General features: G+C 39.3%; 2 protein-coding genes across 4 annotated transcripts; both read right to left on the bottom strand.

Moving 5' to 3' along the window:
- Positions 1-13484: 13484 nt before the first annotated feature.
- LOC131235713 (uncharacterized) lies at positions 13485-57702 on the bottom strand. Of its 3 annotated transcripts, XM_058233030.1 has the most exons (9): positions 55357-57701; positions 54022-55266; positions 53548-53718; positions 52634-52786; positions 41108-41200; positions 26499-26633; positions 20408-20515; positions 19955-20283; positions 13485-14329 (listed from the first exon to the last, which is right to left on the bottom strand). In XM_058233030.1, exons 1-9 carry the CDS (start codon positions 55385-55387, stop codon positions 13736-13738), a joined length of 2859 nt encoding a protein of 952 aa, XP_058089013.1. In that variant the 5' UTR covers positions 55388-57701; the 3' UTR covers positions 13485-13735. The 3 variants fall into 3 exon arrangements, with proteins under 3 accessions (XP_058089013.1, XP_058089012.1, XP_058089014.1); XM_058233029.1 differs by having other exon boundaries at positions 54022-57701; XM_058233031.1 differs by lacking the exon at positions 41108-41200 and having other exon boundaries at positions 54022-57702.
- A 14-nt stretch (positions 57703-57716) lies between these two features.
- LOC131234563 (ethylene-responsive transcription factor 3-like) lies at positions 57717-58049 on the bottom strand. The gene has a single exon (XM_058231499.1). It carries the CDS (start codon positions 58047-58049, stop codon positions 57717-57719), a length of 333 nt encoding a protein of 110 aa, XP_058087482.1.
- Positions 58050-72089: the final 14040 nt, after the last annotated feature.

Genomic DNA, 72089 nt, shown 5'->3' with positions numbered 1-72089 from the left:
TTCACCACGCAAGACATGTTTGACGAAACCAAGTCGTATTAGGGTTGTTGGCAGTGGTTTGGTTACACGAAGTGTTTGCGCACTCTATGTCGTTCAACTCAACGTACGCTCGTGCTAGTCGAGTTCGTCAAGTAACCCAATTGTCCCGATATATGTTCACCATGTATGGACGTTATTGTTTGAAGCTAGGGTACCAAACTTACCGATGTAATCCCATTAACCGTTGTACCTTGATCCGCTAAGACTCATGAGCCGGGCATGGTGGTATGGGACACCGTGGTCGAGCTGTCGGCCTACGCTGGGGTGACGAGCCTCCCTGTAGTGACCAGTGAGCACACCAGACTCGTGAGCCGATTATGGTGGTATGGGACACTATACTCATGTTGTCGGCCTACATTGATTGGTGACGAGCCCTTTGTGGTGACCTCGAGCATACCTTGCCACTGCATTGAGACGATGAGCCTTAGGGTAGTAACTAAGGTATAATAGGCATGCATTGATTAGTAACGAGCCCTTTGCAGCGACCTAAAACCATATGATTGTATGAGATTGTCTAGGACTGACGACCTTAGAATGGATCACTGTTTGAAAATTGATATGAGGAAGGTACCTTAGCTTCCTAATTCTACTGTATGAAAAGGACTAATAACAACTTGGTAATCATGTTCATGCACCGCATTGCATGTGCGTAGGAGTCGTTGGCACTGCGGGAGGTTGTCATGCGTACCGTAAGATGAAGACGCTGAGGGAGTGCAGGCGAGGGCATGCATCATTTCTTCATACATCCTTGCATTAACAAGAGTACTTAGGACGTGTTGATTGTATTGCCTTATCATTACTGCTTGATTGATTTGATATCATGTTAACTTTTACTGTATAGTTCCACTGAGTTGATCACTCACTCCCACATTCTGGGACGGTGTTTCAACACCAACCAGACCCTGTCTTAGATGCAGATGTTGACGCGACCCCTGAGGCAGAGCAGGATTACGAGGATGATGAGGACGCATTTTCTTTTATGCAGTTCTCAGGCGGGTTCATGTGAGCCATGTCCTGATATACGGGATTCTGGGTTTTCTTTGTAATTGCAATAGATGGTGTCATTTTGATACTTGTATTTTAAAAGCAACACTTGTTATTATGACTTGGCATGTATACGTATTTCAGGGACTTGCACATGTACACATATATTTCTTTAAGTCTTCCGCTTACATCTTTCACTTATCCCTGAATTATGTTTGCAGTTTGGCTTAATCTATTCCATGTTTTATGCACTCATACAAACAACATACATCCATCATTAAATATGTTGCATAAGTGATGTTTTGAAACTCGGGAGCTGAGTTATGCTCGACCCCCAATTTTCAGGGCGTTACAAGTTGGTATCAGAGAATGAATTGGATTAAACCGGACCTTGGTTATGGTCACACCCCGCACGTTGTCACCACTTTAGTGTTTGGATTCAGGGCATCCGTGCATGTACCAAAGGACGAGAGGTCCAAGCTTGATATGAAGATCAGGCAATGTGTGTTCTTGGGGTACGGTAATGAAAAGTTCGGTTACAAATTGTGGGATCCGACTGAGAAAAGGCTCATCAGGAGCAGAGATGCGATTTTCTTTGAAGACCAATGTATTGAAGATATTTATAAGCTAGAAAAGACGCAGCCTAGTTTAAGAGAGCTAGAGGATACGGATCCGGTTATTCCTCTCATGGTGCCTGATGACGGGGGAGTACAGTAAGGTGCAAAGGACGAGGGAGTTCCTAAAGAAGATGGACCGGGAGAGCAACCCCTACTTGATCCACCTGTTAAGCCACAGGTGAGGAGGTCATCTAGGGACAGACAGTCATCCAAGAAGTACTCACCTCATAAGTACATTATGCTCACTGATGAGAGAAAGTCAGAAGATTATTCTGAAGCCTTAGCCGACGAGCATAAGGGTGAGTAGTTGAAAGCTATGTAAGAGGAGATAGAATCCTTGCATAAGAATCACACCTATTATATGGTGAAATAGATAATGTAGTATCTCAGAGGCTCATCCAAGTTGAGCCTATGCTATAGTGATGGAAAACCTGTGTTAGAGGGCTACACAAATACAGATATTGCAGGTGACATAGACTCTAGGAAGTTTACATCAAGGTTCATGTTTACATTTGCAAGGGAAGCGGTCTCTTAGCAGAGCAAGCTACAAAAGGTCGTAGTATTGTCGACGACAAAGACTGAGTACATTGCAGTCACAGAGGCATGTAAAGAGATGCTTTAGAAGAAGAGGTTCCTACAGGAACTTAACCTGAAGCAGGAGTAACATGTGGTCTATTGCAATAGTCAAAGTGCTATACACTTAAGTAAGAATTCAAGTCAGCACTCCAAGTCGAAGCACATAGAGAATCGGTATCACTGGATCAGGGATACTTTGGAACAGAAGGTGTTACAGCTTGAGAAAGTCCACACGGACGATAATGGGTTAGACATGATAAGCAAGGCATTGCTCAAGGGCAAGTTTGAGATTTGTAAAAACCTGGCTGGCTTGAAGATGGCAAATTTCTGCTGAGTCAGAAAGGAAGAGATTTGTTGGAGTTTTTCCTCTTCAGACTTGACCGGTCGAGGGCTTGGGTAGACCGATCGAGGGTGGTGCTCGACTCAAAGTCCAGCTAGCAAATTGGTTTGGGACTCCATGGTGCTCGACCAGTCAGGGAGGTGCTCGACCGGTCGAGTGGTCCGCTCTACCGGTCGAGGACCCCGAGGTTACACAGATTCATGTCCGAATTTTGTGCAGACTACGTAAATTCGAGGCGGTTTCGCAAGAGGTGCGAAAAGGAGTTGCCTAAACTATAAATAGGGGTTCCTAAGGTTATTATAGGGAATGCAAAAGAGTTTCCTAAAGCTTTGCAAGGGTTTACTAAAGGGTTTAGGGCTATCAAATGTGCGAGAGAGGGAGAAAGAGAAAGAGGAAGCTTGTGGAAGGGAAGTTCTGCTCTTAGAATTGATCTACTGTGCACTCGACATCTCATCGCTTATACGTCCTCATAATCGGTGATATCTCTCTGTTTTTCTTTATTCTCTTATTGTTTATCCACTCCTGTCTAAGTGAAGAAGGTTTGATCCAAGCAGTATGTGCTTGTGATCGGTTGTAACGTTCTACTTTATAGTAGATTGTTGCTATGGACAAGGTCCCATGGTTTTTACCTCTTTGAGGGTTTTCCATGTAAAAATCTCTTGTGTCGTGTGGTTTATGCTTTGATTTATTTCATTGCTTTATTATCCCATAATTCTGATGCATTTGGAAGGCTAGATCCTAAGGTTTTGTGTAACGGCCCCAACACACATGTCGATCCCACCTCCACATGAGGGACCCCCAACAGCAAGCATGAAGAGAGATTAGAGGAAAAGAGATGGAGAGAGTGATAGGGAAAAGATGGGAATGTGAGAGATGCTTAGAGTGCTTAGGTGTAACGACCTATATTTTTTTAATAGTATTTAACTTGAGTAAATATGTGAGTATTATTGTCGAGGAACCGTGTGAGTATAAGTAGACGACGTTATATAGAAAATAAATACACCTAGTAAGTTGTATCTTGTGCCTAACAATGCTCGCTACAAATTCAGTAAGGCGATTGAGGGATTTTATTCCCTAAAAGCCATAATAGTAATCAAAATGTTAAAAATGCTCGACTGTTCGTCGATGGGCCTTCGATCGTGAAATTATAGGGATACGATCATCTTTATGGGCTTGACCTTTTAAATAGATCAAATGTCTAAGATAGTGTCCCAAGTTGCATAATTCATATTAAGACCTCAGTGTGAGTTACACGACTCACCTAAGTTTTTTAAGTGTGTGTGTGTGTGTGTAGGGAAATGGTACTATGAGGTCGACCTCATGGGAACTTCCCATGAAGTTTAGTTGTGTGGGCCCCACCGTGATGTCTATCGAACATCTACCCAATCAGTCAGATGCAACATTCCATGGTGGGCCATGGGTTTAAAAATAAAGTCAATTCATGACTTGGGTGGGCCACACCACATACAATAGTTGAGAGGGGTTACTCTCCCATTAAAACATTCATAATCATTTATTGGGCCCACTAAGACGTGGTTCACAAATCCAACCCATCCATTATGTGCGTCCCACTTGGATGAGTGGTCACACCAAGTTTCAGCCGCATCCAAAACTTAGGTGGGCCCTAACAAGTGATTTTATATGTTTTAGGCATGTCATCACATGGTTTTATATGGTATGGCCCATTTATGTTCATCTGAGTTCCGTATACAGCTAAGTGTTGGGATATCCCATGACCTAAAGGGGACCCATCAAATGCACGGTGTTGATGTTCGACACACGTCATAGTAGGACCCACACAACTCGATCTCATGGGAAGTTCCCACGAGGTCGACCTTATAGTATCATTTCCAATATATATATAAAATTTCAACTGAAATAGGGTTAGGAAATCAAAATTTTGAGGTTTTTCTTAAGTTTTAGGGATTTTCAATTGGAATACTCTGAATTCGCCTTCCATCTTCCGTTCAATTGTCATTAAGTAGTAATCGAATGTGAGTTTACATCATGCAGTCAATTTAGATATTCAAAACCATGAATGTAACGCCCCGAAAATCGACATATGATTACATAGATTCCGATCTCGAGTTTTCAGGTGTTAACTAAATAAAATGCACATGTGTCCTCTTTTGGATTCACATTTATTCAACACATGAATAATCAGAGTAACACAATTCGACTTAGCAAAACCAAAGCGAGGTAGAGATAACAAAAATCCATAAATATAAGGCTAAGAATCAAAAATACAACTCCAATAGTAGTGATTGCCCAAAATGGGGATTATACAAGCCACAATAAACATACAACAAAATTTACACATAAAGCACGCCCGATCGAGGGCTCTGCACAAAACTAAAATAAAAGCAAAGTCTTCCAACTTCGCCCAAGGCAATATGGCGAAAGTACAAACCGACCTAAGCCTACCCGCCGGAGGCCTCGATAACGCCTGTGACAACAACGATGCATAGTTGGTGTTTTAAAACACTGCCCTAAGTGGGAATGAGTATCTAACTCAGTGGTTCTATTAGTCCTAAGTTACACATGTTATCAAACCAATCAGCACAGGTAATGATAAAATAAAAAATCAAACAATTCTTAAATACTCTTGTTAAATGTATGGAAGAGATTATGAAATGATGCATGCGCCTTACAATCCAACACTCCCTTAAAAGCGACTTCAAAGCCTATTTTGCAAATGTCAACACTCCCTCATCAAACAACTCCAACGCCAAATTACAAAATCCTATTCTAGTGTAATGCGATTATGTGTATGATTAGTCGAGTAATTATTAATCCCAATTCTTACAACAAATTAGCGAAGCTAGGATACTGACATTAGATTACAAGTCCTTATCCGGATCACATGGCTCGTTACGGCACGTAGTGGCTCCCCACCAGTATCCCTTGATCCAAATTTAAGTATCACGGCATGCACGATCGTCGTATGCTTGTGTCTAAACATAGATCACCTTATGGGACACCTATCTCATGGCTTAGATTTACCAAAATGCCTTCTGTTAGGTCTCATCGGTGGTAAACAACCCCCTCAATGGTTAATATAATGAATAAAGGACTATTGGGGCCATTTGCACCAATTTTGGCACTATATAAGGCCTTTATTTGGCACCCCCTCCTCCTATACGAATTTCATGCCTATAATAGGAGAAAAATGGAGAAAGGAATAAGAGAAAGAGAGCTTGAGGTGTGAGTGTTGGTGCACCTCCACCATTTCATCCCCTCTCTATCTTTACTGGTACCTCCCGGGTATAGGCTAACATCAAGTGTTAATGGTCAGTAAGTAACAATATAAATTTATTATAATGAAAATTTTCAAGGGTTTTTGGAAATCTAAAATAGCAAAAATCTAGGACGTTATAAGCTAGATTTGGGCTATGTGTGAGCAAATCACATGGGAAAACTAGATGTTTAAGTGATCGGGTGGATTCGTTGGCTTCCTACAATTGATTGATCGAATTTGTGCGATTATTATTAATACCACCCACGTATAGGGTAACATCTAGTGTTAATGGTCAATAAATGACAATATAAGTTAATTATAATAAAAATTTTCAAGGGTTTTTAAAAATTCAAAATAGCGAAAATCTGGGACATTACAATGTATTTCTTACTATAATCTAAATTCGTTTGAAATTTGTGTAGGGTTTTAGGTTTTGCCTTAAATTTTAGGCTTTTCTCATAGTTAGAACTCAAAATCGAGTCCGCATGTGAGAAATATTCTCTTAAGTTAGCTTTTATCAGTTCCTAACAGTTTTCAGTTAATAAAATTTGGGGTTTATTTGAATTCATTCATATTTGTGAACCATAATTGTTACCTGATCGAAAATTTTGTGATATATGTGATAATTCATTAACATGTTATTTCAGTTGTTTAATTTTTGTTAATTATATAAGTTGGTCTTTGTTATAAAAATGTAAAGATATGAACTCTACATACTAAATATTTGGTTAAATTCCTAAGTAAGATTTTTAGTTGAATTTTATAAATTTACGCATGCCTAGGATACGATGGAGGTTTGGATTAATCTCTAGAAAACTATTGGTATAATGATTGCCTACTTTATGCTTGCAGCAAAGGACGTGTTTGATCGATTAAAGTAGAACTAGGTTGATGGACTATAGCCTGGGCTACTCGTGGGTTGCTTTGCACCCAAGGTCCATCTAATATATGTTCCTTTGATCCACTTAATTATGTCTAATCATGGAGTAATCATCATTTTGTGAACATTATCACACATCCAATCGAATCCAGTGTACCATGATTACCATTGATATATAGTCATCATTTATAGCTAATTGTAACTGCGATACAGTGTGCTACTCGCTAAAGTTCATGAACCAAGCACTATGGTATGGAACATTGTATCTTTGTTGTCTCTGACCTGCATAGGTGAGCGACCTACAATGAGTATTGAACATTGATGGAGGTGATGAGCTCGCCATCGTTGATCTTAGGTGATGACCCATTGTCATATTAAATTATGTCTTGGGCTAATGACAATACCAATGAAATTGATAAGTCTAACATTGGGTGAAGATCGGAATGAATTAAGGACCTTGGTGACGAGCCATGTGATTCTTGTGTACTTGACTTGTAGTACAATTATGGTAATTTGGCCTCACTAATACTGTTATTTGAACATTGAATAATAAAGGCTTGGTACTCATGCATTTACGTGCATGGGTTCTCATAGGTGTATCGATTACTTGGTTGTTGGACAAGAACCCGGTGGTTAACTCAACCCCTAGCATAGTATGGATGGCAAGATGGCCCCACTGTGTAGTATGCAAGAGAGCCTCATATTAAGATCTTTCAAACCATACATCCATACATTTGCATACATGCATTAAATAAATAAATTAGGACCTGCTTGCAATGCTATATTTCATTACATAAACTTGATCATGTTGATATTATGTTTAACTTAGGGAATGGTAACACTGAGTTTATCACTTGCTCCCTTCTAAAATGATGTTTTAAAACACCAAGCAGATGCTTGTAACGCAAGCACCAACAGAATAGTAGTGAATGATAAAGGAGTGGTGGACCCTGTTTCTAGCGGGTCATAGTATCAATCTACTAATGTCCAATTTTAGGTTGTTATTCCTTCGTTTTCGCCTTATCTTTTTTAAGAGCAGTTTAGAGATGACAGACTTAAGACTTCTTATGTTTTTTGGACATATATATATATATATATATATATATATATATTGAGTCCTCGAGTTGAGTAGACTTTGTTGTTTTATATGGTCGTATGGTTTGCACACTTTTCTTTCAATTGAGATACACACACGGTTGAGGTTGAGTTTCTTTATTAAGACTTTTATAACTTTTAAATTCATGCCACTAAATTAATCAATTACGTTGAAAATGATACTTTGAAATTCGGGGATTATGATTATATTCAATCCTTAAATTTTGGGGTGTTACATTAGGGTAGAGTTATGAAACTCTAGTCCTTTCAAATACCTAATAAAAAATCTTGAATGGGCCTATGGCCTTACTATGTAGACTTCGGCTCAATAGACCTAATTATAAAACTTTAATCTTTTGACACTCCATTTCAAGCTGAGTATCCTAATGATGGCCGGCTTAAAATAAGGTTTGACATAATGATCTAAGGAAAAAAAAATATTAAAAAAATACTCTAACATCCCCTCAAACTCAAGGTGCTCAAAGGACCATGAATTTAGAGAGGCACGTGAATCATTTATTAAAAGTGGGAAATAAAAGATAATGCAGTAGTCGATTTAAGTACGGCGGGCTATGACAAGAGGTGAGCAAGCAAATTAGTAACGAAGGGGGTGAGACCACGAGTAACTTCAGGCGAAGAAGCACTTCTGCAACTTTAGTGATGTAAGTAGCCAAACCAACTACTTGCACAAATAAAATTGAATCTAGTATCTAACATAACTAATGAGACCGAGTCAACTACTTGGAATAAATAAGGATGAGATAACAACCCAGTCCAAACACAAGTCCAGACCAACCACCCGGTACATAAACGAGCATGGGCCAACTGCTCTATACAAAAACGAGATGGGACAATGCCTGGTACATAAATATTGAGTCGGGCCAACTACCCAATAGTAGTCACATCACACATGCCGGTAAAGAAGCGCCTGATGTGATAAAGCTACTACGCCATCCATGGAAGCGGTGGACAAGATGCTGGCCCAGACCACACAATCCAAGAAGCTATAGAAAAAAGAATACAGAAATTTCAGCCGACCATGAACTATACCATAAGCGAGACAGGCCAAACACCACGGTCAAACTAAACAAACAAGCCCACCAATGTCAAACAGGCCCACTAGCGACAACAGGCCCACAAAAAGGAAGAACCAACAAAAATGAAGCAGATCCAAATATCAAGCAGACCACACCGCAAGGATTGAATTCCCACCATTAAAAACTTTTTTGGGGGCTATACAAGTTTTGGATCAAGCTAATGTTTGTTTATTCCCTTTATCAATGTCTATGTGACCTTATAAACAGGTCGGATGACAAATAACCATTACGGTCAGCCCTAGGATGTTTTTAGATCTGCTTACATGGAGCTGATGGGAACTTCCTGTGTGTGTAGGAAAAGGTTCTATGCGGTCGAGCTCATGGGAACTTCCAAAACTTTTGTGGGCCCCAAAAAGTTCTCAATGATAAGCATTAAATCCCTGCTGCTTTTTATGTTGTGGTCAACTTTAGATTTAAATCTATCTTATTTTAGGGTTAATGCCAAATGAATGGACGATGTGGATTTAACACTCACATTATGGTATGGCCCACGGAACTTGTTAAGGGTAACATACTACCAAAGTCGGTGGAACGGAAGCAGATTACATCACCCAATACACCATGGTTGTTATAAGTCAAACTCAACTTGATTTTTGTATTTTATATTCACGCCCTTCATCCGTTTTAGAAAAACATTTTAGTACATGAACCCAAAAATGAAGAAGATCTAAAGCTCAGGTGGACCATACTATTGGAAACAGTGGGGATTGAATGCTTTACCATTAAAAACTTCCTAGGCCCACAATAATGTTTACATAATGCTTATTTTTCATCCAATATGTTAGTAAGGTCATATAAACTTAGACGAAGTGAAATATATATATATATAGCAGAACGCTCACTTGCGAACCAGTTCGCACGGACTACATACGAACTTTCTTGAGAACTCATATCTGATGAGTCTCGAAAATCTAAACAGTCCACATGAAGCAGAACCTCTTGAAATCCCTTGGTGCCAATTTTTACTTTGAACCAAAACTTCGGTGGGCCATGAAAAATGAAAACAGTTTCTTCCCTTGATTTGAATTTCTCTTTGCTATGGTCCACCAGAATCTTAGATCAGGGTGAAAATTCACCCCTTGAGGTTTCATGGGATTCCGCATCTTATGGACCGTTCGGATTCAACACCCATAACACGTGTGCAAAGGTGCGCACATGCGTAGGTGAGCATGCCTCTATATATATATATATATATATATATAAACTTATGTGAACCATTAATTGTCAATCACTACAGTTTCGTTTCTTATTATATGGTCCACCTGAGAATTGGATCTGCTTCAGTTTCGGATTCATATCGTAAAATGATATATAAAAACGGATGGGCGGTGTAGATACAAAATACATATATCAAGGTGGGCCCGTGGTAAATCTACACCGACTTGGGTGGGGCTGCACCTAATGACACGGGCGGAAACGGAATTCCCGCCAAAGGCTTTGACAGCAATGCGCACACTTGAGACCTTCATCGGCTCCATTTTTTATGTTTATATGATATCCAAACTGTATGCAAGGTAACCCTTATACAAAATTTTTATGATCATAGGAATGTTTAGGGGTAGTTGTTCAATCCCTGTTGTTTTCTCTCATGTGGCCCATTTGAGTCTTGAGTTCAGTTCATTTTTGGTCTTACATCCTAAAATGATATCATAAAATGGATGAACGGGATGGATTTATCATAACATCACGCTTAACCTCACCTAGGCTACTAGCGCAAAAACTTCATGCTAGAAGAAATCGTGTCCGCTGGCTTGCCGTCACCAAGTTCTGTGGGCCCCACCATGATGTTAGTGTTATATCCAAACTGTCCACCCATTTGGAGAGATTATTTTGGAGCATTAGCCCAAAAATGAGGCAGATCCAAAGTTCAAGTGGACCATAATATAAAAAGCAGTGGGGATTGAATGCCTACCATTGAGAGCTTCTTGGGGGCGCTAAAGTTTTGGATCAAGCTTATATTTGTTTTGACCTTTCATCCCAATCTGTCTGACATTATGAATAGTTGGACAACAAATAAATATCATGGTGGGCCTTAGGAAGGTTTCAACGGTGGGGCATCATTCACTGTGATATGGTTCATTTTAGCTTGGATATGCTTTTTTATTGGGCTCGTGACCTAAAATGATCTCTCCAAAAGAATAGACGGTGTTGATATAGCATATATATCATGGTGGGCCAACAAAACTTGATGACGACCACCTGTTCACATCATGCAATCTGCTTGCATCCCAATCCGCATGAGCCTTAGTAAGCGAATGCTTAGCTGATAAATATCAACTACGTAGCGCCGGTTTTATCGGTTTTGCCTTTTCCTAAAGCACTGGCATCTCCACGGTGTAGTTTTCAAATTAGTAATCCAACAGTTGGAATACAGGACACCTCGACCTTATATATATCAGCTCAACAACATTCATTTTCTCCACCAACTCGAGCTCCTCCTAAGAGCACCATACAACATGCATATAAGTATGGAAATGTTTCTTAACAGTATCAGTGTTATAAACTTTCCTAGTAAGAGTGGTCTTACCATTACCAACCATTCCGACAACAGAAACCATAACGGCGCAGCTCTCCCTCAGTCAACCACATCACCAATGCCTCCAAGTCCTTCTCAAAACCAACAAAATCTGCTTCACATTAGAAGTGTGCCTCCTCTCTTGGAGGCTTACACTGGCAGACCCTGCTGGCCTATATTTTCAATTCCATTAGTCTACCTACTTTCGGAGATCCCATGGATTTTATTGTTTATCCGCATGATCTCCCATGGATTTTTTTGTTTATCCGCATGATCTCCGAGCCCACCTTATAGCGATCTATCAACTCATTGAAGATGCAAGTGTACCTTCTAATGCAGCCCACACCTTATAGCGATCTATCAACTCATTGAAGATGCAAGTGTACCTTCTAATGCAGCCCATGAATACTTTTCGCCTCAAGGTTGCCATATTGAAGACAAAGGTGTCGATGAGCAAGCGTACCTTCTAATGCAGCCCATGAATACTTTTTGCCTCAAGGTTGCCATCTTGAAGACAAAGGTGTCGAGGATGACGTCCTCAGCATTGTATGCAACATCTCTCACTTCCTGCACCCAGTTCTTCACTCTTTCATCTCCTTCTTGTTTGGCATCTGCATGTTACAAGCACTGCATCCGCTTGAATTCTGCCATAAGCAATTCGACTTGATTGCAAACCCCATGTAAGAAAATGGCTTCTTGAATGATCTGGTCAGCGAGCTTTTCGAGGAGGATCTCCACAACAGACTCAACAATGGCCATCTTTCCTCAACACTTTTTCCTCTCACAAGAAAGAAATTCAGATTAAAGCTTTCTTACTCTTGAGTTCACATTGCATGGCTCTATTTATAGTGTGTTTTTTTTACAGAACGAAAGATATTGTCAATGATGGAAGGAGCAAATACAGGAGCCTACATTCAGGCTGGCTCAAGGAACAAAAAATTACCCTAGAACTGCCCATCATATACCCAAAAAAAAAGAAACCAGCACTCTCCTAGAAACCACGGCCCCTCTCTCTCTCTCTAATGATCCCCAGCCCCACCCTATCCAGGAAAAGAATTCCTATGATGAAATGGGGAAGGTCCGAAATGGAGAGGAAAACCTGTTTCTCTTGGGTCCCACTACCCAACCTGGCCAACCCATTCACAACACCATTTACTTCCCTTGGAACATGATGGATACGAACCTGAGCGTCCCTTTTAAGCGCCTGCACTTCAGCCCATGAATACCACAGGTTCCACTTCGACAAGGAACGACAGTAAAGGGAGTCGACGATAATTTTTTAGTAGCTCTCCACCACAATGTTGGAGAAATTCCAGCTTCGGCAGAGGGAGCGCCCTTCCACAAGGGCTTGAATTTCCATGTCATCGTTGGACCCCAAACCGAACAAGAATTCACTTTTGTTCCTCTACAAACCCCACTACCACCTGAGCTTACAGGATTACCTCGAGCCGACCCTTCAACATTCACCGTCACCCAGCCCTCTTGAGGTTTGGACCAAGTAACTACTGATATGGATTTCCTAGGAGGGGGCTCAACACAATCCCCAGAACCCGGAGAGACAGTTGGGCTAACAAAGGAGGGGCCTTAGAGGGAGCTAGCCGTGGGTAGAGATTAACCAGCCACCTCTTGATCCAGGTGATAGCTCTGTTAACATCTAACCCATTCCCTTCAAAACGACTCCTGTTTCTTTCTTTCCAAACTTCCCACATAATCAAGCAAGGAAGAACTCCCCTAAGATCGGAAATACAGTCCCTGGATGACGCAGACCTCCACCATTGGACCACACAGCCTCTAAGGGATAAATCTGATCCGGGAGCAATCATGGATTACTGAATCCATATTTGGAGACCATGGATTCCATACCAAACAATGAAAAAGGGAAGGGGATTTCCTTCAACATAATGACTTTGTGTCGTTCAAATAGCAAAGAAAAGGATGGAATCCACCAAGCAAGCATTATACTTTTTTCATAATTTGGATTATTAGCACAATAAACTAGATGAGTGTGGTTAGAGGAACATAGATTTCCGTGTGATATCCAAACATGCCCTGAGATAATGAAATGACAATAGAGATTACAAGTATACTTTGTCAATGAACGGGGGGCCAAAGATGTCTATATCAACAACACTGAAAATGGCAAACCAAAATGAGTCTCAAGTTGTAAAACAAGCCATATTAAGAAGAGGATTCATTAGCTTAAAAAAATACATTGGCTAGAAATGCATTCTGCCCTCGGCAAGTAATGACACAAATACGAAGGTGGGAATGTGGAAGCTGCTTCATTCAATCCAAGTTATTACACAAAGAACATAAAGAAGGTGAAGGAAGAAGCTACAAACACACACTGCAATCTAATAATCGGGCAGCGCACTTGTGACAGTGAATTTTATGATATCAAAGTAGAGAGGAAATTGAAATATAGCAAACAATGTGATAGAGAAGCATATCGTGACATAAACCGGATAGGCGATGTAGTGAAGCTTGTCTCTGAGAAGAAAGAAATGGGAAGCACAGAAGGAAGCAAACATAAAAGCGATTGAGAGTAGGAGAGAGGTGAAGCCTATTATCAGCTTCTTTGGCAAATAATTTCCAAAATCTGACTCTTGGTAGGGATAGTTAAGGATGGCAAGGAATGTGATTACAGAGATTATGGAGAAGCACAATGCGATGAGTGAAGAGACAGTGAAAACGTCAAATGCATTCTTGCCTTCGAATACTGGTGTGCCATTTTCTGATGTAAACCCACCTGGAATTGTGGCTGCAGTTGCAAAAGCTACAGTTGCAACGAGTGCTGCAACAACTGAGCATGAATTGGACATGCTAGTTAGTTGAGCAGCTCCTTCCTTCATCATATCTTTGTGAGTCTCTGTGAACACCTGCTTGGGTGTTTGAAGCTTGCCGTTGTGGAACGTTAAGAGCTCAGCTGGCATGGACTCGCTGATGATCTGCAACATTTCATCAGACATGACAAAATGGAAAATAAGGGATTTTTACCACAAAATGCATCAAAAATCCTGATTTTACAATGAAGCACCTGGTCTAGGTTAGAGTTCCCAAAGCCCTCTGTTAATAGTGTGAAATAACCATGTTGCACTAGTATAATCTTTTACCTAAAAAGCGGCAAAGTTGAACATTTTGGGCCCTACATGGTGTACAATATCCTTCGTATCTAACAGGTACAAACCACCATGATGATCATATGAACAGATAGATCCAATTATTAGGTGGGATACAATGAATTTGAAGGTTTTTGGGACGTTGTCCGTTGTGTTTTTTGGTGTGGCCCAAGGATTTGATTGGCCTTTTTTTGTTGTTGATAATGGCTTGGTACACCTATTGGATAGGTTGGATTCTTTACGCATACCACTTGAGACCCGGTTTTCAAGTTTTCCACATTTATTTTTTTTTTTTTTTGTGGGGGGGGGGGGGGGTATACATGTTTTTTTTTTCTGGAGGCTTCAAAATAAACCAAGGCACTTTCTGGTAAAAACAGGATTCTTGAGGAACTTTGCAGCAAAAATCCTGAGAAGTAAAACCTATGCTATGAAGGTATAAGAAAGTATTATAGATGCTTAGAAGGAAAAAAGAACAAGTGACGCGGTCATTTTAGATGACAAATTGGCTTCATAATCTTTGACATTTTTCTTTTCTTTTCTTCCTTACAGCTTTTGGTCTCATGGACAATTCACGAGCATTGAGATTAATTTATGATTTTGAAATTTCTACCCATAATAGAAATTTAAAATAAAATAAATAAATAAATAAATAAAACTCAAAAATCTAGTTCTTTTGTGTTGTATTTCAAGGAAAGACGTCTTTTGCATTGGCTATTGCTTTTTTAAAATTGTACTAAAGGCATATTTGAATACATGGAATCCAAGGGAAAAGGAAGGAAAAAATAATTATTATGCAATAATGATTTTGATGAGAATTATTGAAACATGGATTCCAATTTTAATTTCTTATTTGGATAGTAAGTGGAAATCTTATATTCCTCTCAAAATACTCACTTAATTTCTTATATCAAGAATCCAAATTACGGAGAAACATAATGATTATTTGGTGGAATCCACCCTTCACTTTGCTATCCCAAAAAAGACAATTGATCGCATCTAAGGAAAACCCTTTTCCTTTACCATTGCTTGGCATGGAATTCATGGTGTCCAAACATGGCTTGGGATTAGATTACTATGGCCCACCCAAATACAAGCCAACAAAGAATAGTGTCTTGCATTTGCAGCTCAATGAATTTTGTTTTGTTTCACAGCACTCCACGGCAAAGTGCTAATTCAGACTGTCTAGTAGCAAGTGGCTCTATCATAGATGACCCACTGTAGAAAAACCAAGTCACCATGGAAATACTAGTTCTGTTATATGTGGTCTCCTTCTCATCTTAATTATATTAAAAAAGAAAAAATAAATGAATAATTGTCTTCATTCAAAAGACGTTGCGATAAGGCATGTGTCGTCTTATGTAAGGCACTCAAGATGGACAGTCCAGATATACCCACTGTATAATAACCTGCTCAAAGTCGCCAGAAAATTCTTATTATTATTATTATTATTATTATTATTATTATTATTATTATTAAGGAAAGAAAAGAAAAAACTCAAATTGATATAACTTTAGCAGATGTTTTCATATTTATTCACCGTGAAATAGATAAGGGGTGCAGTCAAGTGGTCTTGTTACCACCCTAACCTTATAATGGTACTGGCCGGAAGTGGGTCCAGTGATGTTTTCACAAAATCCAACCGGTCCATCAGATGTGCCAAATCAAAAATCCCCAGAAACTTGAAATCAGCCCCAATCCAAAACTCGGGTGGGCCATAACACATGGAACATGTTGAGAGAGGCTTCCCACCAATGATTAGAGTGAGGATCGACCTAGTTGTATGTACAGAATTGAGGTCATTCAGACCTTCCATTCAAGTCAAATGAAGAGTCAGGCCAAATATCAAGCTATTTTACGACTCAGGTGTGCCCGTGTAATTAAAGGGCAGTTGTTCCATCTCAGATTTTTTATGGGGACATCACGTGCACACACACCCTCCCTACGCACGTACGCAAGGAGGATAAGGGCCCCACCATCGATCTGGATCGATGACAACGTCCAGGAAGGGCCTCCTAATTAGAAGACTGCGTTTTGGTTATTTGGAGTGGACCCAATAGTCATGTGAATCCCACTATGGGTTCTCATGATCATGGCTCACTATTCTAATTAATCTAATACTTTAGGTTTTGCTTATTATTGTTATTAGGAATATCATGGACGGTTTAGATTGCTTTGATTAGTCGTTATTTTTTATTACTTCGTCTCCAAGTAATAGGTTGCGCACATGGCGCGAGTTTTGGGGTATAAGGTTTTATTATAAATAGGCACCCCTTCTAGTCTTTTTTATTATTGAAGATTAATAAAATTTCTACATTTTTCTGCTCCTCTAAATTTCTGAGTTGTGGAGATTCAATTGAGTGTGAAACTCTCCCTTCCTTGAAGGGCTGACTACAGTAGTGCGAAGCTACACTTATCCCGATTCATCCCCACCTTCTACCATCCATATTTCCCTTCTCCTACAATCATCTACGCTTCAAATCCATCCTCTATTGCAGTCATTTTCTCTCTACAGCAGATTTCCAAAATCTGGCCCTTTAGGAGGGCTAAAACTTCGGCGGAGCACCACACACAAACCGTGCATCGGATTAGACTGAAATTTGGAGGTTTTGTGGCCCACCCCTGGCCGATCAGGGCCAAGCTAGCCGTTTTCCGATTTGTGCCCCACACACGTGCGGGACACCTCCAGCGCATGTGCGTCTGGGTCTTCACCGTTGTCTGCACGTGTGACGCTTCTCTGGTTCGTCTCTCTCTTCTCTTTCACCCCAAATCCCTAACCCTAACCCTAAATTACTCAAATCCCCAATTTTATGCCCTTTCTTCAACCTTAGGGTTCCCCGAATTGAAATCTGTGAACCCCTTGGATTGGGGAATTATTTCTGTGCATATGTGGATGAATTTACCCTCCTTTAATTATTGTTTGGTATATAATTTTGATTGATCCAACCCTAGCTTGTGTAGGCCTAGGCCTGCATAGATTCCCCTTGATTGAATGCTTGAACTTTTGTGTGGGATATGGAATTTTGTGTAATTGTTTCTAAACTAACGTTATCTAAAGCCTGAAAATCTTACACATCATATTTGAATTTCATGTCCTGCATCAAATTTTCCTTTACTATGGCTTACTTTGGTTACAGATCGGGCAAACTATTTAGCACCTGCCCGTGTAATTAAAGGGCGGTCGTTCCATCTCAGATTTTTCCCTTTGTTGTGGCTCACTTGGGTTATAGATTGGACTAACCAATTGGCCTTTTAGAGATTTTTCTGATGTGACGCATCTGATGGATGGATTAGATTGTGAGAATACATCATGTGGGCAGCACCATTGCAAGGTTACAATGACACCATGCCCTATAACATCAAATAATAAGTATAATCCACTGTAGTTATTAATCTCTACTTTTTTTAAGGGATTTTTACCTTAAAATTCTTTGGAAATTCTCACTTTACCAGATAACGCATGGACAAATAAAATTCAAGAAGATGCTTTTGAAGGGATGAAGTTACCACAATGCCCTAGTTTATCTTTTCATTGTTGTCAAATGCGATCGCACATGCGCATACTATGGATCAGATCTCATATGCTACAATGGCACATGCGATCTAGCAAGTATGCCATGGCATACTTTAATATGCGACCAATGTGCGATCACACATGCGAGTATATGATATTGCATATGCAATTGCATATTTCCCAACAGTCAATTTATTTTTATTTTTTTCAGTTCGGTGCACTTTTGTTTATAAGTAGGCACTCAAGTCCCCTCCATTTTCACTATTCTTTACTCTAAAGCTCTAAATCTCTCACTCGTTCTCTCTTAAACCTCTTTCTCTCTTACTCTAATCTCTCTACAACTATTTCAAGTATGTTTATTTTTTTTATTTTGCAAGTTGTGCTTGTTTTTTGTAAATTAAGTTGTAAGTGATAACTTATGAGTAGTTTCAAGTTATCTATTTATCAATAAAATTTCTATGTTCGAAATTTTTAATAATTAATTCTCTCTTAATGTAGCTTGTTGATTGTTTTGTTAAAATTTATGTAAAAATAATATAAGTAATTAAATATATAACTTATTGAAATACTCAAACTACAATAAAATAAGTAAAATAACCCAATCCAATCATGTGTACTAATTAGGCGACTTTTTCATCTTTTTTTTTTTAAACAATTTTTTCCTTTTTTCAAAAAAAAAAAATCGAAAAAATGCAATTATGCAATCGCATATGCGATTTGACATTGTATCTTTTCTTTAAAAAGTAGCGAGAATTGTGGGGCCCGTGTGGAATATAACATCCAACCCATCTAACATATACACCCTACCATGGCGACCAAATGGACCTGTAAATTAGCTAATTGAATCATCGGATGGCGGAGGATGCATCGTTGAAAGCGCTTAAACGGTTCGGAGAGAAGCTTGTGCAAATAGACTCACAAGAGTTTCAACACCAGGCCAAGGGTTTGAGTACCCATAGGTGGTGAAATCATACTACGATGTGAGTGTGTGGCCGCGAGGCCACCCGGCCTCAAATAGGAGGGGGGCGTCAGCTCTGGATCCCCCCTGCTTGCAGAAATGAATGGATCAGAAGGAGGACGTGTGTGTGTGTGTGTGTGTGTGTGGGGGGGGGGGGGGGGGTGTTGTTGAAAAAAAAAAGCTTGTGCAGATAGAAAATAGGATCATAAAGATGAACAACAATAAGAAGTGGAAGAACAAAAAAGGTGGGGTCCATCAAGGTGTCGGACACAGTACACCCTGTTGTACCCAAACGTACTTTGGATTACAGTGGAGTTAGTGGGGTCAACAGCATCTCTATCCAAGGCAATCATAGTTGCACTCTTTCTAGTGCTCCTCATTGTATTATATTCTAGACATATTACCCACATCAAATGAATAAAAGGGAGTAATGTAAAAAAATTTATAAAAAAAAAAAAAAAAATTAAATTTAAAAAAAAAAGAATCATCATCAAATGGGCTATACATAAATTTGGATGTTTTTAAGTGTTGTATATTATTTTTTTAATAATTTAGACCACCACGTGAATGAAGCCACCAGGTTTTTTGTTAGTCTATTAATCATGGTCAGATGCATCTGTTGGATGGGTTAAATGTTAGAAACATTCCACGTGGTTCCACAATTCTCATTTATCACTCTTTAAAGAATAAGTACGAGGGCATTTATATAATTTCCTCCTTCAAAAAGCATACCTGGGAATTTCAGTTCCTCCAAGCATTTTTTGGTAAAATCCAAATTAGTGAGAAATCATACCGTAAAAATTCCCACTATTTAATGGTCCTAAACTGCATTCTTCCATTGCATGAAAAAATAGAAAAGCGTGTGGGTGTGTGAGAGAGAGAGAGAGAGAGAGAGAGGGACTGATAAAAAAATAGAAAACGTAGAGACAGGGAGAGAGTGATTAAAAAAAAATAGAAAACGTAGAGAGAGAGAGATAAATCACACCTTGTACCACTTTAACTCTATCTGCATTTGTAGTACTGCACTTGGAGTTGCCCACGGCTGACTTTTACCAATGCTCGCGGCTAGGTGCAGCGGAGTATCGCCCATATGATCGAAATGCCGAACAAGATAGTCCAAAAAGTACCTCTTCGATATAAATATGAAGACCTTGTATCTCCTGTTATCTGCCGCCGAGTGTAGTGCATTCCTACCATTCATGTCCACATCACGAATTGCAACTGGAATCTCGTGGAGAATATGCTTCACCATCTCTACCACCCCCATTCTAGCTGCCATCAGAAATGGTGACTCCTTGTACCGTTTTAATTGTACTGAGGTTTACACAAGTGGCATATTAGTAGAAAGGATGGATGTATAACAATCTCTCTCATTTATTACTTTCTGCTAATATATTTCTTATAAAAATCAAAAACAAAAGAAATAATGTCACATTACCTGCATTGTACTCCCACCAGGAAGCTTGGGAAACAAGTTCTTCCATTATTTGAACTGCCCATGTATGTTTTTGCTTCTCCTCTTTAATTTTGTATGTTCTGATAAACCCTATATTGAATGATAAGAGTCATAGTCATAATCCATGTCATGTTGAATTAATGGGGTTATTCACATTTATTGAACATAGTATTTTGATGGAAAAATCCAAAGCATATATCATAAATCATCTAAAAGAGGCAAAAATATTGCCTAACTAATTGCACATATTTTTGTTAATTACCTTCCATACCTCGGCCTCAGCTACTGCGTCTTGATGGGTGCCTTCTCACTTTTGGATGCTCCATATAATTCTTCCTCTGATTCCTTTATGTGATCGACATCTCTATACACATTTTTTCATTCATTTCGTTTCTTCTTCTGAGATTTTGAGTGAGTTCCGTGAGGGAGCAAGGCAATTGAGTCGAGAATGGCTAAAGCAATGTCTAGAGAATGGATTGAGGTTTTTTCTTTAAAAAAAGGAACTAAAAGAGAGAAGTCACTAGTCACTTTTAGAGGTGGGCATCGAGTCGAGTCGGACCGAATTGGGTCCAACTCGACTCAATCCGATTTTTCAAGAACCTGACCCGATCTCGATCCGATCCAGGACCGAGTCCAGCAGGGTTAACTCGATTCGATCCGAATCCTTGCTATCCTGACCCGAACTGAGTCCGACTCGGTCTGGGAAACCGAATCGAGTTGGATCGAGTTGAGTCTAGGGAGAGAGAGGGAGAGAAAGAAGGAGATGTGGGAAACCGGGAGAGAAAGGAGGAGAGAAGGAAGGAGAGGAGGGAAATTGGGAGAGAGAGGGAGAGAAAGGAGAGATGGGTGGATGCGGTGCCTCCTTCGGGTAGAGAAAGAGGGGTTAGGGTTCGTTTGGATTTCGGATCGGATCGGTCCGGATTGACCACAATCCGAACTCGATCCAATGTAGGATCGGATCTGAGTGGTCCTACTCGATCCGCACCGATCCAGGCCTTCGGTTCGGTTCGGATCGGGTCGGATTCGCCGGATCAGGTCGGATTCTGCCCAGCTCTAGTATCTTTGTTGGAACTGTTTGAGTACACTTAGGAGGAGATTAGGGTTCTCTTCAATAGATTTGGCATGAAGTGGTCGATGTTTTCATCCTGACGTTTGGGAGATCAGGGAGAAGTTAGGGATTCACCTTCATCCACTTCCATAGAAAAGATCAGGCAAAGGCAACCAAGGAGGCTTGATGGGAGGAAAATCAGGGGAAGTAAGACATCTATGAATGCAGCCCACCAAAGACAACATAAAGCACTGGAGGAGACCCCTATTTATGAAAAATCTGGATAGAAGGATGGTAAACGGAGAAAGAGTTCCATTAACCATAGGCTTCAAGGGGCCTTGGTGGTCTACGATGAGGGAGGAACTAAGCAGCAGCAGTTCGGAAAGGTGAGATGTCGCAGCAAAGGGAGGATACAATTGTGGTACCTAACTGGATGATAGATAGGAGAAAGGCAGAATTAGCAAATGAGTTGGTTGGGGAGGTTCAAGAACATCGAATGTCAACCCTCTGGCTTGTAAACAGGTTGAGGACCTCTCGTTTTGGGGCATATAGGGTAGAGATATCTTGACTCTCGGAGAATATTTTCTCCTTGTGTTTCATTTGTGGGAGGAGGTTGTTGCATTCCTATAGGATAAGGAATTGCAGAGGCAATTGGCTCTTGTTAATGTGGAAAAATGGGGCACATCATCGTTAATAACCAGTAGGGGTTCGCGAATTCAGATAATAGGGGTTTTGTTCCTTACATGGTGTAAGCAAGTTATTGTAGAAGTGGTGTCTAAGTTGGGGACTATGGTGGAAATTGACGAGTGCAGAATGAACAAGTCTTTCCTCATGTATGCGATGGCAAAGATCGTCCGCTTCAGGCAACAACGTTGGGCAGTGTTTTTTATATGGAGATGGATGGGTTGCCCTTCCCAATTCTCACCTCTTGAACCAATAGTGATGAATCAAGCCGAAAAGCTCCTAGTTCTTTTTTTTCCATATAAAACGAGGGATCTTTACAACGAGGAAGAAACATTCGGGCAGGCCAATGGCACAAAAAACAGCCTCAAACTGCCTATCATATACCTCTACAACCAAAACTCAAGAGGCCTAAAAGGGGACGCTTCTCTCTCTGATATGCCCCAGCCCCACACGATCCAAGAGGAGGATCCCACGAATAGTTTGAGGGAGATTGGACACAACCCGTGAGGCCCTATACATTTGGGACTTGCTGCCTAACCAGGCCAAGCCATCCGCTACCCCATTCACTTCCCTCAGAACATAAACAATGCTAACTTCAACATCCCTCTTGAGGGAATCTATCCAGACCCACCAGTACCACATGCTCCACCTAGTGGACCTCTCCATGTTAAGCATGTCTACTACGATCTTAGAGTCGCTCTCCACCACTATTTTGGAGAACCCACGATCCACAGAGAGAAAGGCCCTCAACCAACACACGAACTTCAGCGAGAACATTCGATCCCAGCCCATACCCTCAGGAAAAAGCAAAGAAGAATGCTCCGTTCCTCCCTCTACACACACCCCCACCTCCAGAGGGCCCTGGGTTACCACGCGTCGAGCCATCTACATTGATCTTGATCTAACCCTCTGCTAGCCTCTCCCATTTCAGAAGCGACATGGTTTTGCTACACGGGGGCCCCAAGACAATCTCCAAATCCCGGAAAGCCAACTGACGAGAAAGGTGGTTGTCCTTAACAGGAGGAAGGGTCGGGCTAATGAGCCTCAACCACCTCCCACCTCTTGACTCAAAAGATAATCCTCCCCACACTCACCTGAATGTCTTCGTAGCGGCGACCATTTCTTTCTTTCCATATTTCCCAAAAGATCGAACTGAGAATAAATCCACGCAATGAGGAAAAACAATCCATAGCTAAGGCTGCTTGCCACCATTGGGAGGCACACCCAACCGCCGGTTGGCCACCCATAAAAGAAATATCAAAAATCGTACTGAAGTAGCTCCATACCTTGGTCAGCAGCTCACCCGAAGTGAAAAGATGATCCTGAGATTCCCTGTCTGGTCCCAGCTCGATACGGCAGCAATCACACCTAGAAGCCAACTACACGCCCTTAGCTTGGAGTCTCCCATCGACTGGCACCGCTCCTTGCAGGAGTTTCCACATGAAAACCGAAATTTTGGGCGGCATCTTCAAGTGCCAGATCCACTTAGCCCAGTTTCTAAGATTAGCCGAAGCTCTGCACATCTCCCAAGCAGATTTGACGCCGAATTCCCTTGAAGAAGTGAAAGGCCAAACACATCTGTCTTTCCACTGCATAGTGCAGAATCCTTCATCACAGATGTGCTCCAGAACCACCTGCGGCAGGTAAGAAGAAATGGGGGAAACCAGGAGAACCCCCGCTGAGCAGTAGGTATCTCAGCCAAGGCAGAAAATAGGGACAAAAAAATGGGTAGTTAAAACCTTTTGGAGACAGGGAGAAAGAACAGAGTTGAGAGGGAGTGGTGGTTGCAGGGAATAAAATGGAGAATCATCTCGCCCAAAAACTGCGCAACTAATTACCTATGGGAAGAGTCGTGTTCAAGGTAGCACTGAGGAGGCGCAGCCTGCAGCTTTAGCAGTTAGGGGATGTGTAGTGGAAGTCGGATCTTGCAGTAGAAGGTTGGAGAAGGAGAACGATCTTTCTTCTTCTGCTAGCTAAGGTGCAAACACTAACAATATTAAATCTCTCTCTGACTAAAATTCTCTTGAGCTACTCCATTCTATCATTCAAGCCTTTATTTACAACTATCCTTGCCCCTTCTTATTGCTAACCATCCCAACATACAACAATTTGTAGCCATCTCAAATACTTTGGCTTTTGATGTATTCCACAACCTCCTATAAGCATGCTCTATCAACCCTCCTTTTTCTATTTTTTCCACCAATTCCATTATTTTATCATATGAACTTCTCTCATTCTAAGTGGTAGCACTATTTTTATCATTTATGCTCATTCTCTTTCAATTTGACACTTACTTTCATTCAATCAGGTTAGATTGTTAGATGATGATGCCTGGTCCTTTTGTACTATGGAGTTCTTTTCAACAAAAGATTGACAGTCTTAAAACGTAAAATTTATTTTCAGTAATTTTAGCTCTTCACTTCAAATGCATAGCATAATTTCATTGTTGTATTTATATGATTATTTAAATATTAAATATTGGCGATCTTCGATGATTAGCATCATGCCTAGATTGATTACAACTTTCATCAAATCGAAACAACCAAATGTGGCATTAGACTTGGCCTTTTCACTGTGCTGATTAGTCCATATATTGAAACTTAATCTATTATCAATTGTCTAAGCACATTATGGCCCCATCATAAGACCCATTTCTAAGATCCTACGTGGGCGGGTCCCACATTTTCTGTGCGGCATCTTACTCATGGGGGATTGTACAAATCCCATGGGAGAAGGATTCCTTTTCTTTTGCAAGATTGCATTTTTCTCACTGTTTTCTCTTTGGAAAGCTTCCTGATACTTTTGTACATATCTCCCTCATCTTAAAAACAGATGAGAGAAGGCTCCTTTTTGGACTCTTTAAAATAAAATAAAATAAAATAAAAAGAGGAAACCCCACACGTATGAATTGAGAGAGAGAGAGAGAGAGAGAGAGAGAGAGAGTAAAAGAGGAGAAAACATGTGTCCACTCATTTCCTTAATATCATTTCCTTAATATCGTTGACCAAAGGTGATCTTCCCCTTTGATTACCATCTACACTATTGGATCTAAGGGGTAAAGATTTTTCCTTCTCATAGTGGTTGAATTATGAATCACCATACGCTCCATTTCATGGGTCTGATATGCACATTAATTTCACTACATATCAACTGCTCTTGCTCTGTGTTCCAATTTGCATCCAACACGTGATCCCCACAGTTGTTAAGACCTTAGGTTAATTTGGTTAGTGTCTTGTGTGGTTGTCATAAATTTAGTTTTGGCTCATGACAGGTCTGGCAAGCTATCCTAGCTAGAGTTAGTAGACCAAGTGAGTTAAAAAGGAATAAGGCAATTGGTACTTTAGCAAAGTTGAAGTCACCATAAGATCTCTTCTTCTTAGGGCTTTGATAGAATGTAGTGCCCAACACAACTACCATGTGGGGTCTAGCTCCCACCATTGGATGACACTCACGCTAGAGATCAGCGCCATTCATTCAAGCAGAGTAAATTGTTAAAAATAATAATATTGGTCCATTAAGCATGTTACACTTGTTTGATAAAAATAAGGTTAGAATCCAACAGTCCAAATTGAACATGTGTTATTTGCTTGATGTGTGTACTACACTGATTTTTTGGAATATGGCATGAAACAGGGTGCATTAAGTAATGAATGGACCAGATCGATCACATAATCACATGCACACATCCGATGGTGAGAACCAACCTCTACATTCTATCAAAACCCATTCTTATTGACATCTTCTTCTCTCCACTTGTCTCTCATGGTGCGCGTCACCTTCTTCACATCACAACCTTTACGTGAGATTGTAGAAAAGCAAAGACGATTTTGCGAGATCGATCAATAAACCAAATATCCAACATTGTCGATCAAAGGTCAGGTGATGGAGTAGACCTTGGAAACTCTGAGTATCCATAACTATATCGGTTCTTTTAGATGCCAAGTCATTGGTAGGTAAGCACTGTTTCTATGACTGAGCTCTAGAAGCCTAAAGAATGACCAAGTGAAATAGAAAAGAACATTAACAAATAGTATGAATAAACATTAACAAATTCTAATTTCACCATATGTTGATGTAAAATTTGGATTGTCTGATCAATGAGGTTAACTATATATTTGATAGGGAAGAGGGATGAACACTTAATTTATTGAACTTTAACATAGTTCACCCGAATGGTGGAAGTCAAAATACAGGAATTTATTTTCTTATTTACTTTCATGAATTTGCATTTATTTTGTCTATTTCAACCTCTCTTTTTGCATTGGGTATACAAAGTTTGAAGTAAAACAACATTTTTTCAAATATAGTTAAAAAATTAATTACTTTGTAAAGAGTACTAACCCAGAACTTGCAGGACCACCAATGCAAGATGAAAGAAATCATAGCACATGGTGTAAATAGGTGGAAATGGGTGTTCACGGTTATTGCGCCTTCCTTCTTCACTTTGATTGCTTCGGCTTCTGCTACCTCCACCATCTTGCAATAACATGTGTCTAAAGGTTAACACCGGCAAGCAAAACTAAAGTGAGGAGAATCTTAGATTAAGACATCGGTCATTGATATCAAAAGACATGTTTATTAGAAGTAAATAAAATAAAGAAATGAGCCCCTGGTGTCATAGAGTTTCATCAGGACACCTAGACACTCTAATCACAAGATCCGGATCCTCCATTAGGTCCAACATACATTTCATGCGTGACTTTGAAAATATAAGACTATTAGGATAATTAAATCAATCCATAAGATGGTCTTCTTCTTTTTTATAGCCTTTCGGTTTCCAAGCCATTTGATGATATGCTTAGGATGGCCTGATCAAAGTAATGCTTTTAGAGAATAAGAAATTGGGGTAGAAGCAATTAGATATTACAGCTCGATAGATACTTTGGAAGCGTATGATCAATTGGAAAATCTTCTTGCATGCATCCCAAGATTAGTCACTGATCAAGACAATACAGAATTGTTCCATGTCCTAGACATAGAAGAGGTTCGGGAAGCAGCCTCTGTTAAAATCCCTTGAAATACATTGATACACCATCCTCTAACGGCTCAAGCTTTTAGAGCAAGTGGCTGTTTGGCATGGTATCAAAGCGGAAGGTCATGTGTTCGAAATTATTTTTAACAGAATAGGGAGCATTTGTCTGTGACTGCAGCATAGCAGAAAAACATCATTCTAGCTAATGAGATGGTTTATGAACTTAATCACAAGGGGGGATGACGGCATCTGATCGGATCGAATAGGGTTTTCTCATCCAAGTCTTACAAAGGTTTGGCTTCTCAAATTCATGGGTTCAGCTCATGGAGAAAAGCAGGAAATACAGCTGGTTCCCTATCATGATGAATGGGAGATCATCCAACTTCTTCGAATATTAGCCGCCTAGGGACCCCTATGTCGGCATTATTTATTCAAGTGGCAGAAGTCCTTAGTAGAGGGATTACTTGGCTAGTTACCAATGGAGCATGTCTACCCTACCATCTCCCACGCTATTGCCTGTTAATTACAATCTCTTATTTTCAGATGACATGAACTTGTTCTTGAATGACAGAAGTCATCAGATTAAGGCATCATGAAGTTCCTAAAAGACTACGAGGAAGCTTCAGTATAGAGAATTAACAAAACCAAGAGATGTTTTATAATGTCTCAGAAACCCCACCAATCCTGAGTTCAGATGGTAGAGAAAATTTGAGATTCAGGCAAGCAAAGCTTCTGCTAACGTACCTTGGGGTTGTCTCCAAAGGTAAGAGTGGAAATAGCCTTTACCTAGCTCTTATGCAGAAGATAACAAAGAAGATCACTGGATGGAAAGCCAAAATCTCATCCCCTGCGGGAAAACTGACCATCATTAGCCTTCCTTCCTCCTTATGTCACAAGATGGAATCAGCTTGTGTGGATATTTGTTGGGGAGACCAGGAAGGAAAGAGCAAAAAGCATTAGGTCTGTTGGTCTAAAATATGCTTTCCCATGTCGAACGTGTCAAAGATGTCATGGTAAGCTTGAGAATAAAGATGGGTTTTGTTATCCTTAAAAGAGAATCAGAAGGCTAGATATATGGGAGCACAGTACCTCTCCAAGTTCATACAAGAGTTTTGGCCTAGAGATCAGGCGAAGCTTGGTTTGAAAGATGCCTAATATTATTAATCAGTCGAGATGAAGTCAAGATGGATGGTGGGTAAGGGCCTCATGAATTTCTGGAACCAGAATTTGTCATGCATTGGCTTGATATCGGCTATGGATGGGGGTCAGACTTCCAAGCAACCCAAAGCGATGATGGTGTCTATCTTCTGGGTGAGGGATGAGGGATAGCACTTGTTGGAGTTGCAAACCAAAACATTTACTGCAATTGCTGTGACTGTTCATCTTCCAAAGCTTGGCAACACTTTCCATGAGATGCTTTTTGGAAGATGAAATTCTCTGTGTATTTTCTAGGAACATTAAGTGTTAGAAGCTCCTAGCAGGGGCAGTTTTGTCTTTTCACCCTACATTCAAATGCCTATAAATAGGCACCTTGTATTCGGTTGTAGTAAGAAAGTGAAGAAGCAATGGTGAATAGCAAGAAGTGTGAGAAGTTTGCAGCAGCAAAACTGTTTTAAAAATCAAGTTTTTTCTTCTCTTTCTTCCTTCTGCATCATATATCAGAGTTGTGCTAAGGCTTTGTAAAGCCCAGAAAATTCTGTTATCTTGAAGCAAAGAAAAGATCTGGCGTATACAGCCAACAAACTGGTATTAGAGCCCAGGTTCTTTTTCTAGAAGAAGTTTCCAGCAGTTTTTTTTCAGCCAAGTACATACATATTTTTCTGAAAAAATCTGTTTAAAAAAAATCAGATTGCAAAGCCAAGTTCTTTTTTGAGTTCCCTGGTTGGAGATTGCCAGCAGTTTTTCAGCCAAAAAAAAAAAATTAGATTTCAGCAAAAAAAATCAAATTGCCAGCAGTTTTTAAGCAAAAAAAACCAGATTTCAGCAGTTTTTCAACCAAAGAAAAAATCAAATTTCAGAAGTTTTTCCAACTAAAAAATCTGTTAAAAAAAAAAAAAAAAAAAAATCAGCCATTCCTTCTTTTTTTAAAAATAGAAAAAATGGAGAGCACAATCCAGCCGCAGGTTCCTAAGTTGTCTAAGGACAACTATGAAAAGTGGTGCATCCATATGAAGGCGTTGTTCGGGTCGCAAGAACTATAGGAGATCGTCACCAATGGGTATGTAGAACCCACTATGGAGGAAGAAGCCGCCTTTACCAACGAAGAAAAGACCACTCTCAAAAATCAAAGGAAGAGAGACAACAAGGCTTTGTTCCTCCTTTATCAAAGGTTGGATGAATCAACCTTTGAAAAGATTGTCAAAGCAACATCAAGCAAGCAAGCTTGGGATACCCTTGGCACCATCTTCAAGGGTGTTAATCGAGTAAAGCGGGTTCGCCTTCAAACACTATGAGTCGAGTTCGAAGCGGCGCACATGAAGGAAGGTGAAAGTATCTCTGACTACTTCTCACGTCTAATTGTTATTATTAACAATTTAAAAAGAAATGGTGAAAAAGTTGAAGACATACGTGTCATGGAAAAGGCACTGCGATCTCTCACTACCAAGTTTGAGCATATGGTTGTGACGATCGAAGAATCAAAGGACTTAGAAAAACTGTCCATTGAAGAGTTGATGGGATCGTTGCAAGTGCATGAGCAACGAATGCAAAAGAATGCTAGTTCAATGCTTGAACATGCCTTAGAGTCTAAGTTGACCCTAAATGAACAAAAGAATGGCCATACACAATGAGGGGGTCGTGGCACTAGCAATCGTGCAAGAGGCAGAGGGCGTGGATATCATCCAAGCCATCAACAAAATCAATAAAAGTTTACCAGTTTCCGTGGAAGAGGAAATGGTAGAGGCCAGTTCATATGTAGTCGTGGAAACACAAAGAATGTTCAATGTCACAATTGCAAGAAATCCAACCACTATGCCTCTGAGTGCTGGAGCAAAGTGGATCAAGATGAACGATCCAACTAGGCTGAAGCATTACACCATGAACAAGAAGACTCCACACTCCTCGCACAAGAAAAGGCATGTGAACGGCTAGATGTGTGGTATCTCGACACTGGTGCAAGCAACCATGGGAGTGGTAACAAAGAACTGTTCGTGGAACTCACAGAAGGAGTTCGTTACAACGTGAGTTTTGGCTACTCATCAAAGGTACCCGTGATAGGTAAAGGAAAAGTTAAAATCTATCAAAAGAATGGTGAGCCAAAATTACATCTCTAATGTGTATTACGTACCGAACATGAAAAATAACATCCTCAGTATCGGCCAACTCCTTAAGAAGGGGTATGTCATACACATGGAGAACTATTCTCTCTCTATAAGAGATGCTCACAGGAGACTTGTGGCTCAAGTCCAAATGGCAAAGAATTGCATGTTTCCGCTGCATATTAACACAAAGGCTGAGAAGTGCCTCTATAAACTCGTGAAGAATGATTCATGGAGATGGCATCTTCGTTTTGGGCATTTCCATTTCAGTGGCCTTAAACTGTCATCCTCATCAAGCATAGTGCATGGCTTGCAGCTATTGAAGCTGCAAAACATGTGTGAGGCGTGCACACTCGGCAAGCAACAAAGGAACTCCTTCCCAAGTGGAGTGTCTAGAAGAGCAAAGAAACCACTTCAGTTAGTTCACACTAATATTTGCGAACTACTTGAAACACCCTCCCTTAGAGGTAATAAATATACCTTCATTGATGATTTCAGCAGAAGACTTTGGGTGTATTGCATCAAAGAAAAATCTTCCGCTTTCACTATCTTTAAAATTTTCAAAGCTCGTGTTGAAGTTGAAAGTGGTCACAAAATTAAAGTACTCAGATCTGACAGAGGTGGAGAGTACACCTTAAATGCATTTCGAGATTTTTGCAGGGAACAAGGCATCAAGCAGTAACACACTGCAGCCTACACGCCACAGCAGAATGGCATTGCGGAACGGAAGAACCACACCATCCTCGACATGACGAGGACCATGCTGAATGAGAAAAGTCTATCAAAGAACTTCTGGGCAGAGGCAGTTGCATGTACTGCCTATCTGCTCAATTGGTGTCCAACCAAGAGCGTCAGAAACATGACACCACAGGAGGCATGGAGTGGCTACAAACCGAGCGTGGCACACCTAAGGATCTTTAGGTGTATCGCCTACGATCAAGTTCCAGAAGCAAAAAGAAGGAAGCTTGATGATCGTGGTGAGAAATGCATCTTCATCAGTCACAGTGAAGAATCTAAAGCCTACAAGCTCTACAATCCACTAACCAATAAGGTAATGGTGAATAGAGATGTGGTCTTTAATGAAGAAGAAGCTTTGAAATGGAACAATGAAGAATCGACCAAAGATATTCGAGTCGAAATAAAAGAACATGAAGAAAGGCATGACCGTCAAGAGCAAACGCCCGCAACACCTTCTTCGGCCGCATCATTAGTACACAGAAGTCCAGGAGTACATTCCATCACTCCTAGAAGTACTCCATCAAGTCAAAATTCAGCCAACTTGTCCTCACCCATGGCACCTATAAAAATGAAAAGCTTAAGCGACATCTATGAGCAAACTGAAGAGGTCAATCTTTTCTGCCTGTATGCAGATCATGAGCCTCTGACGTTTCAGGAGGCCATAAAAGAAGAATGTTAGAGAATCGCTATGAAAGAAGAAATTCATGCCATTGAGAAAAATGACACATGAGAGCTGACTACGCTTCCTAATGGCCAGAAAACTATTGGCATCAAATGGGTGTACAAGATCAAGCGAAATGTTAATGGTGAGATCAATCGCTACAAGGCAAGGCTTGTAGCAAAGAGCTACAAACAGAAGTACGGGGTGGACTATGAAGAAGTCTTCGCTCATGTTGCTCGCCTTGACACTGTGAGGATGATTATCTCCCTTGCAGCCCATCACAGTTAGATGATCTACCAACTGGATGTGAAATCTGCATTCCTGAATGGAATTCTAGAAGAAGAGGTCTATGTTGACGAGCCTGAAGGCTTTGTTATGCAAGAGGAGGAACACAAGGTGTATCCACTAAAGAAAGCCCTCCATGGGTTGAAACAAGCTCCACGTGCTTGGCATGCATGCATCGACAACTATCTTCATGAGAACGGCTTCGCCCAATGTCCATATGAGCATGCAATTTACATCAAGAAGAATGCTCATGGCAATATGCTTATAGCATGCCTATATGTTGATGATTTGCTGTTTACAGGAAACAGCCGACCGATGTTTGATAAATTCAAGAAGGGCATGTTTAAAGAGTCCGAGATGACCGACGAAGGTCTGATATCCTTTTTCTGAGCATTAAAGTAAAGCAACAACATGGTGGCATCTATATATCTCAAAAGAAGTATGCCAAGGAATTGCTTAAAAAGTTCAAGATGGCCGATTACAATGCCGTAAACATGCCTGTAGCAACAGGCTTAAAACTAACAAAGGACGGAGAAGGAAGAAGCGTTGACTCGCCTATGTTCAAGAGTCTGATTGAAAGCCTAAGGTACCTCACAATCACAAGGCCAGATATCGTCTACAGTGTCGGCCTTCTAAGTAGGTACATGAAAGCACCAAAAGAATCACACTGGCTAGCTGCAAACAGAATTCTCAGGTACGTCAAAGGAACAATGGAATTCGGTCTTTTCTATCCATACGATGTAGAAGCAATGCTGTATGGATACTCAGATAGTGACTGGGGAGGCGACCAAGATAAAAGAAAGAGCACCACTGGCTATGTATTCTATCTCGGAACGATTGATTTCACATGGAATTCGAAGAAGCAGAGTGTGGTCGCCCTGTCCACATGTGAAGCAGAGTACGTGGCAGCATCGTCTACTGTCTATGAGGGAATCTAGTTAAGAAACCTGTTAAATGAACTGAAGCATCCGTAGGAAGAATCCACAATTATATATGTGGATAATAAGTCGGCAATCGAGCTAGCCAAAAATCCAGTGACAGCATGGAAGAAGCAAACACATTGATACCCGATATCATTTTCTGAGAGATCATGTGAAGCAGAAAACGATGAAATTAGAGTATTGTCATACTACAGAACAGGTGGCGGATATTTTCACAAAGGCATTACCGACAGATGCATTCAAACGACTAAGAACGATGCTCGGAATGAAGCCGGTTTTGGTTTGATGGGGAGTTGGAGTTGCAAACCAAAACATTTACTACAATTGCTATGACTGTTCATCTTCCAAAGCTTAGCAACACTTTCCATGAGATGCTTTTTGGAATATGAAATTCTTCGTGTATTTTCTAATAACATTAAGTGTTAGAAGCTCCTAGCAAGGGCAGTTTTGTCTTTTCACCCTACATTCAAATGCCTATAAATAGGCACCATGTATCCGGTTGTAGCAAGCAAGTGAAGAAGCAACAATGAATAGCAAGAAGTGTGAGAAGTTTGCAGTAGCAAAACTGTTTTAAAAATTAAGTTTTTTCTTCTCTCTTTCTTCATTCTGCATCATATATCTGAGTTGTGCTAAGGCTTTGTAAAGCCCAGAAAATTTTGTTATCTTGAAGCAAAGAAAAGATCTGGCTTATACAGCCAACAGCACGAAGACGAGATCAAGTGGTGTGTGCCTCACAATCTGCTCACGCAATTAAGGCGAAGTGATGTAATGATCTCCAATAAATAGGATTGTCTAATCTGGACGGCATCTTCGTCTGGAAAGTTCTTTACCAAATCAGCTTGAAATCAAGTTCGAGAAAGGAAGATCATGAAAATGTGGGATAGATAGGTTCAAAACAAATGGGTTCCACTGAAAATAGCCATTTTGTTTGGAAGGTGATGCGCGAAGCTGTTCTGGTAAATGCAGCGGTCCAGAAAGGTGGGGGCACAGCTTGCCTCAAGATGCATTTGCTATGCAATGTCAGAGGAAGAAATCAGAGAGCATCCATGGGCTATCTCCAAAAGAAATCTAGCGGAAGAGAAGGGCTCATCAGGTATTGAGAGAAATTCGACACAACCAGCCGAAAACTAGGAGATCCTGATTCGTGGAGGAAATGACACTGAAATGCATCCTTCATGTGAAACAGAGGATCTTAACTACCTGTTCTATCAAGGAAACTTGGGTAGTAAGGTTTAGACCTACTCAGTGTTCGAAATATCGGTATCGCGCAATGTATCGCAACCTTGGGATACAGATACGTATTGGTTATCGCACGGAATATATTGTTTGTATCGCGTAATTTATCGCACTTTTTGGGAAACATGGGGAAACATTGGCAAAATAGTTGAATTTTTTTATGAAACTTCAGGGATTATTTAAAAAGACCATAATACACACTTTTAAATCATAAAATCTCAAGAAAGAAGTGCACATAATAAATTTCCTTTGTATAAGGTCCTAAGTTATGCATTATCTAATTAAACTAAGGTAAATATATTCAAATATGATGCATAACATTTATAAATGTATAAAGATGTGTATGAAAACAACCAATACATTCAAAAGCAAAAGATACATTAAAAATTAGAAAACATACCTATCAATGATGTGTGTATTCAATATCCACCCCGTCCATCCATTTTTCCGTGTCATTTTAGGACATTATTCAAAAAATGAAGCAGATCCAATAATCAGGGGGACAATACCATAGGCAACAATGGTGATTGACCAGTAGTGGCCACAAAAAGTTTTGGATCAAGCTGATAATTGTTTTTTTACCTTCATTCAAACTTATGTGGACCACGCAAGTGAAAATAGTTGGAATTGATGCTACCATCGAAAACAATAGGGCCCACCTTGATGGATGCATGGCACATCCGCATCATCCATTGGTTTTGCACCCTGATTTTAGGGGCTGGCCTAAAAAATGAGACAGTTACAAATTTCAGGTAGATGTGGCCACTCCACACGGAATAGTGGTTATTGACCATTAAAAATTGTGGGCCACAAAATTTTCTAGATCAAGCTGATATTTGTGTTTTCCTTTCATCCAAGTCTGTGTGAACTTATTAACGGGTTGGATGGTCACAATGGACCTTGGGAAGTTTTCAATGGTGGGGCACACCGTGATGTTTGTAAGAAATCTACCCCGTCTATCTGTTTTGTGAACTTATTTTAAGACTTAAGACAAACATTGAGCAGGATCCAAGACTCAAGTGGGCCGCACTAACAGAAAAGGTGGGTAGGGAAATTCCTACCGTTGAAACCTCTCTGGGTCGATAGTGATGTTTACATTCCATCCGTACCGTTCATAACGTCATTTCTATTGGGATGAACTGAAAACACAAATATTAAACTGATTCAAAACTTCTGTGGCCCCACGAATATTTCAACTGTGGACATTCAATCCTCACATTTTCAGCCTACTTGAGTCTTGGATCCGCCTAAGTTTCCAGCGAAGGAACTTCCCGCTCACAGGAAATCTGCGTCCGTGAAGATGAGCGCTGAAAATGCTCGAGCTGAGTTGTACAAATAGTTCAAAGGAGATCAAAGTTACATGGGCCCCACAATAATGTATTTATTATATCCACACCGTTCATCCATTTGGAGAGATCATTTTAGATCATGAGCCCAAAAATGAGTCATATCCAAAGCTCAGGTGGACCACACCACAAATAGCTGTGAGGGCAATGATTCTCACCATTATAACATTCGTAGGGCCCATCATAATGTTTATTTTCCATCCAATCTATTCATGAGGTCACAAAGACCTTGATGAAGAGGAAAAACAAATATCATATCGATCCAAAACTTCTGTGACCCCAAAAGGTTTCAATGGTAGACGTTTAATATCCCGCAACGTTTTTCAGTGTGGTCTACTTGATCTTTGGATCTGTCTTATTTTTTGGCTAAAGACTTGATACGAGCTTGCAAAATGGACGAACGGTTTGGATATAACATATAACTCATGATGGGACCCACGGAACTTGGTGACGTCAACACATCATCCAGGTCAGTGGTGTGAAGTACACCAGCCCATCCACTTCCTGTAAATAAGGGCTCGAGGCCGTTTTTTTCGAAGCAGAGAGGGTTCCGGCATTCCGAAACCCTAAAATCTCTCCCAGATGACAGGATTTAGAGGATTTCGTGCCCAAATCTCTCCAAATCAAAGACTTGGATTCAAATGGCCCAACAAACGCAGCTTCCGATCAAGGCGATCTTCTTTACAGGTACCGAAATCTACTCTTGAAAGTTTTTCTTCTTTTTTTTCATTTTTTTTCCGGATAATGATGCTCTCCCAACATCCTGGAGTTGGCTACAGTAGCCCCGGCAGGTGTTGTATAGCAAAATTTCTTGAAAAAAGAAATAAAATCATGATAAAAGTGATAGTATCGTTGATATCGCACGATATTTAGAACAATATTTAGCGATATTGAACGATATTTGGCCATATTATGCGATATTTATCGATATATTGATCGATACAAAGAATTATGTAAATTTTTTCAAATTTTTAGTATCTTCTGAAGGGTTTCATATCGCTGGACTGTGATACCGATAATATTGGCCGATATATCGGCCGATAGTATCGATATTTCGAACACTGGACCTACTTCATCCGAGTTTTTGCTGTGAGATTAGGATCAAAACAATCTATATATCAAAGAATTCAACTATGAAGCAGTCTTGGGAGCTGACCTTCCATATTCGAGATTTTCAAGGGGATGGTGCCATGTCTAATTCTATGGGAACTATGATTGAGTAGGAACCTAAGCAAATATGAAGGGACACCATGTAAAGCTAAGGTAGTGATTATCAAAGTAAGAAACTAGATAAGAGAGATATCAAGAAGAATGATGGGGAATAAAGTCAGCTCATTTGTGGAAAGCATCGTGCCCGAGTTAATGGGGGCACATGCGGAGCAAGAAAGAAAGTCTCCAAAATTATATCCTTGAAAAGGCTTGAGATGGGCTAGCATAAGCTGAATGTAGATGGCTAGCTATCCAAGGGGAAATCTCAGGGAGGAAGGGAGGGGTGAAGTTTGTAAAGATCATATTGATAAACTTATATTCACCTTCCATCATCACTATGGCTGAATGACAAACACGATAGCAGAGACCCAGGTTATACTCAATGGAATAAAACATTGCATTAATTATGGGATCCAAAACATCATAATAAAGTCCAATTCAAGAGTTCTAATGGACTGTTTAACCAAGCCTTGCTCTAACCCACCATGGAAAATATAATACCTCTTAGGGGAGATTAAAACCAAGCTGCAAAAAAATCTTGCACAAGATTAATCACATGTAGAGGGAAGCAAACTTGTCTACAGATAATGTGGCATGAATTGGAAGCCTCAAATGTTGTTTACAAACAGAACAGACCACCACGGTCTTTTCCCCAAAAAAAGGACCGTAGTGGCCGATACAAAGGCCGTAACAGCCCGTATCATAACAGTAATGGTGGTGGCCGTTACTGCAACCGTTACCATTATGGGACACCTTGGTTTTGATTGCAACGGAAAAGGCAGGTATTGGTAACAGTCGCTGGGTGCAATCGGAATACAGCCAGATTCTATGCACCAAGAGTGCTCAACCAATAATTTTCAGGGTATATCTATCCAGCATCTGGATAATTTGGCTTCATCAGCTCCCCTACTATGATCAACCCGAAGTACTTCTGATACCCATAGAATTTTCTCTTCAAAAATTATTTTTCTTTGTTGAATTATTGGTCCTGCAACTTAGATTGATCGATCTTAGCTGGCAAGAGAATTCTAGGTCCATAGCCTTGATCGATCATCTGGTAGCTGCTGGAGGTGGGCTGCTATTGTTAATTTGGTGATGATATTGTGAAATTGTTGGCTTATCGTGGTCTATCACTAGTGGTATCTGAGTGGCTGGATGCAAATGGTATGCTTGGTGCACAATGATGTTGTTTGGGCAGATCTTTACTGGCTAGATGGGCATATGGATGTTTGTTTGACATGTTGTTTTGATAAGTTGGATTAGAGGTAGTCTGTGTATTATGGCTGGATGGTTGCTGTCTGTATTCTCTCCTATTGCCAAGGTCAGGACTCAACCATTTCAGTTCTTCAGCAACTAGCCTATGCACAGGTCTTTCGAATCAGTTTGTGCATCTCTCAAATTAGATATTTGTCACATTCAGTGGCTGTGCTTCTGATGTAAATCAAATCAGTTGAGGGCCCTGGTTGCGGCAATTGTGCTTCATGTCAGGGGCCTATATGAGCTGGGTGGGTTGCTCCTAATAGTTGTAAGATAGGAGAGGCTGAGGATGTGTATTGGCCAAGGTTGTTTGCATGGCTTGACATGGGGTATGAATGATAGGTGTTGTTTCCCGAATGATAGGTGTGGCCTGAACAGTATATGAAATTGTTGTAGGTTGTCGAGGTTGCTACTGCTACTCTTTTGCTATCTTACTGCAGGTTGCTAAGAATGCTGCAAGTTGCTAAGGGCCTGTTTGGGAGCGTGGATTTGGAACCCCCTGGATTTGAAATCCTCCCATTGTGTTTGGCACCCTAGATTCGGAATCAACTTTAATCCAAAAGTAGTTATACATGGTATATTAACAGGGGTTTGAATTTAATTACTAAATCAACTTTAATATATCAATTAGTGAAAGTACGTAATGTTTGACAGTTGACACAATGGCTGAAATAAGCCCGCCGAAATATATACTTCGGCCAAAAATGATGAAATTCCAAGTCTCCGATGGGCCACAAGCACAAGATCATGTCCAAGTGACTAACCAACGATTTTTAACCGTTGATTTACATGGATGATGTTTGGACGGCGCTGATCATCATATTAAAGTAATTATAGTGATGCAATTGATAATCTAATTGTTTTGAGATATCATTAGTGGGCCATGTACCTAATAGATTAATAGTCTAGCGACACACATGTTACACATGCAACTCTTGGAAGGATTTTAGATGTAATCCAAGCTTTCACCGTGGATTTCAAACCCCCTCTTTGAGGGGATTCGAAACCCCTGGTTACTTTATGGTGCCAAACAACCAGGGGAGTTGAAATCCCCCCAAATCCATACTTGAAACCCCCAGTTGTTGAGGTTACTGTTGTGGCTTTTTTGCTGCCAGCTCATGTTGGCAGTTGTGGCTTTTTTGTTGTCCTACTACCACTGCGTTCTGTGTAGCTGTAAAAGCGAATCTTGTGGCTCTATTTGATGGTTGTATAATTTGCATTTGGCGTGGCTCTATTTTTTCTTGTAAAATTTATTATTTTCTATCTTTTAGAGGTGTTGTATGATAGGTGAGGCTCGTTTCTTTTATGGCACTGGCCCTAATGATTATATGGTTATTTTGCCATATCAAAAAAGTTACTAGTGTGCTCCCACATTTTTGAAACAAAAAAAAAAAAAAAAAGTGATCCATGATGGGGCTTAGAGAATAGAAGTATTGATACAGGACAATTAACCACTTGCTCTAAAAGTTCGAACTGTTAGAGTATGGCGAATTAATCCCTTTATCTCATAGCCCAAGCCCCACATCTCATGGGTTAGTACCTCGGCCAAACCCCCTTCGTGGGCCCCAAATCATATGGGCCGCCCACCCCGAGTATGTCCCAGCATCTCACGGGCTACCCCACTCGAGCCCAGTGTAAAATGCGCATTAATCACCCCTTGTAAGGAGTCTCGAACACGAGACCTCCCCCGTGGGCCCCAAATCGCATGGGTCACCCACCCCGAGTGTGCCCCTACATCCAACAGGCGACCCCACTTGAGCCCAGTGTGAAAATGCCCCTGCATTAATCACCCCCGGTGAGGAGTCTCGAACACGAGACCTCCCACTCTGATACCAATTTGATGCAGGACAATTAACCACTTGCTCTAAAAGCTTGAACTGTAAGAGTATGGCGAATTAATCTCTTTATCTCGTATCCTAGGCCCCACATCTCATGGGTTAGGACATCGGCCGAACCCCCTTCGTGGGCCCCAAATCATATGGGCCGCCCACCCCGAGTTTGTCCCCGCATCCCACGGGCTACCCCACTCGAGCCCGGTGTGAAATGAGCATTAATCACCCCTGGTAAGGAGTCTCGAACATGAAACCTCCCCCGTGGGCCCCAAATCGCATGGGTCACCAACCCCGAGTGTGCCCCTGCATCCAACAGGTGACCCCACTTGAGCCAAGTGTGAAAATGCCCCTGCATTAAGTATCAAATTATCAATTGGACCTACTTTTATAAAAATGATCTTGCCTATCCATTTTATAGATTAGTAATTGGAAGTTAGAATTGTCCAATTGATTCTCACAATGGCCTGTGAAATGTTTTCTACACCCGAGGAATTTTCCAAATCTGACAAATGGGATGTCCAAGCAACCTGATTAAACTCAACACCACCACAATTATGGCATTGTTAACAACTCGTGATCATTTCCATATATAGAATATCACAAATGCATGTAGAATGAACATAACAAATGTTGTGGGATGCAGCTCACTTATGGGTTTAGATCTCACATTATGTGCGATCTCTTCGTCTCTTTGGCTTAGGGGGCATTGCCAACACAACCATAGTAGTTGAGGAACTAAAAAGAGAATTAGTTTCGAATGCAGGTTCAAGTATGCCATTATCACTATCTATTTTTAAGGTCCGTCACGCATTTTAGATTAAACTCAACATCACCACAATTGTGGTGGTTTTGACGCCAGGTGATCATTTCCAATATATACAATATCATATATGCACATAGAGTGAACAAATGTTGTGGGATATCCCTCACATATGGGTTCAAATCTCACATCATGTGGGTTGGCTTCATCTCTTTGGTTTTGTGGGCATCACCACCACGGCCATAGCCGTTGAGGAACTAAAAGGAGAATTAGTTTTTAATACAGGTTCAAGTAAGCCATTATCATCATCTATACTTAATGTTCCTCACATATTTTAGATTGAACTCGGCACCATCACAATTGTGGTGGCTTTGACACTAGGCAATCATTTCCCATATATAACATATCACACATGCATGTAGAATGAACATAATAATGATATCGCATACCCCTCACCTGTTGGTTCAGATCTTGAACCATGTGGGTTCTCTTCATCTCTTTGGTTTGGGGGAGTTTGCCATGAGGCCCATGAACATAGCCATGCAGCAACTGAAAAGAAAAATTTGTTTCAAATAGAGATACAAGTATGTCATCATTGGTTTCTATTTTTATGGTTTTCACGTATTTTGGATAGATTTTTGAGATTTTTAGATCTTTACTGTTTATCTGCTCAACTGGTTCTTTAGTTGTGCTATTGGAGTTTTGAGATTGGGTTTTAATTTGTATCAAGTAAGAAATTCCTTCACTATCTAATTATCCTTTTCTTTCTTGATTAGATGCTTGGATTGAATAAATTTAGCATAATTGTGACAACCCAAATTTATGTAGGCAATTGTACATACTTGTACAAATATACATACATCATGCGAGACATGGTGGACACTTAGACATATCGTAGACCAGAATGGAATATCCCCATTCGTTCATATGATAGGTGTGCTTGAATTTCGAGGACAAAAATCCTACAAGGGGTTAGAATGTAATATTCCGGATATTTTTAGAGTTGTGTGAATTTTAGTGGTTAATTTAGATTTTCTTAACCCTTACGATAAATAAGACCTAATTATTACATTTTATATTTTTGAACTTTTATTTCCCATATATCCTAGAAATCATATTTAGTGGATTTTAGACTCTAAACTCGATCTTTCACCTATCTAACCATAGAGATGACCTAACAGACTTAGATCTTATAATCCATCGGTTTACATCACATAATGGACCACCCCATAATGGTAAAACAATCCAAAACGCATCGTAATCATCTATATACTTGACCATCTGGTGAAGTAAAACATTTATCTTACTCCTTAACATTGTGTGAACTATTCCTATAGTTGAAATTTTACTCTAAGGACCTTACAAATATGTACGAATTACCTAGGAAATCTAAGGGTGTACACGCCCATACACTTGAACCCTTCTCAAAAATATATTTGCACATGTCGGATCATAATGAAAATTTAGCCGAAGTAACTTTATTTATTTGAGCAACATATCCTTAATCTTCACACTTAGATCACATTATCTGACCATCTATCATAATTTTTCATCATCTCTACTAGATGGCCCACCCGATCATCAAACAAAAATCACCATTATGATTCTCACATTTATTCAACAAAGTCATCAAATTACATTTTGATGCAGGACAATTAACCACTTGCTCTAAAAGCTCGAACTGTTAGAGTATGGTGAATGAATCCCTTTATCTCATAGCCCAGGCCCCACATCTCATGGGTTAGGACCTCGGCCGAACCCCCCTTGCGGGCCCCAAATCACATGGACCGCCCACACCGAGTGTGTCCCCGCATCCCACGGGCTACCCCACTCGAGCCCGGTGTGAAACGCGCATTAATCACCTCCGGTGAGGAGTCTCAAACACGAGACCTCCCCCGTGGGCCCCAAATCACATGGGTCACCCACCCCGAGTGTGTCCCCGCATCCCACAGGCTACCCCACTCGAGCCCAATGAGAAAATGCCCCTGCATTACATTTTTTTCCATTTGGCCATGATAGGACCTGTTTTCGGGGCCCATAAGCCGACATCCTTACCTTCATAAAAAGAAGAATTCTCCAGTTTTGTAATTTTTAAAAGTGAGAGAGGGTTTCATACATACATCCCAACATTCACCTTACATCCGTCACCCCATATCTCAACTCGAACCAACTCGGATCGAATCAGCTCGATGACTCGGTTATTTTGATATGAATGTTGCTCGCCGAGTGTTTGATGAAATGACTCAACAAAGTGTTGGCGAGGAAGGAATGGAGATGTCGGTTGTTTGATTTTGATGATGCACGCCCAGGTGTTTGATTCTGATGTTGCTCTCTAGGTGTTTGATGAAATACCTGTGAAATATTCTTATTGTTTTACATTCGGTGAAAAATTGAAGATGCATTCTACCTGTTTGAGAAAGTGCCAAATAGGATTGAACTCAGCTCGAACTGGCCTAAGCTGCTAACCAAACCGAGCCGAGCTAGCAAGACAGGCTCGAGGACCGAGCTGAGTCGAGTTCGAGCTGGGGTTAGGCCGAGCCGAGCCGAGCTGTGCTAAGCTCAACTCGGTTCGACTCGCGTACAACACTAAATCCAACTCATCCATTCGTTTTGACACCATGTTAGGACATGACCTCAAAAATGAGGCAAATTCAAAACTCAAGTAAGCCACACAAAATGAAACAATGGGGATTAAAAGCCCACCGTTGAAACACTTGTGGAGCCATAGAAATTTTAGATCAAGCTAGTTTTTTTTGTGTTTTTCCTTTATCCCAGTGGAAAAGACCTTAAGACCAGTTTAGATGGCATATAAACATCACAATGGACTCCAAGAAGGTTTCAACGGAATGCATTTCCATCCTCAATATTTCCTGTCATATGGCCCACTTGAGTTTTGGATCTACCTCATACTTGGGCTCACGCCGTGAAACAATGGATGGTATGGATCTCTCACAAACATCATGGTGGGCCCCAGCTAGTTTGGGGGATCGCAAGTAGGACATCATTAAAGAGGGCGGTGTGCAGTAGGGTATTTTCATGAATACGAAAAGGCTAACAAAATGTTTTCGAATGGGAGACTAACTATGGGTGGTTGTTTGACTAACAGTGAAAATAGTAGGCAGTTTTACAGGAATAGTTCAAAAGTAGAAGGTTTTTGGCACATAGCCCAAAAGGTCAGATGCCATGTGGAAACATCCTTACTAAATAAAGTACTGGAAAAACACAGACATAGGATTTGGTTCACTGGTGAAAGGTTGCTTTTTCGATTTTTGCATTTTTGACATTTTATAAATTATAAAAAAAAAATTAAAAATAAAAATAAAAAAATAAAAAACACACACACATAAAGTCACTGTGAGTTAGGTTGGCAGAGTTAATGGCTTTGACGATTCCAGATAGAGTCCCAAGAGCAAGTTTCCAAGATACTTGGCTCAAAATCTCAACAAATCAAGTAAACTCAACTAAGTTTTTGTTGGGTTTTTCCAAAATAAAGAAAGAAGAAAAAAATTTGTTGGGTTTTCAAATTTATAAAGAAAAAAATTAGGAGAAGGGTTGTAGCTTTTGGTGATTGTTGGTGACTATTCATTTGTGAATGGTGGTGCCTCTTAGTGAATGAGGCATCCTTTGATTTCAAAATAGTGGTGAAAAGATGCCATTAATGGTGAAGGGATGCCATTGTTGAAAAGACACCGTAGAATGTCTTTTCATGAAAAGGAACTTAAAGCAACCCTCATAGCTCTATAAAAACCCATCTTCAAGTCATTTCAAATCACAACAACTCTAACAATCTTCTTCTTCTTCTTCGAATAGTTGCAGAATTTCCTGGGGGTAAACTACAAACAATCAAAAGTGCAAGGGTAAACTGTAACAGTATAATAGTCAGGGGTGTACGCCATAAAAGTATGTTCGGGGTGCAGTTTTTCAGTTTTGCAAGCCAAGGCCCACATTTCTCCTATTTTGGGGAAGAGGCTCATTGTATCCTGGAGGTAGATTTGTTGTAACCCTCTTGAAAATTGGTTTAACCACAGCAACAGTGGGATGTAAATATCGCCTTAAAGATAGCAACATCGTAACGCACTTGAAGCCTATCTTTAAGTGAGTGTTTTCTTTTCTTTCTGCCTCTACTCTTACAGTTTTAAGGCGATATTATGGCCTCTTTATCGGTCATCCCAACTTTATTTGAGTAACGTCATTCGACAGCTCAAATTTCCTTCGATGGCAATCGAGGGTGCATCTCTTCATCGCATCACTTAAGTTGGATCATGTTCTCGCTCAAGATCTTCCTACACCGCCTTCTAATAATGATACGACAGAACAAGTTCAAAAGCGACTAGCTTGAGGGCGTAACCATTATCTATACAAGGGTCACATCTTCAACACTCTTTCCGACTATTGTACGTCACTTACCGCCAAAAGAAGACTACTGAGGAATGGTGGTAGACGCTACTCTTTAAATACACATCAGAAGATGAAGGCAACGAAAAATTCCTTATAAATAGTTTTTAGAATTCAAAATATTTGATGAAAGGCATGTACTCGATTAAATCCATAAGCTACAGGTCATCATTCAACAGATCACTGCCGATGGCACTAATCTCAATTAATATTTCTAAGTATCCACCATTATAGCCAAATTACCACCTAAATGAACGGATATTAGGAAATCTCTTAAACAGAAAAAGAATATGATGTCATTAAAAGATCTCCTGATGTTTCTTCAAATAGAAGAAGAATCTAAACTCCATGACCAAAAACAAGAACAACAGGAGACCCTATGTAACATTAACCTAATCGAGAATAGTGTGAATCTAGAATTGGAGAAGCCACCTTTCAAAAAGGATGATCGGGTTAAACCTAATAATCAATGGTTGAAAAAGAATGCATCTAAGAAGGGTTCATGCTTCTTTTGCAAAATCATTGACCACTTTAAGAGAGACTGCTGAAAATATAAAAAGAAAATGCAAGAAAAGAAACAACAAGTCGATATAACAGAAGACATGAATCTGGCAGTCGTCGTCTCCGAGGTTAACATAATGAGTGAGGATGTTAAATGATGAGTAGATTCTAGCGCTACCAAACATGTTTGCAAAAAACGCGTCATGTTCAATTCCTACAAGATAGTGGAGGATGATCAAAAACTATACATGAAAAATGCCTCCACAACCAAGGTTGTAGGAAAAGGGAAGGTACTACTCGAGCTAACTTCCAAAAAAGTCCCAACTATGGACGATGTGCTGCATACACGGGATATTAAGAGGAATCTTATCTCTACTAGTCTACTGACTGTGTTTAGCTTCAGACTCCTCTTTAAATCCAATAAGCTAATTGTGTCTAAAATTTGGGTATATGTGGGGAAAGGTTATATATCTAATGAAACGTTTAAGTTGAACCTGATAAATGAAAATTCTTCTTCTATTTATATTCTTTATTCATATGATGTTTACATGAGAGATTAGGACATATTAGTTACCGTAATATGGATAATATGTATAGTCTTAATCCAATTCCTAAGTACACAAAACCTAATGACAAATACAGCATGTGTATAATCCAAAATAACTAGGAAACAATTTTCTAAGATAGAAAGAGAATAGCAACTCTTAGACCTAGTTCATAGTGACACGTGAGATGAGCAGTATAATAACGAGTGTGGGAAAGAGATATTTTATAACTTTTATAGATAATTTCTCCCAATATACCTTAGTGTACTTATTGACGAATAAAGATAAGGCATTAGAAAAATTCAAGATATATAAGGCAAAACGTAGAAAACCATTTAGACAGAAAGATTAAAATCCTAAGGTCAAATAGGGGAAGAATGTATCTATCCTTACAATTCTCGGAGTTTTGCAAAACTCATTGTGTAATTCACCAAATTATGACTCCCTATTTACCCCAACAAAATTGGCTAGCAAAACATAAAAACGGGTCTCTTATAGAAATGGTAAACTCTATACTAAATAATGCAGGTCTAAGTTCAAGGCTTTTGGGAGAATGCCTATTGACTGTCTGATATATCTTAAATATGATACATCACTCTAAGACTCATAAGACTCCATATGAACTATGAAAGAATAAGATTCCAAACAACTTATACTTCAAGGTATGGAGTTGTAGAGCCTTAGTTGGGCTTACTAAGCCTAAAGGACCCAAGATGGGGTTGAGGTCTCTTGAGTGCATTTTCAAAAGAAATGCAGAAAATATAAAGGTCTATAGGTTTCTAGTCATAGAATCTAATGACGCAATCTCGATTAACATCATAATAGAATCTAGATATGCCAAGTTTTATGAAAACTCATTCTCTTTTATAACTAAAAAAGAGACAAAATCTCAAGATCCTAGTACAAGTAGTAGCTCTTAAAAGCCTCAAAATATCAGCAGTCTCGAAAAAGATGGCATAGAGATGGAACCTAGAAAGATAAAGAGGTTCAAGACAGGTACATCTTTCGGACTCGACTTTTACCTTCTAATGATAGAAGGAGAGAGAAAACTTAACAGAGGAAATTATGTTGGTATGTAACATAGAAAATGGCCCTGTAATTCTGGATGATGCCCTCAGATCTCAAGATGCTTCTTTTTTTAAGGAAGCCATAAATGATGAGGTTGATTCTATATTGCAAAATAGGACATGGAAACTAGTGGATCTGCCCGTAGGATCAAAATCAATAAGTTGTAAATAGATATTCAAAAGAAAACTAAGACCAAATGGGACCACATAAAGGTTCAAGGCCAGATTAGTGGCTAGAAGATTTACACAAAGAGGTGTCGACTTTTTCGATACATATGCTCCAGTAGCAAGGATATTAACTAACTGAATTTTAGTTACTCTGGCATCCATCTATAAGTTAGAAATCCATCATATGGATGTAAAGACAGTTAATCTAAATGGTAACCTCAGTGAAGAGACATATATGGAGCAACCGAAAGGTTTCATAATTCTAAGACAAGAAAAAAAAAGTGTGTAAATTGATCAAGTCACTGTATGGACTTAAACAAGCACCTAAACAATGGCATGAAAAGTTTGATAAAGTGGTCACCTCGTATGACTTTAAGATTAATGAATCTCATAAATGTATGTATTCAAAATTCTCTGGTAATGAAAGGATAATTATATGTCCATACGTAGATGATATGTTAATCTTTAGTATATGTTTAGAAGTTATAAATGACACTAAAATATTCTTATTATCTAGTTTTGACATTAAGGATATGGGTGAAGCTAATGTGATTCTATGTATTAAACTGATGAGAAATAAGCATAGTATAATTCTGTCTCAATCACATTATAATGAAAAGGTACTTAGAAAGTTTGATCACCATGATAAGAACCCAGTTTCTACCCCTTTTGGTTCTAACATCAAGTTAGTTAAAAATAAATATTGTAGTGTATCTCAGTTGGAATATTCCAAGTTAATTAGTAGTCTTAAATATGTTATGATTTCTATTCGACCAAATATTGCTTTTGCAGTAGGTAAAGTGATTAGGTTTACCAATAACCTAAGTTTAGATCATTGGAATATTGTTTCTAGAGTACTCAAATACTTAAAAATAATAATTAACTATGGTTTACATTTATTTTTTTTTATCCTAGTGTGCTTAAAAGATAATTATTTAAGTCACTGATTCTGATGAATCCAAGTGCACCAATGAATGAATTTTTACACTTGGAGGAGCCACCATTTCTTGGGAATCTAATAAGCAAATTCGTATATCTCATTCAACTATGGAATCTGAATTCATAGCTTTAACAGCTAATAGTAAAGAGGCAGAGTGATTGTGAAACCTATTGTTAGAGATACCATTGTTGGCAGGGCCTTTGCTACCTATTTCTATCTATCGTGACAGTAAAGCGACACTATCAAAGGCATACAACAAGACTTATAATGAAAAATCTAGACATATCAGTCTAAGGCACAATTTTGTGTAGCAGTTCTTGGTGATGGTGTTATTACAATACAATATGTGAGGTCCATTCAAAATCTAACGAATCCGTTCACCAAGGGCTTGGCAATGAATGTTGTCAATAGAACATTAAGAGAAATGGGACTTAAGCCAATTTCACAGACACCAGATGAGGGAAGCTCAACCTAAGTTAATAAGTTCAATGAGCACAATACCTTACAGGAAGTGGCTGAAGCAACACTATACTTTTTCTAATCGGTCTCATTCCTGGATGTAGGGCAACTGTAATGATTAAAAGGAGGATGAGCTTTTGCTCTTAATGAGTCTTTTCAAGAGTGTTATAGTTATAGGAGCATTCATAAGGACTCACCTATATGAGTATTGAAAGTGGGGCCACTTCTTGTGTTTCCCGATGCTCGAGAGTTTTTGGCTACTCTCATGAATTCATGAATCCAAGACTGAGCACAAGACCATTAATGTACTATAATTTTAAAACACATGGCAATTGCAAATATGTGTGACATGTCTGTTTGTGTCATATGAAATACTTAGATCCAGACCACAGTCATTAAGGATTCTAATGGAATTTTGATTTATCTACACTAAGTAAAAGTTCAAGTTCATAGAACACATTTTCTATACATACATCTTCCTTACATACCTTGACCTCTTTATTTTGAAAATTTGTGGGGGATTGATGGGTTTTTTCCAAAATAATGAGAAAAGAAGAAAAAAATAGTTGGGTTTTCAAATTTATAAGGAAAAAAATTAGGAGAAGGGTTGTAGCTTTTGGTGATATTGGTAATCATTCATTTGTGAATGGTGGTGCCTCTTGGTGAATGGGGCATCTTTTGATTTCAAAATAGAGGTGAAAGAATGCCATTAATGGTGGAGGGATGCCATTATTAAAAAGACACCATAGAAGATGTTTTTCCTGGAAAGGAAGTTAAAGCAACCCTTATAGCTCTATAAAAACCCATTTTCAGGTCACTCTGAATCACAACAACTCCAACAATCTTCTCTCTTTCTTCTTCTTCTTCTTCTTCATTTTCTATTTTGGGTTTTCCTTCTAATAGTTGCAGAATTTTCAGGGGATAAAATGCAAACAGTCAAAAGGTCAGGGGGTAAACTGTAACAGCATAGAAATCAGGGGTGTGCGCTGCAAAAGTATATTCAGAGTGTGATTTTTCGGTTTTGAAAGCCGAAGCCCACATTTCTTCGGTTTTGGAGAAGAGACTTATTGTATCCTGGATGCGGATTTCTTGTGACCCTCTTACAAACTGGTTTAACCACCAGTAGGGTGCGAATATCAGCTTAAAGATAGTGACGTCGTAATGCGCCTTAAGCGTATCTTTTAAGTGAGTGTTTTTTTTTTTCTTTCCACCTCTACTCTTATGGCCCGTTTGGGAGCCTAGATTTGGAATGCATTGGAATCCAAATCACAATTACATTGGAATCAAGGTGATTCCGAATCCTCATTTGTGTTTGGTTGAAATGCATTGGAATCCAAATCTTCTATTTGGAAGATTGTATTTGGAGGGCATTGGAATTCTTTGGTATATTCACAAGACTTAGATTTAGATTTGATTAACTACATTAGCTTTCATATCCCAAATTAGTATATATGTGTGTGATATTTAATAGAATGATTGTAATAAGGCCATTAAAATATATACTTTGGTCAAAAAAGAGGAAATTTTGAGCCTTGAGTGGGCCACAGATGCAACAATCACAAACAGGCAACTCACTAACGTTTTGTAACTGTCCATTTAGATGTCCAACATTTAGATGGTTTAGATCATTCTATTGATGTGATTTTAGCATGCAACCTATAATTAGATTGTTTCGGGGTATCATCAGTGTGTTGTGTGCCTAATGGATTAGTTGGATTGGTAGTCTAGGGACACCTTTGTTACATGTGCACAATGTTTGAAGTATCGGTATCGCTACAAGTTTCGCTGGCCAGGAATATGGAAACAATATCAATATCGCCGATAATATCGCTAATAACCGAAAATGCAGGCAAACATGGGAAAAACGATGAAATCTTTAGCAAAACTTTAAGAGATGTTAAAATGTACATATTTGCATATTTAGAAATTTAAAAAAAATTGCAAAAAGAATGCATATATAACAAGTTTCCATTTAATGGGGCCTTAAAAGCATGTGTTGTTGTAAGAAATCAGTCCAACCATCCCATCCGACCTATTTAACCATCCAACCATCCATCCAACCATCCATCCAAACATCCATCGATATTGCAAAATATCAACAACACATGATATTTCACCAAGAAATCATAAACAATTATAAAGGAAACGAAAAATTGTGGTCTTAATATCGCGCATGTTGCGATATCGATAATATCGAAATATTATCAATATTATCAATGAGAAATTAAACACTACATACAACCATGCGCCTATGAAAAAAAAAAAAATTTGAAATAATTTTTTGCTAATAAACAAAAATTTGATGATATCAATACGTTGGCGATATTATTGAAATATTGTCGATACACTTATGATACAAGCATTACCTAAAATTTACATAGTCAAAAATACTGACGATACATTGGCGATATTGATGCATTGGCAATACAAGCGACACCTAGAATTTACATAGTTGAAAATATTCATGATTATATTAGCGATACTGATACTTTGGCGATATTCAGCGATACATTGCTCATACCTGAAATTTCTGATACTACCAACATTATCGATATCGCTACCAGTGTTATCGGGATCGTTGAGCTGGAGATAAAGATCATATCGGAGATATTTCGATAATATCAGAGATCATTCGAACACTGCATGTGCGACTCTCCTGCCCTTAAAAAAAGAGGCAAAAAAGGCATTTCCTTTGGATTACACCAGAATCTCAGCATTTTGCTGAGATTTCAAAACACGCCAAAAAAATATATTTGAAATACCTCCGATTCTATTTACCTCCAAATCCAAGGCTGCCAAATGCAAAAAACAGCTATTTGGATTTGAAATACACCCATCTACCACCAAATCCAAGGTGCCAAACGGGGAGTTTTAAGTGTAGTCAACGAGTTTTAGAACGATGCTTAATACATGCCAATCGGTTGGACATGTTGGTGGGGTCTGATGTGTATGCCCATGAAGGCCTTTGATTTTCTTTCTTTTGCCAGATGCGCATCATTACACCATCCTTTATTTTTCTTCCATATTTAATTTTCTTCACTTATGATTTTGGCAGGCAGCTCATGCAGGTTGAAAGCTTCATCATGGATGACATGGGACATGTATGAGATTGGAGCCAATCAGCAGGTAGGGCACAATGTGTGTGACCTAGCCAGAACGTCATACAGGTCAACTCATCAAACAGGTGGCACAAATATGAGAAAATCATACAGTGGCCTTCTTGATAAGTGCACCACAAGTTTTCCATTCATCAGGTAGTGCACATTGTGAGTTTGATCTAGCCAAAAAATCATACTGCCCCACTCATCAAACTGTCGACATTTGTAAAAGAAAATCATCTATCTATATTCAATTTGTACTTGTGGCTTACCTGATGAGTAGACTAGATGTCGCATATGCATGCCATGTTGGCAAATGTGCTGCCGAACCCCTATGTCCATCCCATGGAAACAAGTAGACACAGGCTGCTTGTTTGAACCTGGGGCTGTGGGCTGAGCTGGAGATACTATAGCAAGCTGAAGGTTGTCCACAGCCACTTGGGTTTTTGTGTATTATGCAAGAGGGGGAAGTGTGGCCTATGGTACAGTGATCCAAACATTTGATAGAATGGGCATCACTGTGGATGGTCCATGTAACAAGATTTTCTCAAATTGGAAGAATCATTACCCTTCAATAGGTGGTCAACAAAAAGACGGTTAGCAACAAGTGGAGTTTAGAGAGTTGAATCAAGAAAAAAAGGCCAAATATTGTCTGACTTGAATCTTCCAATCTAGCTGATTTTTCTGGAGCCCATAACATCAACCGTTTGAGCAACTGAACCAAGAGCCGTGGCACATACTGAAAACCCAACAACCTTTCCAAAGAAAATCATGAAGTGAAAGATGGCAGCTATCTAAGAGCAATCAACCTCTAGATGGGAGATGAAAGAGCCTTCGCAGCAGTGCACAGAATTGCATGCACGTTGCATAATTCTCCGGCCATTCGATAATGTGTTTGCTTTGAGATTCATCATTCAAGATGCTATCAGGAGGCGTCTCTTCGAGCCGGTCGACCACAATACCTGCGAAAGCAACATTATAGTTATAATATTACTACTACTGACTACTAAAACAAGCAGCGAATGCTTCTAATGGAGTCTAAGGGCTTGTTTAGTGATTGCTTATTAAAAGCAATTAGGAGACACCTTCTCTTTTAGGGGCAGTTTGGATCGAGGGATTTGGAGCAGAGATTTGTGAAATCCATGGATGTGAGCATCTACATCCATGCATGCCATTTGGCCATACCATAATCCAGCTGGATATATGACTTAGATAGGCCACATCATAGGATGCCCACATAGTAAAACCTTCATAATTATGTGGGGCCCACAAAGATGTGGTTTACACTTCTGACCTGTCCATTGTATGTGCCCCACCTGGATGAGGGATCCCACCAAATTTCCAGTCATTCCAAAACTCAGGTTGGCCCCATGAAGTGAGTTTAGATGTTTTACACATGATTTCGCATTGTTTCACTGTTCCAGATGATGTGGACCGCCGAGTTTGGATACAGCTGAGTTTTGCAACGTCCCATGTCATGGAGGGGACTTATTAGATGCACAGTTTGACACTTACACATTATGGTGGGGCTGCAGAGCTTGACCTTACAGTAAGCTCCACTGGGGTCGAGTGACTATGATTCTTTCCAAACACACACACACACACACACACACAGAGCTTGACCTTACAGTAAGCTCCAGTGGGGTCGAGCGACTATGATTCTTTCCACACACACACACACACAGAGACAAACAGAGAGAGAGAGAGAGAGAGAGAGAGATACAATCGTAGATGAGACGCTCGAGTCTTCCCAGGTGACTCCCACTTCTGAAGGCAGAAGGTTTGCTTGCTAGAAAATGCAGAGCTGACAATCCATTTCCATTCAAAATGTTGACAAGATCCCAATCCTGGTTCTCATTCTTGTTGTACCTCTTTATAATTTGGTAGGCCAAATCTTGCAAGTAGATTAGTATCAAAGTATGAGTGGTTAGGTCCATGCACATGAACTTTAAATAGTAAACACTACGCACACAAGTAATTCAGCTTAAACTGTCCATACTGCAGGAACCACTTTAGATAGGTCATTTGTTGTTGAATTGGGACCATAGACTGTCATTAGATCTCCAACAATCAGCATTTTTACTTTATGACCAATCTAAAATGGGGTCCAAACTTCAACGGTTTAATTTGGGTTACATCTATGCAAGGTGTGTGGAGTGGACCATCACACACCATATGACTTTCAGTTGAGTCTTACCAAAGTATTCCGCTGTAATGGCCATATGAAGAATGTTATTACCATCGTTCCTTGTCCAGTACTCACTGCCATGAAATGGGGGGCATTTGGAATGGAGGTAGAGGAAGGCGTACTTTTTTCCATGCACAACGGCCCTGAAAAGAGGGGTCTCACCACCTTCGTTGCATTTCGCGACTAGTGGAGGGTGCTTTTCCACCATGCATTTGCACATCCCCACCTTCCCCATGGTGGCTGCTAAGTGGAGCGCAGTGTTGCCAATGTTGTTCACTATCTCTAGAATTTTCACGTCAGTCACCTCCGCCACGAGCTTCTCTACAATGTCCATCCTATCATCGTTGACAGCTATGTGTAATATTGTGTCTTCTGAATTGGTGATCTTGGCTTCTTGGATTGGTGGTTTCTCTTTGTAAATGTTCACCACTTCGTCCCAACGACCATTCATGATGAACGAGAAAATATCCTTTATGATTTTTCTGAGGTCTTCTTCAGGCATCACCGCCATTAGTTGGCCACCTTGTGGAGGTGGCATGCCTTGATTTGGTTGGTCACCTACAGTAGGTGTCATACCTTGAAATGACATGTTTGGTGGGCCACCTTGGGGAGGTGCCATACCTTGAAATGACATGTGTGGTAAGTTACCTAGGGGAGGTGACATACCTTGAAATGTCATGTTTGGTTGGGCAACTTGGGTATGTGTCATGCCTTGAAATGCCATGTTTGGTAAGTTACCTTGGGGAGGTGCCATACCTTGAAATGCCATGTTTGGTTGCACACCTCGGGGAAGTGCCATGCTTTGTAAGTTACCTTGAGGAGGGATCATACCTTGAAATGCCATGTTTGGTTGGCCACCTTGGAGAGGTGCCGTGCCTTGAAATGCCATGTTTGGTTGGTCACCTTGGGGAGGTGGCATACCTTGAATTGACGTGTTTGGTTGGTCGCCTTGGGGGGCAGTCATACCTTGAAATGCAATGTTTGGTTGGTAACCTTGGGGAGGTGCCATACCTTGAAATGCCATGTGTGGTAAGATACCTTGGGGAGATGCCATGCCTTGAAATGTTGCCATAACTTGAAATGCCATGTTTGGTAAGTTGCCTTGGTGAGGTGCCATGCCTTGAAATGTCGCCATGCCTTGAAATGCCATGTTTAGTAAGCCACCTTGGGGAGGGATCATACCTTGAGATGCCATGTTTGGTTGGTCACCATTAAACAGAGCCATACCTTCAAATGCTCTGTTTGGTTGGTCACCTTCGGTAGGAGTCATACCTTGAAATGCCATGTTTGGTTGGTCACCTTGAAACCAAGACGTACCTTGAAAAGCCCTGTTTGGTTGATCACCTTGCGTAGGTGCCGTACCTTGAAATGCCATATTTGGCTCTGTTTAATAGACAACCAAGTGCCAAGGTAGCCAATGCATGGTGTTGGCATGCATTGAAAATATCTCATATATGGTGAAAAATGCAAAAGTTGGTCTGATTGGGTCTGACAGATGGTTCTCTTCTTTCCAAAAGAAAAGAAAAAAGGAAAATACCAAAATCTTGGTGATCTTAGAAAGCCTCATGTAATCCGCTTTAAGTAGCACCATCTTTTGCATAGAAAATTGAAAAGAAAACAAACACCATCTTTTACATAAAAAGCTGAAAAAGGAAAAGAAGCACCATAGAAAATTGAAAAGAAAAACAAAACACCATCTTTTAAATAAAAAGCTGAAAAAAGAAAAGAGAGAATGACCAATTGCCCCCTCCTTGATTCTTTACAGCTCAACCACCCACTGTTAAAATTTAGATTCCAGCAAAATTCCTGCAGCCAAAGAAAACACCATATCTTCTTTTTTTTTTAGTTTCTCGAATGTACCCTTTATCTCTTCATCTCACTTACTCTTTTCTAAAGTTATATGCACAAATATTTGATGAGAAAGTGCACCTACACATGAATGTACTAAATTGTGTTAGCAAGAAGCACGCAGTTCATCAGGTGGATCAGACCACATAGGTCCCATGGCAAGGAATTGGGCAGGTCCATAATCCAGTGAGCTGCACATGCAGAATCAAAATGAACATTTAAAGAAATTGTCCAACAAACCATATTCAATGTACTTTTGTGGCATGAAAGATGAGTAAATTAAATTTCTACTACAGGTAATAGCCACGATGGGCCCACATTTATGAGTGGCTTGATACCTCCTTGAGTTTCCATACAATCTTTTCCAATTATGCTTGCATTTCTAGAGAAGAAAGACGAAAATTTTGAGTTTTTAAAAGATGGAAGATGATATGAAAGAGCTGGAAGAACCGGAATATAGTAGAGCATCTCTCCATAGGATATATGCACATGCCTGGGTAAATTATAAATCAGAACTGTCCATCTTGTTTTAACATGGATTGTGAATGATCCAAAATTCACATCCATTAGATGGTAATAGTCATTTTACCAATGACAGTGTAAATAAAAATAGTTAATGACCAATCTCCAACATAGAAAATTCAATAAAAATGACTATTCTAATCGAGTGGTATTTGAAAAATTCTGCACCAATGCTAGTTATCATAAGATGTGCGGCTTGGATTGAAACATTACCCTGCCACATGTAGTGTGGAAAGATGTCTCCACAAATTTGCAAGCTCTGTGGTCATCTCTAATTGATGAGGTTTGGCTAAGTAGAACCCTTATAGTTCCATCTTTTAGGCAGGGGCTATAGCCGTTGATCTAGGCATAGTGACAGATTTTGTTCTCAGCAATTTCTCAACCTTAGAATTTCTACGTAACTATTCAGATTTTGATGTTTTCTCACTGTATTATTGGGAAATTCTTGCCGAAAATAAAACATTTAAAATATTTACTGTAAATTAGTAAATAATTTTAAATTTTGAATATAAAAGCATAAACTGAATTATTTTAACATCTGGATAATTTTTCCATAAAATTGCGAAAAACTAAAGACTGCCAAGATTTTGAAAATCTCATGATATTATCATGATAATTTTGTTTAATCAAAATTTTCTGATAATATGGGGAGATTCTCAAGATCTTGGTAATACTGGTCAAAACATGATCTATGTTCATGTTCAGTGATTCAAACCATTTATATGATGGGTTTTACTGTGGATGGTGCATACCCAGGAAAAAAAATTTCTTAAAGTAAGATACTACAATCGTTTGATCATTTCACTCTCTCTCTTTCATAGTGGAATGTTTCTTTTAACTATCATTTCGCAAGCCATTGATGGGATATCCAAATCCTAAAGACTTTCTGGGTGTACCCATCAATGGTGAGGCCCATGAAATGAATAGTTTGGATTATTGAGACATGAACCTAGACGGTTGCAATCCCACAGCAACAAAAAGCTATACATGGAAGATGTGTTGCAGCAACCCTCTCTTGAGCAAGGTTTAATTGACTAGATAATGCGATAGTTCATTAACCATTTTAACAATGGTGGTGACTCATCTTCCTTACAGGTGCTGCCAATCATGCACAGCTATATGAACCATCCAAATTGTGAAGAACAATTCAAATGTATTATATGTCTAAAATCTCACCTTTTTTTAATTCAAATCTCATGTATTTGAAGAAACCCAGATCGCAAAAGCGCTCATACACCAATGCCATATATATAATCTAACACAAAATGGGGCGAAAAAGGAAGAAACCCAAAAAAAAGCCCTTTTTCTTTGCTCATCTTATCTCATAATCAGAATCAAAGGCACAGAGCCGTGCACTGGAAATCGTCGGTGTCGTCGGCCGCAGGAGGGAAGTTGAGATCGAACGGCAGGGGTTTACGGAACGACGATAAAGCCATGTCGCCATGGTCATCGTTGTCAACGACGGATGACGAAGATCCGCAGTCGCTCCTGTAGTCGTCGGGAGGTGGTAGGGTTGAGAGCTTTGGGCCGCTGAAGGATTCAACGGTGCTGTTGTGGCTTCTGCTGGTGGGCCGCTGATGGGGCGAGGGTGAGGATGGAAGGGTAGATTCGGAAAAGGACGGGAAGGGTAGATTGGGAAATTGATTCTTGTCTAAATTCACACTCATCGTGATTCCACACGAGTCGAACCGAGTCGAGCTTGGCACAGCTCGACTCGGCCACTTGCTTACCCCAACTCGTAGTTGGCTCGGCTCAATCCTCGATCCTAACTGGCCAGCTCGGCTCGTTCAGCCGACAGAATGGGCACGTTCAGACCAATTTCAAGCTAAGATCAAGCTGAGTTCTCCTCTACAACATTTTCACAAACGTATGAACTACACATTCAAAATTTCACTGTATATAAAACAATAATAGTAGTTTTACATGTATTTCATCAAACACATTGTAAGTAACATGAAAATTAAAAAAAAAAAAAAAAAAACAAGTATTTATTTCATATACATACCTTCCTTGTCACCAGCCTTACTTCATTGAGTCATTTCATTAAACACTTGGTGAGCAACATCAATATCAAAGTAACTCAGTCATCAAACTGGTTTGATCTGAGTTCAATTCGAGTTAGGTTTGATCTGAGTCGAGTCGAACTCTAGCAAACTCAAACTCGGTTCAAAATTTTTTGAGCTCAAAAAATCAGCTTGACTCGGCTCGAACTCAATTTTGAATCGAGTCGAATTGAGCTTTTTCGAGTAGAGTCGAGTGAGCTAACAAAGCTAACTCGGTTCGTGTATAGCCTTAACCTCCAACCACTGAATAAGTTAATTTTTTTACTTGCAATAGTAGATAAGTAATTTATTTCATATTAGTATATTTAGTTTATGATTAGTCGTAACTTGTAAGTAATTTTTTAACTTAAAAGTATATAATCACTTTAGTTAATCTTTTATGGTTTTTTTACTTTTCATAAGTTATTTGAGAGAGTCATTTTTTTTGTTTTTCTACTTTTTCGTAAGTTGTTGAAGAGCGGCACTAGGAGACAGTGGTGAAGCAGATAAGTATGTAATTTGTTAAACATATTTATTTACTTAATAAGTAGAAATTAACATAAACTACTTCTAAAATAAGTAGCTTATCTTAAACAACTTGCTATCCAAATGCCCCCTTATAACTACCAAATGGATGGACACGATTAAGTGAATAATCCATAAAACAAAAATACCAATTGGTATCATATCATGGTTTAACTCTGGAGTTATGCACTACAATGGTAAAAGTTTTAAGCAGTATTTGGCATCTTTACAAGTATAAGTTTATTGGCTTATTTCTATAAATAAATAAATAAATAACTCTTAGATTGTTTGGTAAAAGTTTAACTAGAGTAGTTATTTATTTAGAAAGCAATAAATAAGCTGTGATTTTATAAGACGGGGGGAGATTACTTTTTAAACGGAGCTTATTCGGCTTAAGCAGATAAACAACTTGAACTAATTTTTGGACAAATTTATCTTTAAACTTTCCAAGTAATTCCTCATCTTACCCTCTTCTCTTATGTTTACCATTTTTACAATGTAGGCCCACGTGATGAATGACCCATATTAAAGGTGGGCCCCACACGATGAATGGCCAACATTAAAGGTGGCCCACATAATGCATGATCACATCAAAGGTGAGCCCCACATGATGGATGGCCGGCATCAAAATGTGGCCCCACATGATGGACGATCCACATCAAATAGGCCCTAGCCGACGGATGATCCACATTAAAGGTGGGACCCACATGATGGACGGTAGACATGATGTGGGAAGGTTGACATAATATGAGCCCACATGATGAATGACCCATATTTAAGGTCGGGCCCCACATGATGTACAGTACACAGCAAAGGTGGGACCTACATGATGGATGGTGGACATCAAAGGTGGGTCCCACATGATGGACTATCCACATCAAGTGGACCCCATACGATAGATGGTCCATAACAAAGGCGAACACACATGATGGATGGTGGACATTAAAGGTGAGCCCCTCATGATGAATGACACATATTGAATGTGGGGCCCCACATGACAGATGGTCTGCATCAAAGTGTGGGTCGATATGATGGAACATTCACATCAAGTGGGTCCCATTTGATGGGCAATCCACATGAAAGGTGGGACTCACGTGATGGATAATGGTCATTGAAGGTGGGCCCACATGATGGTCAATTAACATCAAAGATGGGCCCACACGATGAATGACCCATATTGAAGGTGGGACCCTGCACGATGAATGGTTCATATTTTGGTGGGCCCATATAATGGATGGAGTGGGCTTCACATGATGGATGGGCCACATCAAAGTGTGGCCCCTCACATGATGGATGCCCCCCTCAAGTGGGCCCCACCTAATGGATGGTCCATATCCAAGGTCTCGCATGATGGATGACCAAATCCAAAGTGGGCCACGTGAGGATGATCACATAGAAGGTGCGCCCACACAATGAATGGTGTATTTCAAAAGTTGGGCCCACATTATGGATAATCCACTTTAAGGTAGGGCCCACACTATGAACACATCAAATGTGGACTCCACGTGATGGGTGATGGGTAGTGGATATTGAGGGGCCCCACATAAAGCAAGATTAGCATTGGTGATGGGCCCCACGTGATGGATGACCTACATCAAGATGGGCTCCTAATGATGAATGGTCCACACCAACGACGAGCCTTGTATGGTGGATAGCCCACTTTGAAGGTTTGGCTTAGATAATGGGCAGTCCACATCAAAGTTGAGTTCCATATGATGGTTGAACTGCATCTAATGTACAACATAATGAATGGCCAACCCAAATGTCTTAAAATATAAGGATTTTAGTCATCCATTCTAATGTCATTTAGGGCATGCTCTCATCTACGGTGAGATCCACTAAAACAATCACATTTTTAGTCATCCATTCTAATATTTAAAAATGACGTCAACAAAGGTGAGTTCCATATGATGGTTGAACTGCATCTAATGTACAACATAATGAATGGCCAACCCAAATGTCTTAAAATATAAGGATTTTAGTCATCCATTCTAATGTCATTTAGGGCATGCTCTCATCTACGATGAGATCCACTAAAACAATCACATTTTTAGTCATCCATTCTAATATTTAAAAATGACGTCAACTACCCCAAAGCTAACTATTATTTGAATGTTTTACCAAATGTGTTTATTTCTAATAATAATTTTATTTGAAAATGTGATTTTATCAAACGAGCTTATTTAAAACAATAGTTATAACAAAAAGAGCTTATTAGAATAGTTTTTATTAAAAAAGATCTTATTGGATTATAGTAAAGATGCCAAAAGAGCTTTCACTCACAATTAAGGGTATAGGAAAGTGATAAAAAATAATAATAATAACGTTGTGTTTGCCATTTTCTTGAAAGCTCTTATACGCTGGCAAACTTTAATAGTTTTGTTGTACCTTATTTATCGCCATTCTAGAAAAAGCCAATCAGAGAGCGACATATGACATTGTACGAGAAATAGGAGGTAGGTGAAAAGATTTTCAAGATACTTATAGTGTTTTTTTTTCAGAATCATAGTTGGCGTAAAATCCAATTTTACACTTCATTGAATAGTCAAAGAAGTAATGTGGCCGAATTATCTAAAGTTTTACGAGCAAAGAGAGAAACGCGGTCAAACAAATCAAGATACAAAAGGTGACCGAGAAACATAATCAAACTTGGTCAATAGAAGAGGAACAATAACAAAAGAAAAACATAACAAAAAGAATGATATAGAGAAAAAAATTCCGACTAATGTAACCGTTGCAATAATCGAAGAAGCGACTGGAAGAATAAGCCATATAGTAGAGTACTATAAATAGAAGATGAATCCAACAAAATAAGAAGTCTCACACCAATCAAATGAAACCAAACAAATATACCAATTCTTTTATCTCTTCCTATCTTAGGAATAGTGATAATCAAGTAGCGATAATTCTTAACTATAGTCTTTTAATTGTAATTCAAATTTACGTTTATATGTTAAATTTGTATTTTATACAATATCATACAGTTCTTTCAAAAGATACATTATTGCAGTCACTCTTAACTCTTAGTGATCGATTGTGAGTTTTTTCTTTTGTCTACATTACACTTGTATTATGAAAAGTCCTTTATCGTGAAAGGCACAAAGCAACCTTATCTTCAAAGAAAGAATCTCACCCTTCATGATCATTATAAAATTCTGTAAGTGACTGAATAAGTGATTGATCTTCTCATAATCTGATCGTATACGTTCACATTTGCTTATTTCAGTGCTTAGGGTTAAAGTTGATCGGTTTGGATTGAGTCATATTATTGATTATGGCACGCCTACGCACATTACACGTGACATGAAACAAACCAAGCATCAACAAGTTCAAATTCATGCACTCCTAATTTGTTTAACTAGCTTACATGTAGGTGAGACTAAACTGCCTCGGTTGGATTTTAGATAGGTTGTAAGCCTAAAAGCTAGACTTGAATGATGCTAGATGGCTGTTCTATTTTTTTATTTTTTTTTAATTTTTCCAAGAGTCTGAGGTTTCAATTCAACTAAAAAAAGAGTCCAGCAAGCAGGGTTTTAACTTGATTTTGAGATTTAACCTATTTTAAAATGACTATGATTGATTAATTACACTCACTAGACGACTAAAATAAGGCATGACTCAAAAGAGGTGTACAATCATATAGTATAAATAAAAGGTAGAAAGAAAAGAAAAAGAAAAAGCAATGGAAAGAGAAATATCGTGAAGAGGTTTGCACTATCGATGCATTTCACTGCCAGACATTTGACCTTTTATTTTCTTTTATATTTTTCTCTTATATCTTTATCTCTTTCTTTAATTTCTTTCGGAGATGACACAGAGCAACCATGAGAATTGGAATATGGTAGAGTCATTTCTCCATAGAACATGTGGTTTCGTTGATCTATCAATCCAGCCATTAAACTAGTGCATGCTGTCATGAATTAATTATATTTATATTTAAAAAAATATATGTTTAAGAAATCCAATTTATCATCTTGTTTCACTTCCCGTGATGAATGTTTTTCCACATTTGTTTTCCACCATCACTGTGGAGGCCGCCGATCATCTGATCGATCATCCTATCTACGTTTATTTTGAACTGATTTTGCATCCAACAATAGGGCCACCAAGATGGATGGTCTGAAGTGATCTTACCACGTCTACTGTGGTGGGATGGCCTTACTACATTATGTGTGTGTGTGTGTGTGTGCGTGTGTGTGTTTCTGCCATGTGACAATATGGACATTCTTCTAGAGTTCTGACCCATTTGTGACCGGGTTGAGGTTTTCTTTCAAGTCTAGTGAAATCTAGTTGAGTTAAGTTAACTGGGCTAGAAGAGTCAGTTTTTCTTATGCTTTGACTGAGTTGGTGAACTTTTTTAGCTCCAAAAATCAGGCCCATCCACTCACCAAATGGGCCACACATGTAAGAGAAGAATAGTAAATTATGAGTTGTTTATATCGAAGTACACAGCTGACCCAATTATTTATCAGACCTTAATATTTGAAACATGGAAGGGTGTGAAAAAAGGAAAGAGGATGAACACCGTCTCCTCTACGTAATATGAAACTTGAATCCATGAAATGTAATGGCTCTTAAATTTAGAAAAATAAAAAATAAATAATATTTTATTAAAGTCTATATCTAAAACATGATTACAAGGCATAAAACACAATCCTAATTAAAAGTTCTAATGTGAATAAATTGAAACTTTTTTTAAATAATAAAACTTATTAAAAATAGAAAGTCTTAATCTAATTATGCAGGATGATTCCTGTCATAATATAAAGTAAATCCTAAAAAGACACGAGATACTAAAATTCTAAGGTGAAAGAGATATGTCCAATATAAAACTTACTATAAATAGTAAGTTTTTCGAAAAATAGAAATTTTAAATAAGGATTCGTTTTTTGCGAAACGGAATAATATGACTCGTAGTTGGTTCCTGATGCCATGTTCTAGTCAAAATTTATAGGTCGTGCGTCTCATAATTCTTCCTGGATCAAAAGTTATTGCTGCTTTATGGTTCGCACTTTGAATAATAATTTCTCTTGATTTGAAATGAATTTCTTTGATCCGTACTTGCCTAGAGCTCTGTTATGTCATGCCCCACATAGGACTGGGCCCAAATTTGATGAACTATTACTGGCCGAATTTGATGGACTATGTTTGCTTCCATTCGGTCTTCTTTTGGTTCATCTGTACCAATAATATGTCCATAGCCTACTCTACATGAATATTGTTAGGCTTGGGTATGTTGACGATGGAGCCCACCCGATAAATGGCTTGCATCCCGACGATGCGCCACTTTGACCTAAGGTAAATGCCTGAGAGAGGGAGGGGGATGCACACACGTGGATACATATGTTTGCATGTATGTATTGTGAGACTAAATAACCAAACACCCACACACTCAGTTTGCACGCACATATGCATTTGTGGAACTAGATAACCAATGCCTCCCTCTCTCATGGGCAAAAGGGTGGTGCGTGAACCCTATTATGCCCATGGCTAAAAAAATCTGATCCATCCATGATTCAGGTGGACCACACGATTGGAAACAATGAAGAGGGCGACGCTCACCCTCCAAAGTATTTTACCTAGTGTGGCCCACCTAAATGACAGATGAACCTGATTTTTAAGCCCAACCCTAACATTAGGTGTGTCATCTAATAGTTTAAGTGGATTTCACATATTCATCATGGTGAGCCGGTAAAAAATCATTGGTGGACATCTCTCTCCCGATTGTTTCCTTTGGCCTGGACTAACTGAATAACATGTTAACTTCTTCTTTTTTTTGCCCTAGGCTCAATGTGAGATAACAAAAATCTAATAGTCGGAGTGGATTTCATCTACACATCATAGTGGCCCCTAAGAAAAATCAAGTGTGGACGTCCCTCCCAATTGATTCCCTTAGCATAGCCCATGGTACCATTCTCATCCACCGTACATTTGTAGTTTAGGGACACTTGTTGGATCTGAATCATGTTTCAATGATTTAAACCCTTTAAATAAGGAAGTGGTATATAGCTGGTGTATTGACGTCAACAAGTTTTGTGGGTCTGATCACGAGGTATATGTTATATCCAAACCGTCCATCCATTTGGCGAGCTCATCCTAAGGCTTGAGACGAAAAATAAGATAGATCTAATTATCAAGTGGACCACAGTGCAAAATTAAAGTGGGGGATTGAACGTCTACTGTTGAAACCCTTTTTGGGGTCACAGAAGTTTTGGATCAATATCAAAAAAAAAATTCCTCTTTATTCAGGGCCTTTTGACCTTATGAACAAATTGGATGGAAAATAAACGTTATGGTGGGCCCTATATCTCCACTGTTATTTATGGTATGGTCCATATGATTTTTGGATATGATTCTTTTTTCGTATAATGCTCTAAAATGATCTCTAAAAATAAATGATCGGTGTAGATATAATAAATACATCAATCTAGGGCCCATAAAACTTTGATCTCCTTTCAACCGTCCGTTCGTACAACTCGGAGCTCGATGAGCGTCGGTGCTCGTCTTCTCACGACACGTACTTACAGCAGCTATATAGTTGGTGTGTGGTACACCAGCCAATCCGCTTCCTTAAATAATGGAACATAGATGGTGAATGTCCAGGGAAAAAAAAAATCTTAAATTGAGCCATTTCAAACCTTTGGTTATTTAAATACTATGTATTGGGCCAACCCAATAAGGCCAGGGCTTGGGCCAATGCGTTTTCAGCCCAATCAGGGCCGGGTCTTAGGGGACTAGGGCCAGGGCCAACACAGGCCCAGCCCATTGCCAACCCTAGAGAGGGGGTTGAAGAGGGGACTACTCTAGCAATTATGTTGGTTGATACTAAGTACTTTGAAATCAAACCCTGGCACACGTTAGTTCAATCAAGCTGTCCAAGCCATTAGGTCCACTTAGATAGCTCATTGTTCAAATTTCAGAAAAATTCCTCGTATCTGATTAATAAGTATTTCGGCATTTAATCCAATCCAATTTAATCCATTTCCCATTAATCCTTATTTAGTTGGGGTTTTATTTTGTATTTTTATTCGTTTATTTACAGATCTTACCATTATACCCCTCAATCTCATCTTTGACATTTTTATGTAATAGGAGTTGTTATTGCAACTTGCAATAATGGCTTGGGGTAAAATTTTCATCACAATTGTAACGCATGGGCAACTTTTTGCATGCCCGTGTATCAACCTATGTAGGGCTATACACGAACTGAGTTAGCTCTGTTATCTCGCTTGACTCGACTCGAAAAAGCTTGACTCGACTCGGTTCGAAATTGAGTTTTGGCCGAGTCAAGCTGATTTTTTGAGCTCGAAAAAATTTCGAACCCAGTTCGAGGTTGCCCGAGCTCGACTCAACTCAGATCGAACCCCAACTCGAATCGAACCAGTTTGGTAATTCGGTTACTTTGATATTGATGTTGCTCACCAAGTGTTTGATGAAATGACTCAACGAAATGTCGGCTGATGGCAAGGAAGGTATGTATATGAAACAAATACCGTTTTTTCTTGATTTTGATAATGCGTACAAGGTGTTTGATGAAATAAATGTAAAACTGCTGCTGTTGTTTTACATATAATGAGAATTTGAAGGTGATTGTGAAAATGCTGCACATGTGAACTTAGCTCGAACTGGCCCGAGCTACTAACCGAACCGAGCCGAGCTGGCTAGTCAGGCTCGAGGACTGTGCCGAGCCGAGTTCGAGCTAGGGTCAGCTAGTGGTCGAGCCGAGTCGAGCTATGTCAAGCTTGACTCGGTTCAACTCATGTACACCTCTAAACCTACGTCATTTTTTATGGGAGTGACTCCTACTTTAAATATCATCATAGGTTTGGTGTTGGTGGTACTTTGATGCGATAAAGTCATTAAAGTTTATCTGTAAAATTTATATTGCGGAATTACAAGGACTGTGTAGTGTATCGGAGATGGCGTTCAAGAAGTCATCTTAATTGAAATTCATTCCTGATTGGGATGCCGATGCCATCGCTGTAAGCGTCGTAGTTTTCCACACCTTTTAGAGAAGCACCGGGGATGGAAAAATTGCCTCAGACGTGTGTAGGCTTGGGGACCCAACCTTGCTTTATATTTACTGAGGGTGCGGAGTTTGTAACCCATAGAAACTCCTCCCCTTTAGGCTCCACATAGTTCGTAGTCCATCTAAGATACCGTGAGGGTAACACACTTATAGCGCGCCACCCCTTACATGATTTTATAGACCAATCACAACTAATTGGGTCCATTAGTACACCCAATCACATTATTCAACCCTTGGGAAGATCTAGACCGATTATCAATTAGGCTCAACTTATGGATTTCTTACATTATCTTCTTACAAACGCACCCACCTAGTTGTGACTACCAAAGTAGTAGACTAGAACATTCGAACCTTGCCTCTAATCTCTTTGTTCAGTCTTCTAATGAGGCTACTCACAAGCATCATCTGCATCCGTCCTTTAACTTAATTTGCAAGTCCTTCAAAATTAGTTTGCCATTCATGATTATTATTATTTACATCAACAGTGCAGCATCAAAATCATGGTACTGAGTTAGCCTGAAATGGACACAATGCTTTTACGAAATCGTCCCATGGCAAGGCCACTTGCATTTAATAATTAAAAAAAAAATTTACTTTCATGTTCTTGTACCATTGATACCATCTCACCGTATCCTTTTCCAAGTAAAACGACATTGATGGTAAAGAACACTTGCATTTGATCGAGAAATTTTCTGTATATGTCGTTACGTTTGTTTTGTTTCAATATATAGAATTACAAGCATGATTAGTACAATTAAGGAAATAAGATTTTGCCAGATTTTGTTGTAATATCCTTACTGTGTATTATTTAGATTTTCTTAAATGTGAGGATTTGCTTGTACCGTAAGTTGTAGAGGGGCTGGATGGATATTCTGTGGAAGATTGCCTAATACCCTTTGGCAAGCTGATGGGGCAATCGCGGACTATTAATTAGTTTGTGTAACAAGTAATGAAATTGTGATGAAGATAGCCCTTTGGTGAAGATGTCGGCAATTTGATCTTCAGAGGAAATGTAATGAATATATAAATCTTTTCGTACGGCCTTTTTCCAAAGATAACGATAATCGACCTCAATGTGTTTTGTGCGAGCATGAAAAACTAAGTAGGAAGTCAAAAAGATTGCACTAATATTGTCACACCAGATGGAAAAAGAAGAAAGACATGAAGATCTTTAAGTAGTGTGCGAATCCAAAAGAGCTCAGTAGTTATGCATTATTTAGATTAATGAGGGATCTACCTTCTTATACATAGGACATTTAATAGTTTATGGGAATCAATCGTTGCTTTATTATTTGATAACAATTAAATATATAGAAAAAAAAAACCTAATATTTATCAAAGATTTGGATATTCTAGAGATAGCAATAAATGTAAAATATTACCCACTCAAATCTTATTCCTATTTTGCTAGTCTCTTTTGAGTTGGGAATTTTTTAAGCATCACTTTTGATAATTTCTTTTGGAATACCTTTGATGTATGGGCCATCCAAAATATCAACGGCTGTAGAAATTACATGTGGATGGTATTGCATGCAATGCTTGGGTTGAAAGGTTGTGATTCTGATTTATTGTTTATACAATGGGCCCCTGATTCAATGGTCATGGCAAGCCTCATTTTTTATGCCCTATGCACCAAAACATCTAGAGATTGGTTGAATGCGAACTGTTGCAACATGTTATCTTTGAGCCGTGTATTTGCTTATCAACAATTAAAGGCTGAGAATTCTTCTAAAATAGCACTCCTGGTGCATGAGACATCCATAATATCAATAGTTTGGATCAATGGACCATGGACCCCACTTGCCACTATAGATTTAAGACAGCCACATGGACAGACTCACCCAGCGTTGAGTCAAATCGCAACTCGGTTGAATCAGGAGTGAATAGGCCTGGCTTGCCCGAGTCAGGAATAGGGCTGCAACTTGGATTCCGGCCAACCCAAATCCGACTCACGCAACCCAAGTTAAGGCCGGTTGGGTCATGATGTAGAGCAGGTCGTAGACACTTTTATGGCAAAGATGGACCAAAAAAGGTCTGATCGGATGCGGAAATGATTCAGACCACCAGAATCTTAAAACAATCATATCTCAAATGATTCAGACCATCAGAATCTTAAAGCAATCATATCTCGCAAATTGGAATAAGTTTTTGGACATATCATATCATATATGAATTTGGGTAGGAGAAGCTACTTTATCCAACCAATAGATTTGCAAGATTCCATGAGGGCGACAGTCAAAAGTCCCTTTTATTTTCGTTTTTACTATTTAGCTGGTGTATAACTTTTGATCCTTTGATATGTAGGAGTCGAGTACACTCACTGTCAGTTCACACTTCATTGTTAGCCACCCCCACTAGAGAATCGATACCAAGACATCAGTGTTGAAAGGATGGATCTTTCACTCGGTCTACCATTTGAGCTATGGATCAAGGTGTGTTTGAGTTGGAGTTTAAGTCTAAAACTCCATCCTAGGGTTGAGCTCATTATTTAAAAGAATATTTTTATTTTTATTATTTTTTTCCATCAATCAATTTATTCTCAAATTTATTAGAATTTGTTTCTATTGTATCCCTCGTGGATTCAAGGAAGCTTGGTGAGGAATCCAAGGAGCTTCGGGGATTTGGAATAGTTATTCCCTCAGGAAGATGATGATTGACCTCATCACGTCCCTCCCTGCATCATCGGGTCATCTTGTTAGGATCCCCGTATAGGGTTAGGGTTGGGAAACTCTAACCCAATTTGAAATCTGGTTGGGTTCAGGTTTGGCAAATTTGGGTCAAGACATGTTGGGTGGGGATAATCACGTGTTTGGGTTAGGTTGGGCCCCATCAAGTTGGGCTGGGTCAGGTCAGGGTTAGTATGGAGGAATTTGGGTTGAGTTTGGGTTGAGCACCTCAAGCTGGAAATCAGATTGGGTCCAGTTGTAGGTTGGGCCCTCTTTGGGTTTGGTCAGGCTCGGGTTGACCTTCAACCTGACCCAACCCGCCCGAGTTGCTCCACTAGTAAATAGCTCGTCTAGGTGACTCGTGGTGCAAACTAAATCATGGTCCCACGAGTCAAATGGGCACACGTGTATATGCTTTAATATATCCATTTAAGTGGTCTGACTATATAATAATCTTTATTTGACATGGACCCAATCCAAACTCAACTCAAAACCAAAGCCTAGAGACCCAATGGGTACCCAAAACTCAAACAGATGTGGCTTTGGTTTCTAAAAAGGAGACCAAGAGCTGAAAGGACCTAGACCCGATTTCACTTAATCCAGGCCCATTGACAGCCCTACTATAACAATCTACAGAAACAACAAAGAATCAACAAGTCTCAAGCCAAAATACAATTAGTCTGTGCACTTGTGACCGTTGAAATCCGGTGGGCAATCAAAGGCATGCCAGAGTGATGGAGAGTGTAGATCGGTGGTAAGAGCTTTTCTATTGTTTAGAGAATATCCTACGTTCTTCAAGTGGTTTAATGAATATCTAAAACTTTTGGACCTATTGGAAGTAGATCCCACATTAGGACCATTTGCACTGATGAATATGCACTGACTATATTGTGGGTGGGTCTATAAGTATAGTAGGTCACAATGTGAGACATTTAAAATTAAAGGACCTTCCATCTACAAGACTTTACAATGAATAAGTTCTACATTTGGAAAAACTCAGCAATAGGAAGATCATACCATCCTACTCATGGACTTTAAAAGGATCCTAAAAAGCTAAAAAGCATAAGAAAGGATACGAATGGTTAACAATCCACGTCGGCGATTGGCAGGAAAGAGTGGTTGATCACTGAATGATGGGCCTCTCCGGTAGGAATAACTAGGTTAAACGAAAACACTAGTAAAATAGGCTGAGCGTTATTGGCTGGAATGAGGAAAAAAAATTAGTAGAATGGATGTTATGGTCCATGCATGGCTGATGGTTTGAAAATGATGATCACGTTCCCTTCTCGCTTGTCAACTCCAGCTCATCGAGTACACTTAAAATTGATGATCATTTGGAAAACTACAAAATTAACTCAATACAATTTAATTATCATTAAATTTGTAATTTATTTATAGAAATGTCACTGATAAATGATCAAATGAGGGAAATAAAGAAAAAATTGTATTAATTAGTCTATTTGTAGCTCACTCTCAATAGAGAGAGAAATGTTTGTGGTTGCATCTTGGCAATGTTGCAGCCATAGTGATAAATCTCATTCTCAAGAATTTCTCAGCTCAAGAATTTGTCCAAAATTTTTCAGATTTTTCGGTTTTTCTTGCCATATTGTAGGGAAAATCTCGCTAAAAGTAAATAAATTTAAAATATTTATAAATTACTAAATAATTTAAAATTGAATATAAAAGTATAAACTGGACTAGTTTAAGTTCTAAATAAATTTCCCGTTAAAAATAAGGTAATTTCACAATAAATCATTAAAACTAAAAATTGAGGAGAGTATCGAAATCTTGCAATATTATGGCAGCCATATTTGTCACAATAGCTATTGTTGGTTCCAACATTGAGATTACATAAACAATCCCAATCCAATAGGCCCCATCATGGATGCATGATCGACGAGTATGTTTATGTCCCTATCATGCAACTATAGTCTATTGCGGATATTGGAGTTGAAAAGGTGCAATTGAAGAGTTCTCAATGGTGACTTAATAAAAGAATGGGTACAAAAGTTTGCCTTACTTTTGCTCGTTTTTAAAAGAGACACATGCTTTTAAAATATTTATTGTAATGTGCTTACTTTTTTGTGGCGATATTGGTTAAGGTCCACTAGTATACGAAGCTAGGTGGGGCTGCCATGGTGTTTGTGAGAAATCCATCCTATACATATAGGGCTTATTTGAATCTTCAATTCAGTGATAAATACCAGATAAATGGGTAATAATTATTTCACATGGTATTTACAGCACTATTCTTGGTGCTTAATTTGACTAGCTGCTCTTTAGACACAAAAATCGAGAAGGCCACAAAATATTTGTGGGTCCCACCATGATGCATTTTGATTATCCACACCATTCTTCTATTATGCCAGTTGAATTTATGACATGAGCGAAAAAATGAGGCATATCCAAAGCTCAAGTGGACCGCGCCATGGGAAAAAGGAAATC

The sequence above is a fragment of the Magnolia sinica genome, chromosome 19, assembly GCF_029962835.1.
Source record: "Magnolia sinica isolate HGM2019 chromosome 19, MsV1, whole genome shotgun sequence".
Classification (NCBI taxonomy): domain Eukaryota; kingdom Viridiplantae; phylum Streptophyta; class Magnoliopsida; order Magnoliales; family Magnoliaceae; genus Magnolia; species Magnolia sinica.
This window is presented reverse-complemented; position numbering and strand designations above follow the sequence as displayed.

Excerpts from the sequence above, each read along its gene's own strand:
- LOC131235713 (XM_058233029.1), bottom strand. The coding sequence starts at position 55,387 with ATGGCATTTCAAGGTACGGCACCTACGCAAGGTGATCAACCAAACAGG. Across the intron at positions 41,201-52,633 it reads CTTTCATCTCCCATCTAGAG|TTGCTGCATGGCTATGTTCA; the intron begins GTTGATTGCTCT and ends TTTTCTTTTCAG. Across the intron at positions 20,516-26,498 it reads GGTGGTCCTGCAAGTTCTGG|GGTTTATCAGAACATACAAA; the intron begins GTTAGTACTCTT and ends CATTCAATATAG.
- LOC131234563 (XM_058231499.1), bottom strand. The coding sequence starts at position 58,049 with ATGAGTGTGAATTTAGACAAGAATCAATTTCCCAATCTACCCTTCCCG.